Source organism: Pagrus major, chromosome 7, assembly GCF_040436345.1.
Source record: "Pagrus major chromosome 7, Pma_NU_1.0".
NCBI lineage: Eukaryota > Metazoa > Chordata > Actinopteri > Spariformes > Sparidae > Pagrus > Pagrus major.
The window spans coordinates 3,724,471-3,796,559 of record NC_133221.1 but is presented as its reverse complement, the minus strand read 5'-3'; the positions used below and the strand labels follow the sequence as shown (position 1 = coordinate 3,796,559).

At 40.0% G+C, this 72,089-nt stretch overlaps 2 protein-coding genes and 2 long non-coding RNA genes across 10 annotated transcripts in view; 3 read left to right on the top strand and 1 right to left on the bottom strand.

The window, feature by feature from the left end:
* The window catches only part of tcea2 (transcription elongation factor A (SII), 2), a 12,883-nt gene extending 6,215 nt beyond the window's left edge, over positions 1-6,668 (top strand). For both annotated transcript variants that reach the window (XM_073470628.1, XM_073470627.1), the window contains exons 6-10: positions 2,308-2,365; positions 2,546-2,699; positions 5,086-5,232; positions 5,331-5,402; positions 6,306-6,668. In XM_073470628.1, the coding sequence (XP_073326729.1) occupies positions 2,308-2,365; positions 2,546-2,699; positions 5,086-5,232; positions 5,331-5,402; positions 6,306-6,314 (440 nt within the window). In that variant the 3' untranslated portion in view covers positions 6,315-6,668. The remainder of the gene's footprint in view (positions 1-2,307; positions 2,366-2,545; positions 2,700-5,085; positions 5,233-5,330; positions 5,403-6,305) is intronic.
* Positions 6,669-8,512: 1,844 nt separating this feature from the next.
* LOC141000430 (uncharacterized) lies at positions 8,513-10,091 on the top strand. The gene is made up of 3 exons (XR_012179532.1): positions 8,513-8,655; positions 8,754-8,825; positions 9,729-10,091. It is a non-coding gene; the product is annotated as an uncharacterized lncRNA (long non-coding RNA).
* A 1,848-nt stretch (positions 10,092-11,939) lies between these two features.
* LOC140999097 (uncharacterized) lies at positions 11,940-13,518 on the top strand. The gene is made up of 3 exons (XR_012179474.1): positions 11,940-12,082; positions 12,183-12,254; positions 13,156-13,518. It is a non-coding gene; the product is annotated as an uncharacterized lncRNA (long non-coding RNA).
* Positions 13,519-18,166: 4,648 nt separating this feature from the next.
* rgs19 (regulator of G protein signaling 19) lies at positions 18,167-53,337 on the bottom strand. Of its 6 annotated transcripts, XM_073471088.1 has the most exons (8): positions 53,171-53,337; positions 51,123-51,248; positions 50,916-50,985; positions 41,263-41,373; positions 27,147-27,319; positions 25,842-25,940; positions 25,083-25,317; positions 18,167-21,842 (listed from the first exon to the last, which is right to left on the bottom strand). In XM_073471088.1, exons 4-8 carry the CDS (start codon positions 41,275-41,277, stop codon positions 21,654-21,656), a joined length of 711 nt encoding a protein of 236 aa, XP_073327189.1. In that variant the 5' UTR covers positions 41,278-41,373; positions 50,916-50,985; positions 51,123-51,248; positions 53,171-53,337; the 3' UTR covers positions 18,167-21,653. The 6 variants fall into 6 exon arrangements, with proteins under 6 accessions (XP_073327189.1, XP_073327193.1, XP_073327191.1 ...); XM_073471092.1 differs by lacking the exon at positions 41,263-41,373 and having other exon boundaries at positions 53,171-53,336; XM_073471090.1 differs by lacking the exons at positions 50,916-50,985; positions 51,123-51,248; positions 53,171-53,337 and adding an exon at positions 46,843-47,118 and having other exon boundaries at positions 25,842-25,928.
* Between the last annotated feature and the right edge of the window lie 18,752 nt (positions 53,338-72,089).

Here is a 72,089-nt window from a genome sequence, read left to right as displayed (position 1 = left end):
TGACTTTTTTTTTTCAAACTTTTTCTCAAAATTCTCTTTCCCCCAAGTTTCTCCTCAAAATTCAGACTTTTCTCCCCAAAATGCACTTTTTTTTCCCTTTTCTCTCAAAATTCTGCCTTTTTTTCAAACCTTTTCTCAAAATTGTCTTTTTTTCCCCTCAACTTTTTCTAAACATTTTGACTTTTGTTTCACCCTTTTTCTCAAAATTCTATCTCCCCCCCCCAAAAAAAACTCTCCTCAAAATTCTGACTTTTCTCTTAAAATTCTGACCTTTTTCCCCTTAACTTTTTCTCAAAATCCTCTTTCCCCCCCTTAGTTTCTCCTCAAAATTATAACTTTTCCCCCCAAAATGCAGATTTTTTCCCCTAAATGTTTTAAAACTTTTCTTAAAATTCTGATTTTTTCTTTCAAAATTTTTCTCAAAATTCTGACCTTTTTCTATTAACTTTTTTCAAAATTTTGACTTTTGTTTCAAACTATAAAAAAAATATTTCCATGTTTGAAACTGTCTGTGACAGACCAAGTGATTTTTTTTTTCAGGAGACAAAAAGAAAAAACATGTTTGAAACCGACTGAATTTTTTTTTTTTTTTTCAGCCGATTTTTTTTTTCTTCGTGAGTCGAAAAAAAGATTCAGGAAAAAAAAATTTTTTAGGAGAATTTTTTTTATTCATGTGTGGATGAAAAAAGAGTTTTTGCAGGAGAACTTTTTTTTGTCTGGCTCATTTTCTTCAGTGTTTGTTTTTGTTAAACCCATTTTAACCACAAGAGGCTGAATTCATGTTTTCTTACGGGGGAGTTTTAATTTCTCTGTGCACAATAAAAACAAGACTACAGAAAAAAAAGAAAATTTCTTTTGTTTCTGGTGATCCATTTTCTGATTTGATTTGTTTTCTTTCCTGTGTTTATGACTAGAGAAAAGTTTTGCTAGGATAATCTTTCTAAGTTCCTTAATTTTAGTCAACATGTGTAAAAATGCGTTAAATAAAATGGGCAGAAAAAAAAATCAGGAGACTTTTTTTTTTTGTCCTGAATTTTTTTTCATTTTTTTCCCTACGTCTTTACTTTTTCAAAAAACCATTTCTTGTGTGAAACTGAGTGATTTTTTTTTTTTTTTTCCAGGATAATTTTTTTTTTTCATGCGTGAATTGAAATCTTTTTTTTAGTAAGGCTCATTTCTTTAAATGTTTTTATTTGTATTACTCATTTTGACCACAAGAGGCTGAAGTGCACGACTACCTTGTGTTCTAAATAGGACTAAAAGCATTCATGTTTTCCTCCGGGGGAGTTTTAATTTCTCTGTGCACACTAAACACAAGATTACGGAAGCCTGGAGGGGCAAGTGAGAACATTTTTGATTATGGTGATCTAATTTTTTCTTTAAATAGTTTCCTCTCCTGTGTTTGTGACTTGAGAACTGGTGGAAAAAAAGTTTTGCCAGGATAAGTTTATTCAAAATAAATATGATAATAATTTGTGAAACCAAGCGGAAAAGAATCCATTTCAGGAGATTTTTTTTCTCCTGACAATGATTTTTTTTTTTTTTTTTCCAAAAAATAACTTTTTTTTCCATTTGTAAAACTGTGTTTTTTCTTTTTTTTCATGTGTTAAACTGAGTGGAAAACATTGTTTTGACAGATCTTGTGAATGACTTGAGAACTTTTTTTTTTTTTTTTTAAAGGAGAATTTTTATATGTGAATATGTGTGAAACATATAGTTTTGCCAGGAGAAATTTGTGTTTGTTTACTAACACTCATTTTAGCCTCACACTTGAATACTCATTCAAAATGAGTATTACACAATAAACACTGAGCCAAAAATGAGCCTGCCATACAGTTTTTTTCCATTCAGTTTCATGAGCTTTGAAAATATTTTTTCATTTGGTTTCACAGTGGTGGAAAAAAATATCTTGAAAAATCGTTACACTGTAGTTTTTTACACATAAAAAAAAAAATTCATGATTTTTCTCGGCTTCTCACATGAAAAAAAAAAATTCTTCTGAATTTTTACATTAATTTTTTTATTTATTTGCGTGTTTTTGCAGATGGAAAAAAATTGAGGAAATTGAAAGATTATCCTGCAAAGCTTTTTCCCCCACCAGTTCTCAGGTCATAAACACAGGAGAGAAAACAATTTAGATCAGACTTCGATAATGGATCAGCAGAAACAAATATTCCTTCACTCGCCCCTCAGGGCTTCCGTAGTTTTGCCATGGTGTCATTAATTTTACTTGTAGTTTTGTAAAAAAGAGAGTTCATGCATATTTTAAAAGTGCATACACTGTGTTTGTGTGTTTGTGTGTTCCAGATGATCATCGGACCATCGGAGTTGACTGTGAGCACCTCGCGGCACAAATCGAAGAAGATATCCTTTTATATCATTAAGACTTTAATTATATGAGATCCACGAGAACTAACAGAGCTGGATTCACACCTGAACGAGAGATGTTAATGTCCCAAGCTGTTTTTATTTTAATAAATGTATAAATGTATTTGTACGATATGTGTGTTAGCGTTTTTGTCCTTGACCGCTCATCGTGCCCACAGATCTTCCAGGAGTTCAAGGCGACAGACATAAAATATAAAACTCGCCTACGAAGCCGCATCTCCAACCTCAAGGACCAGAAGAATCCAGACCTGCGGCGTAAAGTCCTGTGTGGAAACATCTTGCCTCATCGCATCGCCAGTATGACTGCTGAGGTCAGACATGCAGACATTTTGTCTCATCATTACCTCCTGAGGGGTTCTTCTCAGTGTTATGGTGTTATTATACAGGTTGTGTGTGCATGCATGTGTGTAGATGAAGGCCAAAGAGAAGTTTTTATCACAGAGATGTTCTGTGTTTTGGGTGCGGATGGAGCTTTTTCTGATAAACTGATCCAGTATGAATGAATTTATGAATGTAGTTTAGTGATATTGATGTTTGGCAGCCTGGAGCTGGAGTCCACAAAGTCTGTATAAGAAGGTTACAATTATACGGAAGCCCTGAGAGGCAAGTGAAGAAATTTGTTTTTCTGGTAATCCACCTTTGTTTTGTTTATGACTTGAGAACTGGTGGGAAAAAAGTTTTACCAGGTTAGTCTTTCTAAATTCCTCTTTTTATTTGCCATCTGTGGAAAAACAAAAAAAAAATCAGGATTTTCTTTTTTTACATGTTTGAACTGTTTGACTTTTTTCTCTTAACTTTTTCTCAAAATTCTGACTTTTTTTCTCAAAATTCTCTTTTCTCCCCTAAAAGTTTCTCCTCAAAATTCAGGCTTTTTTTTCTCTCAAACTTTTCAAACTTTTCTTAAAAAATTCTGACTTTGGCTTCAAAATTTTTCTCAATTTTGACTTTTTTCGCCAATTTTTTCCTCAAAATTTTAACTTTTCCCCCTAAAAGTTTCTCCTCAAAATTATAACTTTCCCCCCCAAAATTCTGACTTTTTTTCCCTCAACTTTTTTCTCAAATTTTTGAGGGTGAGGGTTTTTTTGAGACTTGTTCTCAAAATTCTGAATTTTTTTCTCAAAATTCTCTTTTCTCCCCTAAAAGTTTATCCTCAAAATTCAGGCTTTTTTTTCTCTCAAAGTTTTCGAACTTTTCTTAAAAAATTCTGACTTTGGTTTCAAAATTTTTCTCAATTTTGACTTTTTTCGCCAATTTTTTCCTCAAAATTTTAACTTTTCCCCCCAAAAGTTTCTCCTCAAAATTCTGACTTTTGTTCCCTTAAATTTTTCTGAAAACTTTAACTTTTGTTTCACTTTTTCTCAAAATTCTTTCCAAAAACATTCTCCTCAAAATTCTGACTCCCCCCCCCCCCCCCCCCCAAATTCTGACTTTTTTCCCCCTACCCTTTCTGACTTTTGTGAAAACGTTTGAAACATATGTCAGAATTTTGAGGAAAAAAAGTTTGCAAACATTTAGGGGAAAAAAGTCTGAATTTTGGGGGGGAAAAGTCTGAGAAGGTGGGGGTCAAAAAGTGTGAAACAAAAGTCAAAATTTCCAGAAAAAGTTAAGGGAAAAAAGTCAGAATTTTAAGAAAAAGTTTGGGAAAAAGTCAGAATTTTGAGGAAAAATTGGCGAAAAAAGTCAAAATTTTAAGAGAAAAGTTTGAAAACGTTTAGGGAAAAAAAGTCAGAATTTTTGGGGGAAAAGTCAGAATTTTTTTATTGAAACAAAACTCAAAATTTTGAAAAAAGTTTAGAGGAAAAGTCAGAATTTTGTGGAAAATATTGGTGAAAAAAGTGAAAATCTTAAGAGAAAAGTTGAAGGAAAAGTCAGAATGTTGAGAAAGAATTGAAGGAAAAAAAGTCAGAATTTTGGGGGGAAACCTTTGGGGGGGAGAATTTTGAGAAAAAGTGTGAAACAAGTCAAAATTTTGAGAAAAAGTTAAGGGGAAAATGTCAGAACTTTGAGAAAATGTCAACATTTTTGGGGGAAAAGTCAGAATTTTTTTTTATTGAAACAAAACTCAGAATTTTGAAAAAACTAGAGGAAAAGTCAGAATTTAGAGGAAAAAGTTGAGGTGAAAAAAGTCAGAATTTTGAGAAAAAAATTGAGGGATAAAGTCCAAATTTTGAGAAAAAGTTCAGGGAAAAAGTCAGAATTACGAAGAAAAAATTTGCAAAAACAGTCAAAATCTTAAGAGAAAAGTTGAGGGAAAAAGTAAGAATTTTGAGAAAAAGTTAAGGGAAAAAAGGCAGAATTTTTTGGGGAAAGTTAATATTTTGAGGAGAAACTTTTTTGGGGGGTGACAGAATTTTGAGAATTTTTTTTAAAGGGTTTAAAGGTCTGAATTTTGAAAACAAGTCTAATAAAAAACCTAACCCTCAAAATTTTGAGAAAGTTTTGGGGAAAAAAGTCAGAATTTTGAGGAAAAAAATGGCAAAAAAGTCAAAATCTTAAGAGAAAAGTGAGGGAAAAGTAAGAATTTTGAGACAAAGTTAAGGGGGAAAAAAATCAGAATTTTGGGCAGAAAGTTAGAATTTTGAGGAGAAACTTTTTTGGGGGGAGATAGAATTTTGAGAAAAAGTTTGAAATAAACAATAAACTGTGTGTGTGTGTGTGTGTGTGTGTGTGTGTGTGTGTGTGTGTATTCGCACGCAGGAGATGGCGAGTGCGGAGCTGAAGCAGATCAGAGAGAATCTGACTAAAGAGTCCATCAGAGAGCATCAGCTGTCAAAGGTTGGAGGAACTGAGACGGACATGTTCATCTGCAACAAGTGTCACGGGAAGAGCTGCTCATACACACAGGTACACACACACACACACACACAACTTTATGGACCCAGTTGTGATGAAAATGCTTCAATGTGCAGTTTTTTGTGTATGTGTGCGTTGGTGTTTTACAGGTGCAGACGCGCAGCGCTGATGAGCCCATGACCACCTTTGTGTTGTGTAACAGCTGCGGCAACCGATGGAAGGTAAAGAAACCGTGAAGAGTTACTGATTTAAACACACTTTTGCTTTTTTGTCAGGTAAGAGACTCGACAAACGATGTGATTACAAACAGCAACCCACAAATCCTGCATGGTGTGCATCCCAGAAGAAAAACACATGTCAGGGATTGTCAGATTTTTTATTAATTGAATTATTTACATGAGGCAGGTTGAGTTAAATAACTAAATTACAATACAGTGACCTGAATGTCAGTACCAGATTGTCACCACAAGATGGCAGCAGAGACTGAACTCTGCTCCTCTTCCTCTCCACTCACCTTCAGTCAGCGCTGCTTCCTTCTACCTGTTCGTGCTCTCCTCACTGTCTCCTCCCACTGTTTCTCTACATCTTTTTAAACTGTATCTGACTTCTTAGTCTTCTTCATTTCTCCTTCCTTCACCTTTTCTCTTGTCTTTCTTTTTCACTTTCCTCAGTTTTCCTCCCTCCTCTCTCTCGTTTACACCTCTTACCTTCCCGCTGTCCTTTTCACCCTCCTCCCTCCATCTCATCACTTTTTTCCTTCCCTCTCCATGTTCACTCCTCCTCCCCCTCTTTCCTCGTAGTAGTTTTTCCGGTCCCTCCCTTATTTAGCCCGCGGCTCTAGGTCAAGGTGAAGCGACTAATTTGACGAGCTGATGGTTTGTGGGAAGTGTGTGTTGTTGTTTTTTGTAGAATTTGAGACCTGGTGTGAGGACGTGACATTTTAAACAGAAACAAATGGGTTTAATGAAGCGACACTGAGTTATACGACCTGTTTAACCTCAGGAACAAATGTGCAAATAAACACTGGAGATAGATTCTCCAAATAGACTAAATATGATGACACTGATGTTACTATATCATTCTGAAATTCTTGTAATCTTCTTTCTTTCTGTCTTTTCTTCCAGTTCTGTTGAAGAGGACGTATGTGTGTATATTATTCTATCATGAAGCTAAAAATGAATTGATTGTGAATTTAAAAAAATGAATTTTCTTTATTTTGTATAATTTCTTTTTTATATATTAAAAACTAAAAAGCTGTAATATATTTAGAGAAAGAAAAAAATGCCAGTTCATGTTGTCTATTGGTTTAATTTGTTTTGCATGGAGCACTTAGAGTTAATTTCTTACGATAGATGAAGCTTGAAGCCGGACTGAAATCACATTTGAGCCTTTTGTGGAAACAGTGGATGTGCCTTTCTTTGCCATGTTGTGCTGCCACATATTTTGCCCTTAACATTTATATTAAAGTTGCTCTTGGATCAAGATGACATCAGCGTGGTTTCTTTTTCATTTGTCTTCCTGGATTTTCATAGAGTTTAATGAAACATGGTATGCTACTGATAAAATGAGTTTAGTTGAGATCTGTTGGTATTTCTGTAAATTTCAACAGAAAAATAACGAGAGAAACAAGTGAGAAAACAACCGGCGAGTTTTCTGTGTGAGAGCATCAACAGTTTTGTCAAATGTAAAATTTAGTTTCAAGGAGACCTTTAATTCAGTGTTTTAGAGGTTTTTGTCCATGTAAAATATCTTGAAAGTTAAAAAACTCAGTCGGCACCAACAGAAGCTCGTCTCTCCCACACAAAACACCGCTCCTGAAACGCCTCGTCAGCAGTCCCTCCTTTAATGCCTCGACTTTGTGACATCACACTACGTCAAAATTTTGAGAAAAAGTTGTGGGAAAAAAGTCTGAATTTTAAGATAAAAGTTTGAAAACATTTGGGGAAAAAAGTCAGATTTTTTTTTTTTTTTTTTTTTACAAAAGTCAAAATTTTGAGAAAGTTGAGGGGAAAAAAGTCAGAATTTTGAGAAAAAGTAAAAAATTTGAGAAAATTAAGGGGGAAAAAGTCAGAATTTTGAGGAGAAACTTGGGGTGGGTAGAATTTTGAGCAAAAGTGTGAAACAAAAGTCGAAATTTTTAGAAAAACTTTAGAAAGAAAAAGGGCGAGGGAGAGCGTGGGAGAGACGAGCTTCTGTTGGTGCCGACTTTGAGAAAAAGTCGGCACCAACAGAAGCTCCTCTCTCCCACACAAAACACCGCTCCTGAAACGTATCGTCAGCAGTCCCTCCTTTAATGCCTTGACTTTGTGACATCACACAACATCAAAATTTTGAGAAAAAGTTAAGGGAAAAAAGTCCGAATTTTAAGAAAAAATGGTGAAAAAAGTCAAAAATTTAAGAGAAAAGTTTGAAAACTTTTGGGGAAAAAAGTCATTTTTTAAAAATAATAGTCAAAATTTTAAGAAAAATTGGCGAAAAAAGTCAGAATTTTAAGAAAAATTGGCGAAAAAAGTCAGAATTTTAAGAAAAATTGGCGAAAAAAGTCAGAATTTTAAGAAAAATTGGCGAAAAAAGTCAGAATTTTAAGAGAAAAGTTGAGGAAAAAGTCAGAATTTTAAGAGAAAATTGGCGAAAAAAGTCAGAATTTTAAAAGAAAAGTTTGAAAACTTTTGGGGGAAAAGTCAGAATTTTTTTTTTTTGAAACAAAACTCAGAATTTTGAAAAAACTAGAGGAAAAGTCAGAGTTTAGAGGAAAAAATTGAGGGATAAAGTCCGAATTTTGAGAAAAAGTTCAGAGGAAAAAAGTCAGAATTTTGAGAAAAAGTTCAGGGAAAAAGTCAGAATTACGAAGAAAAAATTTGCAAAAACAGTCAAAATCTTAAGAGAAAAGTTGAGGGAAAAAGTAAGAATTTTGAGAAAAAGTTAAGGGAAAAAAGGCAGAATTTTTTGGGGAAAGTTAATATTTTGAGGAGAAACTTTTTTGGGGGGTGACAGAATTTTGAGAAAATTTTTTAAAGGGTTTAAAGGTCTGAATTTTGAAAACAAGTCTAATAAAAAACCTAACCCTCAAAATTTTGAGAAAGTTTGGGGGAAAAAAGTCAGAAATTTGAGGAAAAAAATGGCAAAAAAGTCAAAATCTTAAGAGAAAAGTTGAGGGAAAAAGTAAGAATTTTGAGACAAAGTTAAGGGGAAAAAAAATCAGAATTTTGGGCAGAAAGTTAGAATTTTGAGGAGAAACTTTTTTGGGGGGAGATAGAATTTTGAGAAAAAGTTTGAAATAAACAATAAACAGTGTGTGTGTGTGTGTGTGTGTGTGTTCGCACGCAGGAGATGGCGAGTGCGGAGCTGAAGCAGATCAGAGAGAATCTGACTAAAGAGTCCATCAGAGAGCATCAGCTGTCAAAGGTCGGAGGAACTGAGACGGACATGTTCATCTGCAACAAGTGTCACGGGAAGAGCTGCTCATACACACAGGTACACACACACACACACACACAACTTTATGGACACAGTTGTGATGAAAATGCTTCAATGTGCAGTTTTTTGTGTATGTGTGCGTTGGTGTTTTACAGGTGCAGACGCGCAGCGCTGATGAGCCCATGACCACCTTTGTGTTGTGTAACAGCTGCGGCAACCGATGGAAGGTAAAGAAACCGTGAAGAGTTACTGATTTAAACACACTTTTGCTTTTTTGTCAGGTAAGAGACTCGACAAACGATGTGATTACAAACAGCAACCCACAAATCCTGCATGGTGTGCATCCCAGAAGAAAAACACAAGTCAGGGATTGTCAGATTTTTTATTAATTGAATTATTTACATGAGGCAGGTTGAGTTAAATAACTAAATTACAATACAGTGACCTGAATGTCAGTACCAGATTGTCACCACAAGATGGCAGCAGAGACTGAACTCTGCTCCTCTTCCTCTCCACTCACCTTCAGTCAGCGCTGCTTCCTTCTACCTGTTCGTGCTCTCCTCACTGTCTCCTCCCACTGTTTCTCTACATCTTTTTAAACTGTATCTGACTTCTTAGTCTTCTTCATTTCTCCTTCCTTCACCTTTTTTCTTGTCTTTCTTTTTCACTTTCCTCAGTTTTCCTCCCTCCTCTCTCTCGTTTACACCTCTTACCTTCCCGCTGTCCTTTTCACCCTCCTCCCTCCATCTCATCACTTTTTTCCTTCCCTCTCCATGTTCACTCCTCCTCCCCCTCTTTCCTCGTAGTAGTTTTTCCGGTCCCTCCCTTATTTAGCCCGCGGCTCTAGGTCAAGGTGAAGCGACTAATTTGACGAGCTGATGGTTTGAGGGAAGTGTGTGTTGTTGTTTTTTGTAGAATCTGAGACCTGGTGTGAGGACGTGACATTTTAAACAGAAACAAATGGGTTTAATGAAGCGACACTGAGTTATACGACCTGTTTGACCTCAGGAACAAATGTGCAAATAAACACTGGAGATAGATTCTCCAAATAGACTAAATATGATGACACTGATGTTACTATATCATTCTGAAATTCTTGTAATCTTCTTTCTTTCTGTCTTTTCTTCCAGTTCTGTTGAAGAGGACGTATGTGTGTATATTATTCTATCATGAAGCTAAAAATGAATTGATTGTGAATTTAAAAAAATGAATTTTCTTTATTTTGTATAATTTCTTTTTTATATATTAAAAACTAAAAAGCTGTAATATATTTAGAGAAAGAAAAAAATGCCAGTTCATGTTGTCTATTGGTTTAATTTGTTTTGCATGGAGCACTTAGAGTTAATTTCTTACGATAGATGAAGCTTGAAGCCGGACTGAAATCACATTTGAGCCTTTTGTGGAAACAGTGGATGTGCCTTTCTTTGCCATGTTGTGCTGCCACATATTTTGCCCTTAACATTTATATTAAAGTTGCTCTTGGATCAAGATGACATCAGCGTGGTTTCTTTTTCATTTGTCTTCCTGGATTTTCATAGAGTTTAATGAAACATGGTATGCTACTGATAAAATGAGTTTAGTTGAGATCTGTTGGTATTTCTGTAAATTTCAACAGAAAAATAACGAGAGAAACAAGTGAGAAAACAACCGGCGAGTTTTCTGTGTGAGAGCATCAACAGTTTTGTCAAATGTAAAATTTAGTTTCAAGGAGACCTTTAATTCAGTGTTTTAGAGGTTTTTGTCCATGTAAAATATCTTGAAAGTTAAAAAACTCAGTCGGCACCAACAGAAGCTCGTCTCTCCCACACAAAACACCGCTCCTGAAACGCCTCGTCAGCAGTCCCTCCTTTAATGCCTCGACTTTGTGACATCACACTACGTCAAAATTTTGAGAAAAAGTTGTGGGAAAAAAGTCTGAATTTTAAGATAAAAGTTTGAAAACATTTGGGGAAAAAAGTCAGATTTTTTTTTTTTTTTTTTTTTTACAAAAGTCAAAATTTTGAGAAAGTTGAGGGGAAAAAAGTCAGAATTTTGAGAAAAAGTAAAAAATTTGAGAAAATTAAGGGGGAAAAAGTCAGAATTTTGAGGAGAAACTTGGGGTGGGTAGAATTTTGAGCAAAAGTGTGAAACAAAAGTCGAAATTTTTAGAAAAACTTTAGAAAGAAAAAGGGCGAGGGAGAGCGTGGGAGAGACGAGCTTCTGTTGGTGCCGACTTTGAGAAAAAGTCGGCACCAACAGAAGCTCCTCTCTCCCACACAAAACACCGCTCCTGAAACGTATCGTCAGCAGTCCCTCCTTTAATGCCTTGACTTTGTGACATCACACAACATCAAAATTTTGAGAAAAAGTTAAGGGAAAAAAGTCCGAATTTTAAGAAAAAATGGTGAAAAAAGTCAAAAATTTAAGAGAAAAGTTTGAAAACTTTTGGGGAAAAAAGTCATTTTTTAAAAATAATAGTCAAAATTTTAAGAAAAATTGGCGAAAAAAGTCAGAATTTTAAGAAAAATTGGCGAAAAAAGTCAGAATTTTAAGAAAAATTGGCGAAAAAAGTCAGAATTTTAAGAAAAATTGGCGAAAAAAGTCAGAATTTTAAGAGAAAAGTTGAGGAAAAAGTCAGAATTTTAAGAGAAAATTGGCGAAAAAAGTCAGAATTTTAAAAGAAAAGTTTGAAAACTTTTGGGGGAAAAGTCAGAATTTTTTTTTTTTGAAACAAAACTCAGAATTTTGAAAAAACTAGAGGAAAAGTCAGAGTTTAGAGGAAAAAATTGAGGGATAAAGTCCGAATTTTGAGAAAAAGTTCAGAGGAAAAAAGTCAGAATTTTGAGAAAAAGTTCAGGGAAAAAGTCAGAATTACGAAGAAAAAATTTGCAAAAACAGTCAAAATCTTAAGAGAAAAGTTGAGGGAAAAAGTAAGAATTTTGAGAAAAAGTTAAGGGAAAAAAGGCAGAATTTTTTGGGGAAAGTTAATATTTTGAGGAGAAACTTTTTTGGGGGGTGACAGAATTTTGAGAAAATTTTTTAAAGGGTTTAAAGGTCTGAATTTTGAAAACAAGTCTAATAAAAAACCTAACCCTCAAAATTTTGAGAAAGTTTGGGGGAAAAAAGTCAGAAATTTGAGGAAAAAAATGGCAAAAAAGTCAAAATCTTAAGAGAAAAGTTGAGGGAAAAAGTAAGAATTTTGAGACAAAGTTAAGGGGAAAAAAAATCAGAATTTTGGGCAGAAAGTTAGAATTTTGAGGAGAAACTTTTTTGGGGGGAGATAGAATTTTGAGAAAAAGTTTGAAATAAACAATGTGTGTGTGTGTGTGTGTGTGTGTGTGTTTGCGTTTGCGTGCAGGAGATGGCGAGTGCGGAGCTGAAGCAGATCAGAGAGAATCTGACTAAAGAGTCCATCAGAGAGCATCAGCTGTCAAAGGTCGGAGGAACTGAGACGGACATGTTCATCTGCAACAAGTGTCACGGGAAGAGCTGCTCATACACACAGGTACACACACACACACACACACACAACTTTATGGACACAGTTGTGATGAAAATGCTTCAATGTGCAGTTTTTTGTGTATGTGTGCGTTGGTGTTTTACAGGTGCAGACGCGCAGCGCTGATGAGCCCATGACCACCTTTGTGTTGTGTAACAGCTGCGGCAACCGATGGAAGGTAAAGAAACCATGAAGAGTTACTGATTTAAACACACTTTTGCTTTTTTGTCAGGTAAGAGACTCGACAAACGATGTGATTACAAACAGCAACCCACAAATCCTGCATGATGTGCATCCCAGAAGAAAAACACAAGTCAGGGATTGTCAGATTTTTTATTAATTGAATTATTTACATGAGGCAGGTTGAGTTAAATAACTAAATTACAATACAGTGACCTGAATGTCAGTACCAGATTGTCACCACAAGATGGCAGCAGAGACTGAACTCTGCTCCTCTTCCTCTCCACTCACCTTCAGTCAGCGCTGCTTCCTTCTACCTGTTCATGCTCTCCTCACTGTCTCCTCCCACTGTTTCTCTACATCTTTTTAAATTGTATCTGACTTCTTAGTCTTCTTCATTTCTCCTTCCTTCACCTTTTTTCTTGTCTTTCTTTTTCACTTTCCTCAGTTTTCCTCCCTCCTCTCTCTCGTTTACACCTCTTACCTTCCCGCTGTCCTTTTCACCCTCCTCCCTCCATCTCATCACTTTTTTCCTTCCCTCTCCATGTTTACTCCTCCTCCCCCTCTTTCCTCGTAGTAGTTTTTCCGGTCCCTCCCTTATTTAGCCCGCGGCTCTAGGTCAAGGTGAAGCGACTAATTTGACGAGCTGATGGTTTGTGGGAAGTGTGTGTTGTTGTTTTTTGTAGAATCTGAGACCTGGTGTGAGGACGTGACATTTTAAACAGAAACAAATGGGTTTAATGAAGCGACACTGAGTTATACGACCTGTTTAACCTCAGGAACAAATGTGCAAATAAACACTGGAGATAGATTCTCCAAATACACTAAATATGATGACACTGATGTTACTATATCATTCTGAAATTCTTGTAATCTTCTTTCTTTGTCTTTTCTTCCAGTTCTGTTGAAGAGGACGTATGTGTGTATATTATTCTATCATGAAGCTAAAAATGAATTGATTGTGAATTTAAAAAAATGAATTTTCTTTATTTTGTATAATTTCATTTTTATATATTAAAAACTAAAAAGCTGTAATATATTTAGAGAAAGAAAAAAATGCCAGTTCATGTTGTCTATTGGTTTAATTTGTTTTGCATGGAGCACTTAGAGTTAATTTCTTACGATAGATGAAGCTTGAAGCCGGACTGAAATCACATTTGAGCCTTTTGTGGAAACAGTGGATGTGCCTTTCTTTGCCATGTTGTGCTGCCACATATTTTGCCCTTAACATTTATATTAAAGTTGCTCTTGGATCAAGATGACATCAGCGTGGTTTCTTTTTTATTTGTCTTCCTGGATTTTCATAGATTTTAATGAAACATGGTATGCTACTGATAAAATGAGTTTATTTGAGATCTGTTGGTATTTCTGTAAATTTCAACAGAAAAATAACGAGAGAAACAAGTGAGAAAACAACCGGCGAGTTTTCTGTGTGAGAGCATCAACAGTTTTGTCAAATGTAAAATTTAGTTTCAAGGAGACCTTTAATTCAGCGTTTTAGAGGTTTTTGTCCATGTAAAATATCTTGAAAGTTAAAAAACTCAGTTGGCACCAACAGAAGCTCGTCTCTCCCACACAAAACACCGCTCCTGAAACACCTCGTCAGCAGTCCCTCCTTTAATGCCTCGACTTTGTGACATCACACTACGTCAAAATTTTGAGAAAAAGTTAAGGGAAAAAAGTCTGAACTTTAAGATAAAAGTTTGAAAACATTTGGGGGAAAAAGTGATTTTTTTTTTTTTTTAAACAAAAGTCAGAATTTTGAGGAGAAACTTGGGGTGGGTAGAATTTTGAGCAAAAGTGTGAAACAAAAGTCGAAATTTTTAGAAAAACTTTAGAAAGAAAAAGGGCAAGGGAGAGCGTGGGAGAGACGAGCTTCTGTTGGTGCCGACTTTGAGAAAAAGTTAGAAACAAAAGTCAAAATTTTGAGAAAAGTTGAGGAAAAAAGTCAGAATTTGAGAAGTTTGAAAACTTTTTGGGAAAAAAATCAGATTTTTAAAAAAATAAAAGTCAACATTTTGAGAAAAAGTTAAAGGAAAAAAGTCATAATTTTAAGAAAAATTGGTGAAAAAAAAGTCAGAATGTTGAGAAAAAGTTTGAAACAAAAGTCAAAATTTTGAGAAAAGTTAGAAACAAAAGTCAAAATTTTAAGAAAAAGTTAAGGGAAAAAAGTCAGAATTTTAAGAGAAAAGTTGAGGAAAAAAGTCAGAATTTTGAGGAGAAACTTGGGGTGGGTAGAATTTTGAGCAAAAGTGTGAAACAAAAGTCGAAATTTTTAGAAAAACTTTAGAAAGAAAAAGGGCGAGGGAGAGCGTGGGAGAGATGAGCTTCTGTTGGTGCCGACTTTGAGAAAAAGTCGGCACCAACAGAAGCTCCTCTCTCCCACACAAAACACCGCTCCTGAAACGCATCGTCAGCAGTCCCTCCTTTAATGCCTTGACTTTGTGACATCACACAACATCAAAATTTTGAGAAAAAGTTAAGGGAAAAAAGTCTGAATTTTAAGAAAAAAATGGCGAAAAAAGTCAGAATTTTAAGAGCGAAGTTTGAAAAATTTTGGGGAAAAAAGTCAGATTTTAAAAAAAATAAAAGTCCAAATTTTGAGAAAAAGTTTGAAACAAAGTCAGAATTTTAAGAAAAAGTTAAGAGAAAAAAGTCAGAATTTTGAGAAAAAGTTTGAAACAAAGTCAGAATTTTAAGAAAAAGTTAAGAGAAAAAAGTCAGAATTTTGAGTTACAGAAGTCAGCAGTGTATCTGACCTACTTGTCGACATAACATCCCAACATTTACAGATATTTACATGAATTCAACATTAAAATTTAAACCAACTTTCTTAATAGACAATTGTTAAAAGAATAACATTTTATTATCACCTTAAATTGAATAAGGTAACTGGCAGTTTTCAAGATAGATAAAATCAAACTATTACAGAAAACATTAACACGATCACTGTTGATGAACCCCCCCCCCACCCCCCCCCACCCCCACACATGACATCAGAGGCCTTTGTCAACTTTATTCACCCTGAGTACATTTGACTTGACCAGATTTACAAGTAAAAATAAAAACTAAAATAAATCACAATGACTGGAGCATAAACCAGAGTCGTCGTCTTTGTTTTTTCCAGACGACGCGGGTGTTGACGGAGGCGATGAGAAGTGGTGAGAAAGCGGAGCGGAGAAAGCTCCTGTTGTGTTTGTTGTGGAAACACCGCTGAGCTCTTTCCATACATGAGCATGGGAGAGGAGAGGGAGGGAGGGAGGGAGGGAGGTGGAGGGAAACGCTGGACGGGCCTGCATGACACCAGGTTCTGTTAGGTGTCTTCTTCTCTGGATGGAAAACAGACTGAAGTCTTGAGACAGAACGCAGAGCGGCTGGATCGGAGAGAGGAGCGGTTACTGAGTGAACCAGCAAACACATTACAAACTGACCTTATCAACATATCCATATATTTATTTATGGTTTACCATATTTAGTGTCCAGCAGGTGTCCAAACTGAAACTTAGGGTCAGAACTCAACACCTCTTGTATTGTGTTGTATTATTAAGATGAGAAATGTGAAGATAATCAGTGTTAATAAACAGAAAACCAGAGAGGAAACGTGGATGTACAGATAAAGAACGGTGTGTTTGTGTGATGGTATGGTGGTACGAGACTGTGTGTGTCTGTACTGCAGCCTAAATATGTAGGTGTGTGTGTGACATAGAGAAGTCATCCTAAACACAAAGATATCAGGTTACAGTGAAGTGTGGAAAAAGACCAGATCTGTGTGTGTGTGTGTGTGTGTGTGTGTGTTGGTTTCCTTTAGGAACTGAGTGTTGTGTGTGTCAACACTGACGGTTTGTGTCTTGAGCTCAGTTCATGTTCACTTTCAGCTCAAACCGTCGACTCAAACTGCAGCCTCATATTAGAAAAGTGGCTTTTCAACTGAACTCAACCTTTTTTTCTATTTGCACCTCGTTAAGGCAGCCGGTGTGGACGAGGTGTGGGCTCAGCACCGGGCTCAGCACCGGGCTCAGCACCGGGCTCGTCTTACTGTTGTCACGCTGCGTCTTGAAGGAAGGAACCAGACACACATCGAATGATCTTCTTGATCTGTCCGTGACATTAACAGTTTGCATAATTAGCATGTGTGAAGAAAAAAAATCAATCTCCTGTACATATTTATTGATCACCCCCTGCAATCCTGAAACAGACCTATAGGGGTCACAATACTTTTTTATTATTGTTTTTTAAAAGGGGCATAACCAAAAAGTTTACAAAAATTAAGTTAAAATTTGAAAATGTGATCTGTAGTTTTGGGATGCAGGAGAAAATCATGCTTGGTCTGAATGGGTGGGAAGCCAGTGAGGGATCACGTTTGTGTCACTGCAGTGAGGTTGCTGTTTCAGATTCCAGATCCTGTGTTGCGTAAAAAACAAAGAAACACAGGTGTGTGGTTTTTTTTTAAAGTTTTGGCAGGAGAAAAAAAAAATCTCCAAACTCATTCATAGTTTCAAGATTTTTTCGTTAAAATATTTCCTTTTTCTCCTGCCCAAACTTCCTGGTTTCACACAGGAAAAAAATTTTTGTCAGGACAACATCTTTTCAGAAGAATTTTTTTCTTCTTTTGGCAAAAAGAAGAAAGAAAAAAAAAAATTCATATACGAAAAATGCAAAAAATAGTCTTTTTTTCTTTAAATGGAGTGATTTTTTTGAGGAAAAACAAAAATCAGAATTTTTTTTCAATGTTTTAAAAAAAACAGCTTTAGCAGGAGAAAGAAAGTGAAATATTTTTCAGGAATTTTTTTGTGAAAAGTGAAAAAAATAAATTATTTTGACTTGAAATGGAGCGATGTTTTTTTTTTTTTGACAAAAAAAAATTCTCCTGAAATTTTTTTTTCAATGTTTCAAAAAACAAAAAAAGCAGAAAAAAGTTAAATATTTTTCAGAAATTTTTTTTTCTCATGTGAAACCAAGTGAAAAAAACACAACTTTTTTCAACAAAAAAAAGAAGAAAAAAAATTACTGTTTCACACAGAAAAGAAAGTTTTGGCGGGACAAAACTTTTTTTTTTTTCACGCTTGAAACATGAGTGAGAAATCAAGTGAAAAAATAATTCTCTCAGTTTGACCACCAGTGGCTGAAGTGCAGTCTTGCACTACCTCGTGTTCTGAATAGGACTCAAAGCATTCAGGTGTCTTTCCACAGAAGTTTTAATTTCTCTGTGCAAACTAAACACAAGATACATCTGTGTGTTAGCAGGTTGTGTAACATTACTGTCATGTCTCTCTTTAAGGAGGGTTGTGTTATAATTGGTGCTGATCTGCCGTCAGTGTCACGGTGGAATACTGTGTATTATCAGCTGTCAGATCAAGCAGTAACATTTAACGGCCTCATTCTGATATACGACCTGGTTCATATTACATCCTAGTTAATGGTTATAATGGTTACTGTCAGTTGGAGCTGCTGAAAGTACAGTGCTTTTGTCTTCTTATGTTCAGAAACAGAAACGTTAACTTCAGGTGAAAAAAATCCTCCTGCTACAACTTCCCCCCACTTGGTTTCACACATGCAGAAAAAAATTTCTTAAATTTTGTTTTTAATTCAGTTTCACAAATGGGGGAAAAAAATCTCGTGTTTTTTTACAGATGGAAAAAGAATCCTGGGAAAACCTTTTTTTCCACCAGTTCTCAAGTCATAAACATAATAATAATAATTTAGATCAGATTGAGAAAATACATCGGCAGCAAAAAATAATTGTTCACTTCCCCCTCAGGGCTTCCGTATCGAAGCGACAGGTTTCCAGTTTGACTGCGAGCAGAGACACTCATACTGATGAGAAGTGAACTCATACTGTTGTGAGGAACTTCTCACGAAAGAAAAAAGAAATCACTGAGACAAACACGGAACAAAGGAAGCTGCTTCTCATTGGATGTTCAAGGGTTTCCGTTTATATATGTACAATTAAAATCACAGTTTTAACAAAATATAAAATAAATAACATTAACAATACTAAGATAAATGCATTCTGAGTGACCAGTCTGGTGAAGACCGAGGCATCTCTTTTTTTAAAATCTGTTGTTTCTGCCTCCGCAGACAACTACAAACATTTGTTTTCCTCAAACTACATTTCCCATGAAGCATTGGGTGTAAGCATCCCATCTCACATAATATCTTTTTTCTTCTATATATGTATTTTTTTTTATTAGTTTTCTCATTAATATATCTATATATATTTTTTTGCACCTGGGATTTCCTCCCACCCCTCTTCCTGAATCGACCAACCACAACTCAGCCCTGCGGCCTCCTGCAGCCAATCAGGAGCAGGCGTCCGAGTGGGCGACAGACAGTGGTGAGGTCAAAGGTGAGAGGTCACAGAGGCAGAGGTCAGCAGCAGCAGTGCCCAGGTAGGCCACCCTGGTGTGTGTGTGTGTGTGTGTGATTATTTGTATTACTATACTCATGAGGACATCTTTGACTTTTGTATTAAAACTCGGGAATCTTTAGAGAACACGGAGGATCGTTTTATCTTCTTTGCTCCTTCCTGATAGTTTCATTATGGTATGAAGAGTTTTTTTGAGGTTGGAAATAGCAGTTATGTCAAAATCCATATAACATAAAAGCAGCATAAATTTCACTGTGCTGGTTGCTGGTGGAAAAGGAAGAGATAGTTTCATTTTATTCCACTGAATGCTGGCTTTAAATAAAGTTATATACATATAGTTTGATTTTAAGTTTTCAGTCATATCTTCATCCACATACAGAAGTTTTCCTTCCAGTCTCTGTGCAGGGAATTATTATCACGAGCTAATTTAAATATTGTTGAGGCCTAAATTTGAGCTCTAGATTTTGTCTCGTGCAACTTTTGAGTTAAGAGCTGATGTTTCAGGCCAAAAGTTACACTTGGTCTATGATTTAGCTGCAACTAAAATTCATTTTGACTATTGATTTAACCTGCAAGTTATTTTTGGATTGTTTAGTCTTGAAATGCAAAGAAATTCAATTGAAAGTGATATAAATCGCCATAAAGCAGAAAACGTCCACGTTTGAGAAGCTGTCAATCAACCAAATAATGAATCGAATAATTGTTTCAACACTAAATTAATTACGATTAAAAGAAGAAAACATGTTACATAAATACTGTACATCAACAGGTTCATAAATGGTGTAACGTTCTTCATATGAATGAGCAATTTCTGTATTTTAGAAAACAATCTGTGGAGGCTACTAACCTTCGTTGGGTGCGTACATTTTTTATGATTATGTATCAGAGAGGTTTATCGGGCCTTTGAATACTTGAGTGAGAAAATGAGAAATGTTTCACAAGACGGATAACATTCAGAAATACTCCACACTGAACCTGAGGTGTAGATTACTTCTGTTTTGGTCGACCGTGTCACGTCCCACTGAGGGTTTATAGTTTGGACGAGGAGGAGAGACAGAGCCCGTGAAGTATAGTAACACAAATGTTGTAAATGTGTGTGCGTTTGTGTGTGTGTTGTTTTTCCAAACTCCAGTGTTTTATTGCACCTGTCTGTGGCGTCTGTGGTGTTGCGTTGGGTGGAGATCAGTACAGTCTCAGAGGAAATCTTCCTCTTCTTGCAAAAAAAAAAAAATCCAGGAAGGCGGGAGAGTGGGAGAAACCAAATAAACAAAACAAAACAAAAAGTCAACATAGTTAAAATGTTCCGTATAGTTTTCTCTTAAAAAATAGACGTCTTGTCTGTTTGTAAATCAGTAGTCGGAAGGAAGTGACATCCATCCATTAGTCCGTTTGTTTATCACAGGAGTGAAATGATTGATCCAGCAAATCGAGAGGGGGATAAATAAACAACAGGAATAAGAAACACACTTTTTGTTTGTCGGTGGGGATGGAGGGAGCACCCTGTGTTTTCCAGTTGAAAGAAAGAAAAAGAAAAAAGAGAGAAAGAGGGAATCAGACGGAGTTCATCTTCTTTCCTCTCCGTCAGTCCAGACGTAGAAAACAGTCGGATGAAAAACAAGGCGATGAGGTGGGCGGAGGTCAGGGGACATCCCCTTTAATTGGCTCTTAAAGGTGATTGTATGGTCATAATTGGTAAAAAAAAAAATCCACTTAGAATCCATGGCACAGGTGTGTATGTCTCCCACTGCATTGCATTCAAATCTCCCAAGTAATCATGTGCATCTCCACGTAACACTATATGAAATCCCAAAGAAATACTTCGACGTCCAGATCGCTTCCTTCTCCGATGTTGAGGCGAAAAAAGAGCAGAGATGAGGGAGGAGAAGAGACAGAAGACTGAATAAAAGGACAGAAGAAAAGAGAAATGAAAGAAGAGAAAAAACACGACATGTTGGTCGAATGAAAAATCAAACTGACGCACCTGCATGGTAGAAAAATAGAAAATTACAAAAGCACATGATCATTTTTCAACTGTAAAATGTCTCACTTGGTGTTAGCCAAATTTAAGGGACGCTGGTCAAACTTATGCGAGACAGTTCATTCTCGAAAACTGGGTCAGCATGAGTCCACTGCTAATTTAGTGTTTCAGCGTCTAAGTCACAATAATCATAAAAAGAATTTTAGTATCAATCTTCATTTCTTGGTCACAATTCATTCATAAACAAACCTGAAGAGACCCTAATCAAAAATATGTGTTCATGTTATTTAGCGATATCAGTGACAAAAATCTGATAATGTTTGATCTCGCTCGAGGTGCATTCACTCAGATTTTTCTGGACCTTTGAATCACATCCTCCCGGACGCCGTTCAAATTCCTGAGGGAGACTGTGAGAAAGATCATGGCCTAAGAATCCATCATCAGTCACACTCTATTCATGAAGTCAGTTATTGGCTCGTGGACGTTCTCCGCTATCTTCATTACTTATCTTTAAGTTTTACGCCCTCTGATCGTCTCACTACTGTTTCAGAGGCTCACAAAATAACATTTTAAAATGGATTTATGGATTAAAAAAAAAGGTAATTCTGTTTCTTGATTGAATCAACAGACAACTGTCGGACAAATACTCCTATCCTGATGCGTGTTGTTGCTAACTGCAAGAAACTTGCAAGAATTTTACAAGTGAAAAAGAGAAGAGAGGAAAGGAAAGGAAGATTTAATGAGAACAAAGAGACACTAGTGGGAATAAAGCAGAGGAGATTCAACTGGAGAGCAGCAACAAGAAGAGGAAACGAGAAGAGAGGAGGTGTTGGCAGCAGAACCAAAGGTTTAGGATATGGAGGGGAAAAAAAGAGAGAGAAGAAAGTCTTGGCAGTAATCGGAGAGATTTGGGATTCAGGAGGAAGAGTCTGATAATTTCTTTTTAAGTTCTGTCCTGGGAGGAGGAGGAGGAGTGTGAGGGAAGCGATGAAATGGTCTGGCGTCAATCCTGTGAGTGCAGGATCAGAAGAGGAGGTGGGGGCGGTGTGGGACTAGGACTCGGAGGAGGTACGCGAGCCGCCGTGAACCAGCGACTTGTAGATGTTGGAGGAGAGGAATCTTGGGTAGGAGTCCCTGTGCATCAGCGTGTAGATCTGTAGCTGGGCGTCTTCGAACGAGTGAGGCGTCGGGTCCTGCATCTTCCTGTTGATCACCTCTCGAACCCGGGCGTCCAGACTCACCTGGAGGGGACATTTAGTTTGGTTTAGTGAAGAGAGACGACAACACGTCGAAGGACAAACTGCATCTTTAACTACCATCAAACATGTCCAAAAAATAACAGCTTCTTTTCTCGATTGCTTACACACTGTAACCATTTAACTTAAGATCCCAAACCATTAACACCATCTATGGACTAAGACAGACACATAAACTATAAACACTATTCATTTTTCACACATGATTCAGATTTTTGACCTTCACTTTGTGTTTGAGGCAAAGTTTAGTTTTGATGTAAGATCACATGGCGAGTTCAGTTTGGTACGATGAGTGAGCAGTTATCCATTTGTGTTTAGAGTTCTGGGAAATGGAGATTCGTTCCAAGAAATGTGCCTTATTAATCAAGAAAAACTCTGAGTATTGGTGTTTAAGTAGAAATGCAGACACTAGATAATTCACAAAACACCAGTATCCTCCAAAAAAGGAGGTGACCTACACAGCATGACTGGCTGAATGCATCCTGTTTAGACATGGACAGAGGAGTGAAGCTGCTGCACTGTTGCTGTTTTCTCTACAGAGCTTGTGTCCACATGTTATTAGCTTCGATGAGCAAAGCTAAAATTTTTTATTTTTTTAAAAATCCCATTTTAATTTCCAAGATGTCCTCAAAATACTTGTTTTTTCTGTGCTTTTTTGTGTAAGTGTGCTGAGATCAACGTCACAATTGAAAAGCACCAACTAGGAAATATGTGTGTGGATCGTTGGCAATTTCACAAATCGACTTGATTCTGATTCTTGGGTGTCTGATTGGATTCAGGATCGGTTTTCGACTCGAAACAATTCTCGATTAGGAACTCATTTTCTGTTGAGCGACTAGGAAAAGGGGGCATTTCTTTCAGTCTTTTGCTCCAGTATACTGTGTGCCAAACAACTCACCAATAAAACTGACCGAGCACAGTGTTATTTTCTCCACCGCCAATTATAACTGAGTTGCTTGGTGTGTGTTGGTCAGCCGGTCTCGTTTGTTATTTTGGATCGCTGCTCTGCTCTGTTAACGTTGGTCTACTTCACGCTCATCTTGCAGAGTTAATTACTCAGTCTTTACACAACAGAAATGCTTGCAACCGCTGCCATTTTTGAAAATGAACTTCAAGATAACTCTTGTGTGTGCGCGCTGTAAATTGTCCGACTGGCGCACTCACCTCGCAGTTCAGTTCTACCTTTTTCATTCAGTCAATACCACGCTATTAACTAACATTTAGAAAAATCTGATTTTAGATTTGTGAATTGATTGTGAGTCATAGGAGATAAAAATCTAGATTCTTATGTGAATGGATCTTTTTACCCACCCCAACAGACTCAATCTCAGTCAATCCATTAATCATCTCACTGTTTCTAGTTCGGTCATTCATGATTGGACAGAAAGATCAGGGTTTCAAAACTCACACTGCGTCTATAAATCTGTCTCTGTACTCTCAGGACTGGAGTCACAGGCTGATTAAGGTTTGAAGTTGTTTTGTGTTCTGCACTTTCGTCATTACTTAACTTCCATAGAGGCACGAACACATACAGTTACCAGCGCTGGAGCACACACACACACACACACACACACACACACACACACACACACACACACACACACACACACACACACACACACACACACTTGGAGTGGCCCCGCAGCGACAGCACCAGCTAGATATTTATAGAACGACAAGCTTTCTCTTATGTTTTCCCTCTGCTCTTATTTAGGGAAAGACACACACACACACACACACACACACGCACACGCACACGCACACGCACACCCACACAGGCATCCTACCAAGGTCAGACATGCAGACAGACATCCAGGCAGGCATCTTCTCTGCCAAACTCACACGTCTGGATATCTCTGTATTTCAGTGTGTGTGTCTATAAAAAGCATCTACAGCCAGAAGGTGATGAGAGCAGCAGTTTATAGCTTCCTGTGAACACACTGTACACACACATGCAGACAACTGTACATACAAACACACCAGTGTTGAAACATGCCAACACACACACACACACACACGAGGGTGATGGAGCAGAGCCTCCATACTCATACTAAATAAAGCAACCACTGTTAAACACACACAACAGACACACACACACACAGTTAAAAAAAAGCAGTACAGCACATAATGCTTCCCCCATTTCTCACCATAAAAAATAAACTTTAGCACATTTACCACGTGTGTGTGTGTGTGTGTGTGTGTGTGTGTGTGTGTGTGTGTGTGTGTGTGTGTGTGTGTGTGTGCCACAGTACGTATCTCTAAGTTTAACCACCAGCAGTAATCACTGGCTCTATCAGCAGGGCTCGCATTTCTTACGGTGGGGTTGATGTGAACTCGTGCAAAACAGCTGACGAATGCAAACCTCCATATGTGAAGCAAAATTTAAGTTAAGATAAAGAAAAAGCAGAGGAACAAATAACATATTGATGCAGGGCTGCGACTAGTAACTATTTCATTATAGATTAATCTGCAGATTCATATGTTCGATTCATCATTGGGTCTGAACAGTATCATATCACTTGACCAGGATACATAATTACCTTTTTTATCTAACAGTGAAATGACCTGAGTGTCTATACATTTTCACCAGCCACACAATCGAACAGCTTTGTTTTGTGGCTGGTGAGTGAAACAAATCTATCACAGGGAGCTGATGCAGTAAAATGTCTTGTTTTGACTGACCAACAATCAAATCTTTGGAACGTTTGATTGAACAGAGACCTAAACCCTGACCCCTGACCTGAGGTGAACAACAGCCGAAGGGTTCATCATCTGGGGAGCGGGATGTGCTCAAAGAAATGGATAGTCATTATCAAAAATTATGCTTTTGTTACCATGAATATTAACAAAGTAAGTGTTATTGAAATAGCTGTTGGCACATCTTGCTGTAAAAGTCAAATGTTGGACACAGATGAAGCAACATCTATACTGCAGAACAAAAATGAATCAGCCCAATCTTTCAAAAGAAAATGTTTTCAAAACATCGTAGTTCCCTAAATTAAACTCATCTCCTGAGACACGAGAACAGACCTTGAGCAACATCCGCCTGATGGTTCAACATCCTGAAGTGATTAACGAGCCATAATCTTTTGGAATTTAAACAATGACACAAGCTTTGAATCTGCATCCCTGAAAACATTCCCAGGGAAGAGAAGAGTACGATGACTGATGTATCAAGAGATTTAATGTTTGATTGAGGCTTGATTTAACCAGCAGCTCTCCTACCTCTTTTGGCGACAATATGGAAATGTAGTCCTCGTAGATGGTGCGCGCTTTCTCCTCAATGGTGTTCTTGTTGATTTCCTTTTTGAGGTCTTCGCAGGCCAACCAGAACAGCATGTTCTCCTCGCTGTACTCCGTCCGCAGGAACTCCCGAAAGACATTTCGACCCGCCGGGTTCTTCATCAGCTTGTCGAAGGACTGAGACCACAGCCGAATCTCTTCCATCGTGGGTTTGGTGCTGAGGGAGGAAGAGTTTATTTATTCATTCACTATTTCTTGTTCATTTGTTTTTGAATGACGGTCATAATTCAGACTGTACGCCCTGTATGCAGCTTGCTGACTAAAAACAGAGAAATGTGAGAGGAAATTGACTTAGTCACTCAGCGTTTTTTGAGTTGGTGTTTCTGAGTCAACTAAATGCTTTGGATTCTGTTTCTCATATTAACCCTGCATGACGCCTCCATAAATGTTCAATGGGGTTGAGTTTGATGAACATTACAGCCTTCTGATTTGTAAGACAGCCTTGAACCTAGTTGTGTTTCAAAGTTCAGACATCGAGAGAAAATATCCAAAATCCTCGTAATCTAAAGAAAATCTTTAAAAATCTAAGAAATCCTTCTGTTTCCTGACCTACACAAGTCTACCAACATGTTTTATCAAGTTTGAAACCAAACACAATGAGTGTGTGTGTGTGTGTGTGTGTGTGTGTGTGTGTGTGTGTGTGTGTGTGTGTGTGTGTGTGTGTTGACAGTGCAGACTCACCAAGCTTCACAGTTTGGTATGGTTTCCATCTTGGTGTCCTGTGATATTCTCTTCCTCCTGCTCCGCCTCCGTCTCTCCTCTTCATTCCTGAAGGTGAGACTGACATGATAAAACGGCTTTCAGACAGGAAACACGCACACACACACATGCATACACTCACACACATACATATACACACACACACAGACACACACACACACACACACACAGAGCACAGTAATTGCTCTCAGGGCTATAAACACATGTACAATCAGCCACAAGAGCATTACTACCCCATTTAATGGCAACACTAACCACAGTTATGTTAACAGCAGGGTAAGGCAGCAGCTACAGGTGTGTGTGTGTGTGTGTGTGTGTGTGTGTGTGTGTGTGTGTGTGTGTGTGTGTGTGTGTGTGTGGTGACACAGAAAGAGAGAGAGAGAAAGCTATAAATAATTAGTTCCCCCTGTGGGAACTTTATAGACCTGATCACTGTACAGCTACTGTCTGACTAATGTCTGGAGGCTCAGTGTGTGTGACTGTGAGCAGGTTTGTCCAATGTATTTCTGTGTGTGTGTGTGTGTGTGTGTGTGTGTGTGTGTGTGTGTGTGTACACAGCTAGACTGGACCAAACGCTCCGACGTGTGACTTCTAAAAAAATTGTATGCGTCAGTGTTCCGGTGGAAACCACAGGAACTGTGATTGGTCAGCTCGGGCTGATTGTGTTTCCTCCTACAACGTTCTGTAGCAATTGTTGCAAGTGAAGACAAGATAACGCCACTTCAGGAAAGGCTCAGTAACCTGCTCCTTTTGAGTAACATTAAACATATTTTGGAAAATATCCAGCCAAGTCCAGTAAATCCATTTCAACTCCAAACTTTCTTCTCCCTGTGATCACCACTTTTTTTTTTAGAGAACATAAACATGACGACTTCTGCTGTTAATGACTGCACAACACTAGATTCTTACTCAGTAGAGAGACTAGGCAAACAATGCTACACATCTGTCAAAGGGATCCATCTACTGAAGGACAGCTTTAACATCACCAGGAAGCAGACACACACAGATGAGCACTGGTGACACAGACTGCTGAGGTTTAGTTCTCAGGTCTCTTCAAGCCTCGCAGACATGATGAAGTGGACTGAAACACTGATAAGGCAGCTGTGTGTCTTTTACAGCTGTGTTAACAGGACCAGAGAGCCGCTCTGCCAGTGTGTGTTTACTTACATTACAAGTGCACATGTGTGCAAGTGTTCCTTTGTGTGTACTCGTCAGTGTAAATGCAGTGTGTGTGTGTGTGTGTGTGTGTGTGTGTTTGTCTCCTACCATGAGCAGCTGCAACAGCAGCACCAGCAGAAGCAGCAGGCGTTGGGCCGTTGGGAATTCTGGGTAGTGGTCATGCCGCGCCCTCCTCCCGTCCCGCTCAGTGCAGAGGTCTCGCTGCGACCTCCCCCCATGGCCAGCTCGCCCCCTCGCTCGGCCGGGATCGGACCCGTGTACTGCAGAGACAGAGAGAGAGAGATACCGTGATTTCCTCTGAACTGTTGGGTCGAGCCACAATATAAAAAACACTCTCTCAAGTTGATTGATTGAAATCTTTATTTCGAACATGTACATTTTTTGTTTTTAGAGACCACAAACAAACAAACCAATAAAAGAATAGTGCAAATGAAAACAGGCAATTCTAATAACATGTTGGAAAAGTTGATATCCTGCATTCAAAATCAAACTCGAGTCAAAGTATTAATAGCAAAATGTAATGACGGTACTTGTTTAGCAGAAACATCATCATTATACTGTATATTATATGTATTATTCATATATATTACATCCGTATATTGTTAATACAAATGCATGAATGCATTACTAGCATTTTACTGTAGTGGGTGGAGGTGGAGCTACCTAGAGGTTGGCCCTTTCCAGTGGGGCACAAAAAAAAAATGAAGTGTTTGTTCGACCAGGGTATGAAAGGAGAAAAGTTCTGCTGCACACATTCTGTATTTATTATCTGATCCTCACTTAATTTCCAGATATCATTACAAATCAGGGCTACTTATGGCCAAGTGTGATATGCAAATTGCAGAAGCTGCATAAAGGTTAAATGTGTGGGCAAAATAGCACATTACTGTAGAGCTGCAGAGATGCCCTGGCCTACAAATCTCCTTCTCCAGATATGAGGAACATGTTTGTTTGGTACAGACCTCAACATATATCACAGCATCATGATTTTAATAGAATAAAAGAATAGAGTTAGAATAGAAATTGTGAATCATATTATCGTAACCTCTGTCAAAATAATCACAATAACAAAGGTTTAGGAAAGGTTTGGAAAAGTTCAGTCAGCTTTTTACTAACAATAGAGGATATTCAGGTCAAATAGGAGGCCACAAGGCTGCATCCAGTGGACATGAGGAGTAAAACCTCAGGACTCACAGTAAGATGGAAAAGGAAGATAACTTCTCATGCTCCTGAAAAACAATGTGTTTCAACATATACAGTCTGTAATGTGTGTCAGAATCTGGAGAAACTTGAGCTGGAACAACACTGCTGGTGTTGGAGGCTAAAAATGGTTCTTCACGTGATCATCTTTGTTTACAGTAATCATCGCAAGGTAGCACAGTTAATGTGACAATCGTGTGTGTCAGTTTCAAATGCTACACGTAGCATGTTTGCCTTTACAGACGATTATGAATTTACAGGAAAGGATCTGAAGTCAAATAATAAAAGTTCTCAGCAGGGTTTGGATAAAATGCATACTTTATTAACTTACTGACTGATTAAGATTAAGACAATTAATACCGATAACAACAACTGAATTGTAAATTTCTTTCTGGAGAAGAAAGAGAGATGTGCCCGTTAGATAAAGAAGCAGTTTCAGTGACTTGCAGGCAAAGTTATGAGTAACTTCCTTACATTCAAATCTGCTTTGAGGTTTCTAAGGGGGGGGTTGAGCTGGAGAGAGAAAAAAACCAAAAGGGCAGACAGCAGAACTACAAGAAAGAGAGCTATACAGACACAAATAAGAAAAGAGTGTGAGATGATAAAAGATGAGAAAAAAGAGATTTTAGAGTGAAAGAGGTAGAAAGAAAGAGACTCACATTTAGAGAGCGGGTATGGAAGAAGAGAGAGAGAGACAGAGAGAGACCATGTAGAATAGAGGAAGTGAAAGAGAGAGGGTATGGAGACAGACCGGGCAATGTGATGCATCATGTGATTGAGCTGTGATCACACACACATGCACCAACACACACAAAGATGATCACACATACACAAATACACACACACACAGGTTTCTCAACTTTGCTCTGTGGAGCCTGAGCCCCTGGTGCACTGGATTTTCAGATGATGTGGCAGGAGGATTTAAAAGTATATTTCCTATTTTTATATATATATTATGTAAAGCTCAGTCGCTCCACTTCTTAACTAGAATCCAAAGAATAAAAAGAAATCCAAGATCTAATCAAGTTAATCATTTTGGTAGGGTGTGGGCCAGGAACAGTTGCAGGGGGGCAGATATACACATCCTGTATGGTTGCACGCAGTAACACATGTATGAGCACATAGTGTACTCACAGACATGCACACAAAAAGAGAGCAAATATGCATATACATAATGAAAAAGCACACAGAGACACGCATACACGCACATAAAGGTGCATTCAGACGGACAAAGAAAAAGTAAGCCGTTGCGTATACGCACACATACACACACACACACACACACACACACAGATGCAGATAATTCCACGTCAATGCTATCGTTAGATTGGGTGCGTTTGTTATTTTCACATTTCTCTAAAATGGTGAAACTACGGCTCAGCTGACATCAGCCTCCAGCTGTCGACTATCTGTGAGTCTGTCTGTCTGCCAGCACAGGGACAGAAGTGGGCTGCTGACCTGTGTGTGTGTGTGTGTGTGTGTGTGTGTTTGATGTTCGGTGATGCTGGTAAAATAATGAATGAAAACATTAACCTGCAACATTTTCATGTTCATAAAAAGCTGCTGCCTGTAGGGTCTGACTGATACAACAGTCATGATTCGACATAAAAACCAGTAAAGACTTTTGTCTACTGCCATTTATTTCATTCTCAGTTATTGTGTGTGTGTGTGTGTGTGTGTGTGTGTGTGTGTGTGTGTGTGTGTGTGTGTGTGTGTGTGTGTGTGTGTGTAGCGGGGTGTTGCAGGAACAGTATGGGTGCCCTGCCAACCATAACCAGGATAAATAAAAGGTTAAAAAAATATTTACAGAGAACAGAGTTAAGATGACAAGGAAGTGAACTGCCTTGTTTGTGTGTGTGTGTGTGTGTGTGTGGTTTCTAAGTCTTTCTAATGTCATCTAGCTTAATCAGATTAACACTCCGACCCAAATCTTGTTAAACACACACACACACACACACACACACACACACACACACACACACACACGCACACACACGCACACACACGCACACACAATTCACGTGGAACAAAAGAGGAAGTGAGACATGTGCTCAAAAGGAACTGAACATATTTGCCTGTCTTTTTCTTTTCTTTCTTTCTCTCTTTCTTTGTTTCTTTCTAACTTTATCTGTATTTCTGTGAAGTCTGTGTGCTCTATTTTCTTTTCTTTTCTTTTTCTACTTCTTTCTTTCTTAATCTCTTTTCCCCGGAGTCTCTTTTTTCTTTCTTTCTAACTAAAGTGGTAATGAACCTTCTCGAGTTCAGTCATCAGCTCGAGAACACATGAATTCACACACACTTTTTGTATAGACTTGCCTTTTCTTGCGTGCATGCGCGCGCGCACACACACACACACACACACAAACACACACACACACACACACAAAGGAGGAAATGTGATAGCTCAGTGTTATAAAAGATGGGGCGGGTGATAAAAGAGGGGAAGGGAGTGCTCCTCTGCCTTTGCTTGAACAGTGCAGGTAAACCGTGACATCATTACAGTGTGTGTGTGTGTTTCTGGAGGTGTGTGGTTTTTGTGTGTGCTACAGTAGTGAGCACACACACACACACTATAATTCACTGTATATCTAAGGGTGAATGTTTCATGCACAATCTCCGGGTCACTTGTAGCATTAGTCCTCTGTGATCACCTGCTCTGTACTGTGTCATCTCTGCATGCTCTGGCAGCACAGATGGACTCACATACCATGCCAATACAGCAAGATGAAATTTAAATTCAGAGAGAGAGAGACACTGCCAGGGCTTTTGTGTACTCCATTTACATCTACCAATACACACACACACACACACACACACACATAAATACACACATATACACAGCTGCACCTGCCAGCAGGGTTTAAGTAATTAAGCGCTCATTTTAAGTATTAATCTGAGAGATTACTGCTCCATAATCTCACCACACGATCGCCAACAGCTCTCTGTGAGTATGTGTGTGTGTGAGTGTGTGTGTGTGTGTGTGTGTGTTTGTGTGTGTGACAGAAAGGTGGGGGTCACAATGACAGATCAAGAGACAGAAAAAACAAGATGAAAGAGGACGAGTAAATAAGTAGAAATCTGTCTTGACAAACTTTTAGGTTTACTGACAGCATTTTAATGTATTTAAAAAATAAATACAACAAATAAGACTCTGAGGGACAGAACAAGAAAGTCCCCGGTGTTTCCACAGTCTACTGGCTTTTGTATGTATTGTCTGAATAAGAATAATGACACTGAAATGAACAAATTAAGTTTTTCTGATGATTTCGGCGACCCCCCGGCTCTTCCTTTGGTGCCTCCATCAGACCAAAATCTTTACTTTTAAAACAAATACAAAACCTAAAAATAAAATATAAAAATCAAATCTATTGGTTGCCATGCACTAACTCTGTATATTCATGCTCCCCAGAGGAACTACGCTCAGGACAAAATGATTGTGAACTTCAGAGATTAAAGTTTCCATAAAACAACTAGTAGAGTGTTATTTGCTTTGGCATAGTTACATGTTTTCTATAAAAAGAGGAGGCTAGTGAAGAACAGATCAACTACAAGTATTAGCGTCTGCAATTTTGCCACCTGGGGGCAATCAGCACAACTTTCTCTTCGCCTGTCTGTGCAGGTGTACGTGTTTGAGGTTTAATATTTCACAGTATAGAAACCTAAAATGTAAGAGTTCTGTTAACTGTAGCATATTTTTTTGCTGAATACTGGGAAGAGTACAGAGTTCACTCTCGACTGAGGGTCATTGAGGACACTGGACGCATTAGTGAAGAAAGGAGGAGACCCTCTCCAGATTCTTTGATTTTTACAAAGACAGTAAAAGAAAACTGTCAATATATGCTGACTAACTTCTTTTGTTCATTTATTCTTCTGCGCTCAATGTATGTTAATTGTTGCTGATCTAAAAAGATGATCTAAAGACAATTTAAACTGGCAATACACAAGTTATTTGCTTAACATACCCTTATGAAGTAAATGTTGATTGTATAATGTATGACTATTGAATAAGGACCCTACCAGAGTTCGGATTGATTCCCTTAAACCCTTTTTTTTTGTTTTTTTGTCTGCCACCAGGCACGAAATCTCTCAGAGAGTGAAGGCCGACCGGTGATCCAGTCAGGCTGGCACCATTTCATGCTTCTATTATGGACTGAATGAAGGGATAAACTGTTCTGTGTTGTTGGTAGTTGCTACTCTGAGGAAAAATGGAAAATGATCTAGTTGTCGTTGCGACAGCGGTGCCACTTGGAAACACAAGGCGGTAGGAAAGTATTCTGTCTCAACCTAAAGGTCAAACTGAGGCAGGTTTGAAACGTCTCAACGTCAGACAATACTCTTTAATATGTGTTTACACAAGTATAGATGTGCTAAAAATCCAGGTACCTTGCATCCAAAAGAGATTCTATTGTGGAGAAAATTCCCTGAAGATACTTGGATCTTAGATCGCCAACCCCTGTCCCAACCCTGCAGATCAAATAAAGATATCCCTACTGAACAATCAATCAAGACTGACCATCTTAACTTCACCTCACACTGGTTAATTATTTGTCTTCATCGGCCCATTTCCAACATATCTGACTTATGCAACACTACTTCCGTGAAACTAAGGAATTTAAAGAGAAAAATTCCGGTGTGAAAGAAAAAAAGTCAATGGTGAGATCTTTCATCTCACTATTGTAGCTAAGGTAGTGACGTACATCACATAACACAAGTTACTTACGGAGGTATGTATATAACTCAAGTTATAGAATAACGTAGTGATTTTAACCAAATCCACTATGTTTTCTGAAACCTATCCAAGTAGTTGTAGTTCTGTAGTGCCTGTACCCAACCAAACTGCAAACTTGCGACCAAGGTCCAGTAACCTGTCGCTTGTATGCAGCAACGCTCATGTTTTAGTGATTGTTTTGGGAGTCCCTGGCAATCAACCAATTTCATCATTATCAGCTGTAGTTAATGGAGTTGCCACTGCTTCCATTTTCACTCATTTAAACAGTAAATTCACTAAGTTTAAGTGGACCAGTGTTCCACTGTGTATCTGTTTAGATCAGTGTTTTTGTTTCTTGTGAGTCTTATTTTTCCCCAGTCCCCCTTTTACAGCAGTGCAGGTGGATTTTTAGTGAGTCACGCCTCAGATCCAGTGCAGGGAAGAGAAATGTTTTATGGAGGAGGGGAGCTTCTCCAAACTCCTGTCCTGACATGTTAAACACTGCCAAAGCTTTGCTAATGCACTGTTTAACACACACACACACACACACACACACACACACACACACACACACACACACACACATACACATACACATGCTTTATACTGTATTTTCCTCTCCTCTCGCTCTTGGTCTGTCTCTCTTCATTTACTCTTCCTTAGAAAATGTCACACTCACACACACACTCCCATGCTTTCACACTGAAACTCTCTTAATTCACAACAGACACACACAAACACACACACACACACACACAGTAAGTGGGTCTATAAATCCAGTCTAGCAGCACTCTGAGGTGACAGATTCAAGGTTTTTCACCGGAGGGTTGCGCCGACAAACCATATCAGCTCCCAAATTCACCTCCTCTCCTCTCCTTATACGGACACAAACACACAAACACACAGCGACTAGTGACACTTAATCAAGCTAAAACTGCTCACACGTGCATTTAAGGTTACAGCACACAAACACACTGTGATGCACCCGATTTTAACCACATACACGTGTCCACTAACTTTACCATCACACCACAATCCCCCCACACACATACGCACACACACACACAAACACCACTACAACCATTCAAGCTGCAACACGCCCATTTCAAGAGGATGTTGCAATCCTACTAAAACACTTCAAACACATTTTCTAGTCCAAAATGAGAGGCGAGGAACATACAAAGAAACTTAATATGACAAAATTAAATATATTGTGTTTACAGAGAGGTCAGCGTGTCATCCAGACTGAGATATTATTCTGGGTGCTGTCAGATTATATTAATGGAAAGACTTTCTGCTGAGTTTTTCTAAATGCCATTTTAAGTCCTCTGTCCTTCTGTTCACCTCCCTTGTAATGGGGAGGTGGAAAAACAAAGAAATTCCATCTCTATGGCCAGATACCATCAAAAGGTGAGTTGTTTTTTTGTCATTTGAGTAAACTGACCCTTTAAAAGTCTTCCTGTCAGTTTGACAAGTTTGATCCCTGCAGCTGACAACAAGTATGTGTCCATTAACAGCCACACTTCCTGTGGACACTGAAGCTCTGCCTGTTCATTATCTGCTCACCTGAAAGTTTTTAAATGTGAAAAAGTAGTAGATCTCAAACACCAAATAACAGCAGCTTCGAGAACAGATTCCAAGTTGTCCAGTCACAAACTAATCGATTCCTTTTATCCATACCAGCATGTTTTCCTGACAGTTGAGCATTGCAAAACAATGACATCAAACTCATGCACACACTGCTGGAAACTTGCAAAAAAAAAAGAAGGAGTCATGGCGGAGAGGAAGAAACGGGCCAAAGTGTGACTTCATTTTATGAAGAAAGATGACAACAGTGCTAGTTGTAACGTCTGTAAAATGATCATTTCAAGTAAAGGTGGAAACACCAGCAATATGCCGAAGCATCTATTGACGCAACATGTACTTAACTTCCAGGAATGCTACGTATTTGATGCTCCAGGTGCTTCCCAACCGAGCAGCACCTCCAGTTCTTCCCACAGAACGGCAGCACACCTTCTTTCACAATTCAGTTTCTCTCTCTCAGCATGTGTCCGCTCTGTTGACTTTCTTCATCAGCCATATTTTTTTAACAAGTCGCTAAAAAACACACGTCTTGTTTTGTGGATGCAGCTCGTCGCTAATTATGTGGCCGATCTAAACGATCAAAACCAATGTGGTACCAATGGACATCGCAACAACCAGGTGCACTTTCAAGCTTGTATGAAAAAATAGGAGAGGTCACTTAACAACTGGTGTGTTTGCAGGAGGGATTTAATACTAGAGAACATCTCTCTCTCTTTGTGTTTCTCTGCAGAACATGTGCAAATGTCAGTAGATGGAAGGGGAGGAGCAAGGGCAGATTTTTCACCAGTTAACTGCTCACAGGTGGAGTTGCTCTCAGATGGATAGAAAAATGAAAGTGGAAAATACTGTAATAGGTAACCCAATACAACTAGGCAGCCCTCCCACCTAAAGTCTATGTGCGGGAAACACTGACGTCTGTTTCCGAGGAAAAATGTCCTACGTTCTAATTAGGGACGGGAATTGAGAACCGGTTTGAGTTGAGAACTGGTTCAAAGTTAAACAGCAGTTTAACAGTGGAGCCTTTGCACAGCTGAGACACATTCATGCCAATTTTCTTCTCCGTTTCTACACTGTGGTCAGACTCAGAGGTGATGAACAGTTACAGTGATCCTGAAAACCTGTGTAGACCTATCTCTAAGTGCTGTATCGTAGGCAACTGGACTTAACCCACCAGTAAGTTAGACCTGAAGAAGCCTCTTGGATGAGAGGTGAAACATCTTGAAGAAAATGAAACAAGTCCATTTGCCTACGATACAGCACTTAGATTTACCATGACCTGGATGACTGAGAACCTTCATGAACAACTGTGTAGACCTCCTATTTTCCACACAGAAAATGTATCAAGAATCAATAAGGGAATTGACAGAAGTAGAATTGGACCAATGCGCAGAATCGATTATAGCATTTGTATCAATATAATCTGATCAATTCCCATTCCTAGTGATCAGCGGTTACCTCATGCCAACGCATTCATTATCCACGAGCAACGCTTCAACATTTACATCCAAGCACGAGGAGTCTATTGACTACAAATTGCCTGAACTTTACATTACAGCTTAACCTTTTCCACTGGTATCAGTCATGAATATCATTTTACTCGAGCAGTCTGAGCTTTGAAACCAGGTAATCCATCACAGCGAGCGAGCATACAACGAGCTCAAGATGAAACGTCGAGTCAAACAACAGGTTAGCCGATTGACAGACATACTCATCTAGGAAAAAGATGACATCACATTGGGAATTTTTATAGACTAAAAACATGATGAATGATGGAGAGAATAATCTGCAGATTGGTTAATAATCAAAATAACCATTAGTAGCAGCCTGAGAGTGACTTATGTCATTCCTTACATTAGTCAAGCTATCAAATCCAACTCTTCAGTCTCACATGTTAGAGGCTGAGCATCCTTGAACAAACCAAAACTCCCTGCAGGCATTTATATTAGATGCATGTTAAGCGTCACCGTGTACTGAAATGAACAGATTTTAATAAAGATGCTAAAAAAAGATATTGTTACTGTTGCTGTATTATTTTACTTCATGTATTTTAAATGTAATTTCTGCCCCATTTCTAACATAGGAGTTGCTGCCAAGGCAACTGATGGAGATCCACTTAAACTACAAACAAATAAACTGAAGCCAACACCTGACTGGAAAGTGTGAAATCCCATCTGAAACTTTTTGATTTGTAACACGTAAAATATGTTGGTTATTTGCTGTTTATCAGCCCCCCAAAAATCCCAAGATGTCGACTTTTCAGGAACTGAGAAGTTCAAAGTTTGATGACAAAGCGTTTTTAAGGTTATCTTACAGGGTGTTGAAAGAGTTTCAACAGACAGACAATGAAGAATTTCCAACATAACCCACAGTCGGGTTATTAAATCATGTAAATCTGAAGAATGAAGAGACTTTCACTTTGGTACAATTCTTCTAATTCTTCTAACCCCAGTACTGCCTTCTGCTATCTGTTGAGATTTAAAAGTCAGAACTTTTAAAAGGAGTTCAAGAAACCCAAACCCTGCTCAATAACCAGCCCATTAAACTGTCAGCACACAGAAAACATTCAGCAGCAAAAGCTCACCAGAGACGAGATGTTTCAATGGTGGATCGACGATGGACGACTGAATGAAAGAACAAACGGGTCCTTCTTTTTATTTTCTCCTCACTCTACGGCCACAAGCTACGATGGTTCATCAATCAACACGACTTCACTCCAGTGAAGGAGGAAGAGACATGAAAGACGACAGGAAAGATGGAGAGAGAAACAGAGAGAGAGAGAGAGAGAGAGAGAGAGCGGCAGGAAACAGAGTCAGAGGTATTGTGACACACAGTGCTTCTTGGTTTCTTTCTGAAACTTGATGAATCAGACCTGGTGTCTACACACACACACACGCCCACACGCCCACACACACACACACACACACACACACACCAACCCAACCCTGCCCGTTATGACTACATGGGCCTATTCATGCCAAAATGGCTTACAGAGAAAAGCTCCTAAAACCAGCACTTACATTCTTTCTTCCTTTGAACTTGGACACCCCTGGAGTCCAGTCCAGACTTGTCAAAATGTCTCTCCCTCACAAGAATGCCAAATTTTTACAAATCTCACTATGTATCCCCCAAGCTACGGAAATGCTCCAGGCATCCGTGCATCAGACCAAAACGCTTCACCACAACTTTGCCTTTGGTCTGTGTCTGGTTTTCATGGCTTGGGCCGTTAACTTCCTATCAGGTAACTGAATGCTGCAGCATGCAGTGATATTTCAGGCAACCGCATGCTTCAAACTTTGCAGCAACAGTTTGCAGAGAGCCCTTTCCTGTTTCAGCATGACATTGCCCACGTGCACAAAGCCAGCTTCTAAAATAAACGATTCCTCCAGTTTGATATGGACCTTGACTGGCCTGCACAGAGCTCTGATCTTAACCTCATCCAACACCTTTGGGATGAACTGGAGTGCTGACGGTGAGCCAGATCCGATCGCCCCACATCAGTATTGTCGGACCACACTAATGCTCTCGGGGCTGAATGGGAGTAAATCCCTGCAGTCAATTTCCAAAAACTTGTGGAGAGCCTTCCCAGAAGAATGGAGGCAGTTATAGCAGCAGATTAATGCCCATGGTTTCAGAATGAGATGCTCAACAGTCATATACCGGCCAGGGTTTCCTGCAGCATAAAAAAAGAAGGCGCCACGCCTCGCCTGACATAAAGGATGCCTTCAAAGCATCTGATGGAATTACATTTAATGAAATATAACACGAGGCTTATCATGCTTCAGGTGAAAATGAGCAGTGGCGCTACATCACAAAGCATCACATCGCACATTTAATGGGTGAGGCTATTGTTTAAGCCAGTGGTTCAACCTTTTAGAGTCGCAACTCCCCCAGAAAAATCAGGTTGGTGTTCATGAACCCTGTCTTCCCCTCCGGGAACTGAGACTTTTCTCACAAACACTCGCTATAAAACCTTTTTTAAAGCAAATTATATCATTGTACAGGCAATGTGATGTAAAAACTATTCTTCAGTCTAAAAGAAGTTATTTTATTTTTTCTCCACAACCATTTGGTGACTCCTGGAAATTAACTTGTAACCCCCTTGGAGGTCTTGACACCCAGCTCAAGAATGAATGGTTTAAACCGTCATATAGTAACTTTGAAAACAAGATGACATGGTCAGGTCCAGCAGGAGAGTGATACATTGATCACAGTCTACGTTTGTTCGTCATAAAAAAAGGAAACCCAAGATTTTACAAGTTGGTAGAGTCAAGACTGAAGACAAACACTCACTGCTACACTTCAGGTTAGAGACCACGATTAAGTTAGTTTGATAATCATTCATTGGACGAAGGTTTCACCCAACAAAGTCTGCTTCAAGTCCACATTAGTTAAAAGTTTGTCTTGACACTTGTTGTCAGGTGGAGAGGAGCCACGCTTACCACCGCCACTAATGGATTACCTGATGGAAACTGCGGGTGTAATGTTCAGGTGTCCACATACTTTTGTGAGGCTTCTGTGGTGAAGCAACTATGAAACTACTCTCACAGGAACACACATCTATGCAGATGGTTTCACCCTCATCAGAGGAAATTGTATCAGTACACTTTGCAAATTTGATCACTTCAATTAACCTGTAAAATACCAAGTTGCCATCGAGCGATCGCTGTATGGCAACATTGTACAAAACACATAACCAGCATGTATGAGGTTTCTTTAACATCGATCTTATATAAGGAAACATTCAGATGAAGGATGATAGAAAAGTTAAGATTAGAGGGAGTGAAGACATTTGAGTATAATGGAAAAGAAGGGGAGAGAGAGTTGTGAGAGTGAAGGAATTCGGGGGAGTGGGAGGAAGTGCTAGAGAAAGAGAGAGGGGGAGATGAAGAGGCAAAGTGGGTGGATAATGACAAAAAAAAGAGTGGAGGGAATGGGGGGAGAGCGAGATAAGAAAACAAGTAAGGGACAGAGAGCGAGGGAAGAAATAGATAGATGGCAAACAGAGGGGGAGAGAGGGGAGAGAGAAATGACAAGCAGATACGAGGGAGACAAGCTGACAGCAGTTATATATAGTCGACAGTGGCAGTGACATGTGGAAATTAAATGACAGTTTAATTTAGGAGAATGAGGCGAAGAGGAGGGGAGAGAAAACACTGAAATGACGAGTACAGTAGAGCCCAATTGATACAGAAACCGCGAGGTTGATACCACTAATATCAATATTTGAACATTACAAATATATATTTGTTCAGTTGAGCTCATTAACCAAATCAAAGTTAGTGGAAAAGGACACAGGCTTCATCTTATTCTCTATCATTTTTGAAATCCCTTTCCTTTGAAACTAAAATTCAGTTACCTTGCTCTAAAACCAATTATTGGCCCAGTCCATTGGGGATTTAACGAGGGCCTTTCTCAAGCTGCATTCTTGTCTATATTTGTGTTCTCATGGACACTTGAAATGTCATCAGTCACGGCCCAACTACAGTTTCAAGCACTGCTCAAGGTCTACATCTATCCAAATACAGTCCAAATGTTTAAGGAATGTTACTGCTTCACATATTTTATCTTGGATGCTTTGGAAGCCGATGTGTGTGTGTGGTTATACATGTATCCCAGCAGCAATGGTGGAAGATACGAACAAGACTCATTACTGTTATGATGCGGAGTGAAATAAACCATTTAATTTCAAATACGTGATCGATTTATCAAAATTTGTGTCGTCAAACATGTTGAAATATCGATAAATATCGATACTGAACATTTGAAACAGTTTCAATACTCATTTTTTGCAGTATAGACACTCTAGTACTAACTACGTTTTCGCTCTTCTCTCTTGACACGCTATAGTTCCTACATAGTCCCACCTCCTCCAGAGGTAAATAGACTAAGGTGCTGTCATGCTTAACGCACAGTAGACAAGCCCTATTATACTCTTTTATTAATAATCTGACATTTTATTCCCTCAATGCTGTGGAGATTTTTCCCCCAAGGTATTGAATATCGATATTTTTCAAGGTATTGTATCGAAATTCCAGTTCTGTGACAACACTAATCAGAATAAAGCCCTCTTAACTGAATTTACTACAACTTTTCTGAGATGCGTGGACCAGCTGGTCATCTTGGGGCTAGCAGGCCGGCTCCTGTTAGGTTTTAAACACATGTTCCTTTTGAAGGCTGTTGCTGATCAGAAAGGTTTGTCTGAAAGTACATTTAACGGCACCCCAAAACACATGTTAAGTTCTTGAGGTCGGACTGATCAGGGCATTTTGAACGGATCATATTGGCTGAAATTAAGCCGATCAAAATCCGACCCTTTCTTTACTGAACTCAATTGTCTTTTGTCCAACTAAGCCTAGTAGTGTCATCATGCTGCTGTTCTATGAGAAGATAAATGAGTGTGAGAGTGATACCTGGTATTATATGAATCGGATACGGCCCAGGGTCAGACAAAACTTAATCGGGATATCACCACTAGCTATACAGGTCTGCAAATATGCAAGTTTGTGGGCCTATTCTGTACTGAGAACAGCTATTATTTCTATTATTTCCATTAACCTTTTGCTAGCAGATAGTTTTGGTGACAAAAATATTTCCCAGACAGTGAAACAAAGAAATTCAGAGAGAGTTAAAGAAATGAACACAGAGATGAAAAGCAACAATAGTAGTTGATGAGACAGTTAGTTAGAGGAGGAGGAGGTGCAGTTGGTTTACCAGAACGTCCGTCATCTTGTGAGGGCGGGCAGTCGGTTAGTGTGCGAGTCGTCAGCGATGTTAGCAGGCCGGACACATGCATGTCATCCCCCCTTCTGCCTCGGACCTCTCCTTTATAAATACACACACACACACACACACACACACACACACACACGCGCATACATACAAACACACAAATGTACACGCAAGCATGCATTCACACAATATGCCACACAAGCACAGTGCATCGCAAAAACATCCACATTCGTACATGAATGTGTGTGTAAACCCACAAGAACATGCAGTCATGGACCAAAAACACAGCGTGAGACAGCCACAAAATGCACCAAAAAATCCCGGTGGGAATGTATTTATCCACAAAAACATAGGCGCACACAGGTAACACACACACACACACACACACACACACACACACACACACACACACAAAGGAGAGAAAAAAAGGCCATAGTGAGTGTGTGTGGACCAGCCGTCCATTGTCACCTCAAGGATCTTCCATCAGAGGTGGATCCTTCATCTTTGACATAATACATTTCCAAAAAAACATGAACCACAGAAGTTTTCATTCAAATTTGGCTCAAGTTTTAATCAGATTTCCAAAAGATTTAGTGAAAGAAAAAGTGAATCAGCGTGTTTCCAAGAGCTTCTTTTATGCAAACCTTCTGAGGATGTCCTAACGAGATTATCTAATCAAGAGCTTCAGAAAGTCTTTTCTTGGTACATCACGGTGTGTCATGGCTACTTCCCATCGATGACGACATGTGTTACTTTCACACATATTATTAACACATTAACTTGGTGCCTCCCCTTTACGTGAAAATCCACCAGATCAGCATCAGAACCGATACTGACGTTATTGAGCTGAAGTTTTGACTTGATGACATGACTGATCCACATTAAATACAGACTCTTCATCAATGTCACGATATAATTCTGTGTTTTAAATTCATTAACTCCCTTTTGGCTGCTGAAGTGATTTCTGGTTTCCAAGCACTTCCTGGTTGTATGTTTAATTATACAAAAGTGATTCAAGTGTTTTCCGTGCAGTGAGATGAAGAGTTCGGGGGAAAATAGAGCTTTAGTGGATCCATACTCTGGAAAAACTGATTTGAGGTATTAGGGGAGGAAAAGTTGATCTGCACATTGTTGGATAAAACACCAGTGAATGGTTGGAAAAAACAAGGGCTGAGTTATAGATGCATTTGAAACCAAACCAGGGCTAAAACATCACCAAGTATTCGACCAAACCAGGATTAAACATGATAGAATATTAGATCAATTCAGGGCTTTAACATCAGTTCAAACTGGACCAAACCAGGACTACAACTCCACCAAATTTTGGAAACCAAGACTAAACATGACATTATACTGGAGCAATTCAGGGCTTTGAAATCAGTTCATATTGGACCTGACCAAAAGGACAATTTTGGGCCAAACCAGGCTGAAATAATCAATGAATACTGGACAAAATCACAACTAAACATGGTGTAAAATTGGATCATACTGGACCAACCAAGGACATTGAAACCAGTTGCTTAAATAATAAGTGAAAATGTAACAAACCAGGGCTGAAACAACAGTGAACACAGGACCAATCAGGGGCTAAAACTCTCTGGAAAATTGCTTCAAACCAGCTTTGAAATGAGTATAAATTGGTGGATGAACAATCAAACATATCAACAATGTCGAACAATTTCAAAAAGTTAACAGCAACGTAAAGCAATGTTGCTAAAGAAGAGACAAAAAGAAAGTATGTGTGTTAAAAGGCTTGGAGATGTGAGGGTTTTTTTTTTAAAGCAGCTGCCCTCTAGGGTTCATTTCTCTTTGAAATCCCTCTCAAGTGAGTAACTCGGTTTCAAACCTCCAAATTGAAACCATGAGATGGAGATTAGTGGCAAGGTTGTTGCTCATCATGTAATTTAGTTTCAATAAGGAGAGCTAATGAAAGCTAAGAAGTCATTTTGGGAGAAATAGAAAGGACTAATTTAGGGGCTTTGGCCTCAAACCCAACAAGTGTGCAGTCAAACAAGATTTCAAAGGAGATTTATCGTTCGGTAAAACTTCAGATGTAACCTGTGGACAGTTTTAACACTGTGATGGCCTCGTACATGTGATATGTTAACAAAACATGCACATGGAGTGACTGGTGATTGTATCAATCTGATATTGATAAATCAATTTAATATCTGTGTGAAGGCCTGCCAACATTTTCAGCCATCGACCACACAAATAACTCATTCTGGGCAAATGAAGCGAATCTTAAGATTTTCTTTTTTTGGAAAAAGAAAAATGTTATCTGTTGCACACATGTTGTGAGATTGGTTTATCAATTTATTACTTTATCAATCAACAGAAATATAATTTGTATTTGTTATTACTAACCGATGATTGACTGCTTTTGTCTGGTTTGATAGTAACATAGCCTTAACTTCTTTATATGGTTAGGATTACAGTTAGTTTGTTGAATGGATGATAACATAGCACTGTCACTGGCTGATAAAAGATTCACTATGTTAATGTGGACATAAGGACAGATTCCTGGACAAACAATTGACATTCAAGAGATCTAAGCTGGTTTTATGTCGATTTTTATGGACATGAAACATCAAACCAGCAACAAGCAAAGACAAGTGAAACCACCAGACACTCATAGGACAAAAAGATAATGAAGACACTTGACAGAATGGCAACCACATACATAAGACACATCACCGCGGCTGGACAGAAAGACAGAAACAAACGGTAAAAGACTGAAACGAAAAACAAAGGAGGAAACAGAAAGACGCAGGAAGGGAAGACGATGACCAAGTTAAAAAAGAGGAAGCAAGCAACAGACACAATGAAGAAAGACGCAGGAAGAGGAAGTGTGTACCAACTGGCAACAAGAAGTAGGAAAAAAAAGCTCCTAGACTCCGAATCAGGTCAGTATCTCGGAGGTGGTGTGTTTCTTAATCTAAGGGTTGGGGCCCAAAAATTGAATCTGAAAGCGGATACCGTTGATGATGGTTTTCACAGTGACGCAGTCTACAACTGCTGCTTTAGGTAAAAAATCCCCATAAATGACAGATCATATATGAGGAGGGATGTGGATTGTGAGGGCGTTTTCACACTGAATGTGTTTAAAGCTGTTCAATCAAACTTTGTCCTCCTTTAGCTTGGTTTATGGAGTGATGTGTGAAAAAGTTTTTACACCCACAAACTCACAGAAACACCTACAAACAAATCTCACTTCTCTTTCAAGGGGATTCGTTTTAGAACTGAGTATGTAATTCGAACAGGGTACAGGAAGGGACTCCCAAAACACGAGGATTTAGGAGGATAAAAGGAGCTGGGTGTTGACATTTGATAGCCAGCAGGTCCACATGTTCAGACACACCAAACAGAAAGTAGAAGGCAATGCAAAGAGCCATGCTTTCAAAAAACACACACATTTCTGACACCCTCCTTCCACCTTTATTTCCGATTTCAAAAGCACCTTCCTGTGAATTACCCTCAACTAAAGCTGTCCCGTATGATTCATGGAAATACGTTCACCACACAACGAATGAATAAGGAGGGAGGGATGAGTTGTAAAGTACCATCTCTTTTCAGATTACACACATTATACATTAACGCAGCAACACATTCATTTCTGCTTTTTGTGTCTCTTCCTCATACAAGTGCCTAACCAGTGGTTACACCTAAAATGGTCGTAAAAAGTAATTATTTAAGTGCCAGTGGGAGTATTTAAGTTATAGTTTATACTAAGGGTGTGCTATACAAGACATTGTATACAATAAGACTACTGCTGGACTGCAGATAGAAACTTCTTAGTGTCAGTTTATACATAAACACCCCATGAAGTACAGCAAGGTCATAATAAACTGTAAGTACTGTAAGACACTGTAAGTAAAGGGTTTCCGGTCTCAGCTGTCCCAAATATGAGCTGAAGCTTTTTAATGTGTCAGTAAATCGGTCTTGACCACACCGGAGTCGGAGCTAAATGCCCCATAAATACAGACAGAGCAAGAGTTTGGGTTTAGTTTATTCTCTGAGATAGTCGGACACAGAACCAGACCTTCTGGAGGAGAAAACACCAAGATTACACCTGATACCACCTCAGATATTACTTTTAAACTTTTGGGATTAAAAAGTGGATGTATCTCGCCCAACACACGGTCATATACACCCTCAGTGCATGCCATAGCTCGCTAGCCTATGGTTAACGAAAAGGAACTTTTTTTTTTTTTTTTATGCAGTAATGTGCTTTAACAGGGGTGAAATTCATTGGCTATTTCTAGGATGGCTACAGTACAGAGCAATTTAAAATTGAGGAAAAAAAAAAGATCGCAATTTAGGTCTTGGATCGTCGTTTCGATTAAACAGATTGTGATCTTAGTTTTTTTGGCCAGATTGCAGCTATAATAGAGTGTATCTAAAAACAGAAACAGGAAATCCAAAAATGCAGACTGACTCTGTGGTTGCAGAGGTAACAACGCGCTAGATCAGCAACGTGAAGGCCACAATCAAACTATAATTGTTCATTCAGTTAAAGTAACACTCTGTGATGTAAATGCCAAAACTCGCTGCAGCCCTAAGAGAACATCTGCTGCTCTTAATAAAACAGACATAATAAAAAACAATGATGAAACGTTTTAGCGTACATAGCGAAAACTTAAGCCATTCCCGCATGCAAGATTCTTTCGCATTTCATTGCGGTTAGCGACTAGCACCAGAAGCTACCTCTCAAGCTAGCGCGCTGCTATCTCGCAAGCTAGCAAACTCGAGCTGAAAAAAAACAAAAACACAAAATGTACAGTATCGATTTAAATTTACCACACCTGACATAAAACTACGCCACAGGTGGCTAGCATTGCTGTTAGCGTTACGACAGGGAAGAACTGTGGCGACCACAATTAGCCTAGCTTGAATAGCTAGCTAGGATAGCGACAAATCGCTATTGGTTGACAGAAGAAAAAGTCACATGACACCAGGGTAGCAAAGCGGGGAAAGAAACCAGAACTTGAAATTGAAGCTAATTTGACAGACTTGTGTCACAACTGAACCCGGTTGCCCCCTATTAGCCTATCGAGGTATCACGGCTAAGCTAACAGTGAAAACAGAAAGAAAACCACAAAGGAAGCAAGACATACAAAATAAAGTAAGACAACCCTTTTTTTTTCTTTTCTTTTTTTTCCTACTTTCCCAGTTTTACAACCAAGAAGCTGTTTTGTGTGTTTTCGCTCTGTTTCAGGAAGAAGCAGGTAAAGACCGAAACACCCGCTGGTGTCGTTAACAAAACCCGCTTAACGGAGACGTGACACGGGTTCACCGGACTCCTCCGGAACCGAGGAGGTGAGAAAGGAGAGAAGGGAAGGAGGGAAGGAGAGGAGAGCGGAGGGGAGGGGAGGGGAGAGGAGGGAAGGAGTCACGGAGACCGACCTTTTCCTCAACACCGCGGAGCGAGGAAAAGCTCCGCCGCTGACTGGAGACCAGGGGCAGGGGAAATTAAACCGAAACCAGCAGCCCTCCGCTCCGCTCCGCTCCCCTCCCCTTCCCCGCGTTCAAGCTCGTTTCTGCAGCCGATCAGATACTCACAATCTTGGCATTAATAAGGTCCGGAGGGCGGTATCCGCTGCGCTTTCTGAGGCACATCCGTGTGCTTTTTTTTTTTCTTCCTCTGCCGCTCCGCACCGCACCGTGGGGGGGGAGGGGGAGGGAGGTGGGGGCGGGAGGGTGCGTGGATTTTTTTTTTTTTTTTTTTTTTTGATTTATTTTTCCAAATATCCTGCCGCCGCCGCTGTATCGGAAGAAGAAGAAGAAGAAGAAGAAGAAGAAGAAGAAGAAGAAGGAGTCCGCCTCCTCCCCCCTTCTGCTCGCTCTCCTCCTGCTCGGGTTTTTCCCAGAGAGAGGGAGTGATAGAGAGACACACACAATGAGCGCGAGAGAGAGAGAGAGAGAGAGAGAGAGAGAGAGAGATCACCGCCCTGGTGGACAGAGGCGGCAGAGCGCATGCGCGGACTCACACGTACCATCCAGGCAGGAGGGGGACCCGGAGTTCTCTATAATAAAACTTTACACAGCGCATATACTGAGTTTTATTTGCCGTAAATGTCATTACGCCTCATAAAATAACGTTTCAAGTAATAATTTATGAGTTTTAATAATAATAAATCTTCATGTTACTTCTATACACTTCTTTTAAAGGCTACACATACACTAATTATCTAATTATTTTATTCCCACGTGCATGTAGAATGAAAAATGTATATCATAACGCAACTTTACATGTGCATTATAGGTGTATATTTATAGGTTTATGCACAAAACCTCCAGCTTAATGTTTTAGCATTTTTAATAGTATGCAGTTATTCTTATACATATATATATATGGATTATAGGTAAAGACAATATGATAAAGGTGCCATTCTGGCTGTTTAAATGAGAAAACCTAATTTAATGCAAGTACTCAAAATGAGTTAGGGATATTGGGATATGGGTGCAGATATGCACGTGCATGGATTTGCAATAAAACTCCAATAATGTTCACAAAACCAAAATTCAGATACGTCACAGAATAAACAATCAAGTGAAGCACCAAAATATCCCTAACTCATTTTGAGTAGTGTATATAATGTATATCAACTTGTTTTTCATGTATATTTGTATTTATTTATTTATTTAACACTACACCAGGGACTTCACTGTCTGATGAAATAATAATTTTGATTATTACTGACTCTTGTAAAGTGAAATCAAATCAGACAGCAGATTATTTCTTCGATATTTTCGAATCGAGTTTTTAGTTTGTGCAGATGCAGTGCATTCAGAGGAAGTGACAAGCACAGAAGTGAAGTGACCACAAGTAAAAGTTTTTTTTTTGCAATATCCTGCTTTGCATACGCACCACAGATTGCATTAGATAGGCTACTTGTGGCCGAAGATCAAAATCTCTCGGCCTGCGACTTCTCTTCTGCTGATGACATTTATAGAAGATTTCAAGTTGAAGCCATTTTTAAAAGTCCAGCTGGCATTCACAGCTGAGTTTACACCATTACAACATTACAATCTTTACAGGACTTGGCAAAACTGGCTTCTAATCGAGGGGGTGACGACCACGACTGAAATATAACACACATAGAAAGACAGAAAAAAACAACATCAGGTTTCCTCCCTGAACTTTGGTTCCTTCTTCTCAGAAATCTTAAGGTGTCAACCACATGTTGAGAATAAGTACAAAGCAGCTATCAGTTCAATTATTCTCCATCAGTTTCCTCTGTAGTCCCACTCTCTCTGTTCATACACGCATAGTTCCTGGCATATAGGAAATAATGTTGCATGCAAGCATATTAAAAGAACCATAATAAGTTCTGGTTCACATACACGTTATTGTATTTCTAGTATAATAACTCACCTGCAGGTTTTCTTCTTGTTTGGTTAAAAACTGAATTAAAAAGCTGAGTTTTAACAGGAGACAGTTAATGTTTTTGTGACTGCTTCACATTATGTGAACATACCGAGAGCAACAGGAGGGGGCGCCATACACCAAGGAGAGGGAGAGAGAGAGAGCGAGAGATGGGGGGTGAGGGGGTCACAATCAAGCTAAATATTAAATCATCTAAACAATAAAATGCTTATGAATAGATTTTTCACAAAAGACATTTGTAGTTGATCCTTTAAATTCCAGTAAATAAGATGTCCTACTGTAATTCTGCTGTTGTATAATGACACTTCCTGGGCAGAAGTACCTGATACTTAGATTAAAGTACACAAAAGCAGTCATCAGTAAAAGCTTGCCACACATTAACAAGTGATTTCATGTCCAAATTTGTCCAAAAAAGCCAGATGTTCTGTTTTTATTTGTATTATTTGGATATTAAAGTGTTTCCTGTCTCATTTCCAGCCATGTGTGAGCCCTGAATATGCCAAATATGGCTTTGAAATCCAAAATGTAACTGGTGAGTTCACTGAATCATGTGCCATTTACTTGAACTTTGACATTTTCATTCACAAGATCACAACCCTGGGGCTACAGAAACACTGTTACGATGCTGTGACCTTTGACTATTCACCTCCTGTGAGTCAGCTGCCTGTAACATTGATGATCACGGTACTGATGTCTGAAGAATGAACCCAGCTGTTGTCTTTAAAAATCATTGTATTCTCAGTCAGGCGCCCCCTGTTGGGACCTTGTCACTGACACACACCGGAGCTGGCTTTAGTCTCCACCACTGTGTGTTATCAGAGGTTAACCTTTGATCGCTGATACGATTCTGAATCGTATCTGGTGGCACAAATCTGCTCTGATATGTGAACCGGGTGTGAAGTCTTATCAAATGCATTTCCACCGCCTAACGCAAACCTGCTGCTTTGTGTGTAGGTGACATAAAAACATTTTTATGGGCCTTGTTGTATTGTAAAGCTCACTTACACGACACCACAGGGCTACAGCACGCTGCATTGTGGCACTTTTGACTAAATTACAATCATGTCTTGCATGTCAGTGTGTCTACAATAGGTCCAAATGATGCCAAGAAAGGCTGTAAAGTGTGGAAAACATGTCCTTGCCCTTCCCATGAAATATACTAAAACTGCCACTTGTTGATTGTTCTGTGCAGTGATTTCTGTCACCACAGGGGGGCACTGAAGCTGCATATCAAGTTGTTGAGACACACTAGTGTTTTGAGGTTATGCAGATGCAGATGCTCTAGATGATATCGACCAACAGTTGCATTCGGGATGCATTTTGCTCCCTCTGCTGCAAACATTTGATTTGTCCTCAAAGAACCTGGGCTGAGTGCACTTTGTGATTTACTTTATAACTCTTTGATCCAGGTAAGATCAACCGAGTCTGTGATATTTTATCTCAACACCACCGTGACTCACTTTCACATTACTAAGCATTACCACCTGAGTGCCTGCCTACACAACTATAATCCTGTAATGCTTAGTTCCTCAGAAGGACTTAGGGCCTAATTACTTTGCCTGAGGATAGGACTAGGTATTTTTGAGGGGAAGGCTGAGCATTCCTCATCGAGTGTCATGTCAAGTTAAATTCCCTCTTCATCACTGGTGTGTCTCGAAGGGCATCACAGAGAGAGAGCGCCTGCAGACATCTAGCAAGTCAACAAAACAACATGATGCAGAGGAGTGTACAAATGGAAGGGAGCCACGAACTGCCGGAGAAAATCTATTATGCAATGTTAAAAATAAAGCCGTAAGCGCAGCAATTAGCAGAAAGATTTCCAGCAGGAGAGCAGAGTATCGAGTAGGTGTTAAAAAATACATTGAAAACATTAAATGACACGAACATGACGAGCCAAAAAGATGGAGCTTTTTGGCAAACAACGGTGGGCGTGAAATTGCATGATTCACCTCCAGTTTCCACATTAGTTACCATGTAAACAAAATTGAATTAGTCTGTGTGAAATCACTAGATGTGTAAATGGATTTGCTTCAATAGACTGTCCTGTAATGAGTCAGGTGAAGCTGAGCAGTTAAATAAATATATATTTAGCTTAAAACCTTTTTTGTTGGTTTTAATTATGGAGACAGGATGTGACTCATTTCTAAATTTACACCACACGTTTGATCAGAATCATCCAAACTCTGCTGAATACAGACACAGTGAAATCACAGTGTACAGAGAGATTGTCTTCTCTATTCTTTACCTGCACGCCTGCAGATTTTGTCGGCTTCGAGTCTGGTTGGATCAGGAGGAAGTGAAACCTCCACCCATGTCTGCAAAACAGGAAACACAAACACACACACCCACACACACTCCTTTTAATTTTATCCCCACATGCATTTATACTTCACTCACTAAGAGGACGTTTCTGCACATTTGTTTTCCTGGAGTGTTCTTAATGACATTTTACCTTGATAATTGTGTTTCTCTGTTGTCCCCGTTGTGTTAAAAACATTTTTCTGTGGCACGACTTTGTGCTGCAATCAGCGAGTCCCCCGTTGAGTTTAGAGCAGAGACTGCAGCCACGTACACGCTCCTGCAGACAGACAGACAGACAGACAGACAGACCGAGACTGTAATAACCAACAGTGGAAGACGTATTCACTTCTTTACAATCCATGCTGTAAAATTAAATTTAGAATAGCTTGCAACCAAGGTTCGCCTGTAAAGACGGGTCTCCGTGTTCGGTGTAATGGCGTTTAATGTCCCTGACAACCTTTTTAAAGACATGTAAAGCTTTAAAATGCACAGATGTCAGGCTCTACCGGGTTTAGCAGCCTGAGCGTTAACAAGCCTGGACACCAGACTGGGACTGAATGCACTCGCCTCTAGGTGTACCAAACGGGTACTTAACTTCAGTGGACATCTCTGCAAGACAACACAGAGACGTCTTTGACATAACGTCAACACTGTAGTTTCTCCACATTCTGCTGATAAGGTTAGTTGATTTTTCTGAATGTTTTCAAACTAAAATTCTGGCCATATCTTGCAGATTGCTCCTTTAAAAAGTCCTAAGCCAACTAAAAATAGGCTCTATGGGGAAAAGGGAGACAGCTTCCAGTGGTGAGAGTGAGGCTGCATGTTATCTGTACATCCCTCAGGCACATTCATACAGAATTAGCACTGCTTCCTTTCTCTGCCTGGTGACTTGATGCCTGTGAAGCCAGTGTTTTCTTATTTTGTTGAAACTTAAACTCTGCCATCTCGGATGCACAGAGCGGCAGCAAACCCACTACGGACTTGTGGAGGTGAAGAGATGATAACAGCCTGCGCAAAGAAAACACTGACAGCTGCTGATTCTGAGGACAGAATGAACATCTACAGTATCTGAATATAAATAAATATGTATAATCAGATGAATCATATTCAGCTGAAATGCAGCCTACATCATCCGTCAGCTGTCTATTCTAAACATTAACCCGCACATACAGTATGTCGTCACGCTCATGCACATACTGGGTGACATAACATATACTGTACAGCCCTACTGTATTTAAATACAGAGCCAACTACAGTAGACAGAAGCACATACACTCCCGTATATGAATTATAAATGCAAGTTTATGTAAGATGTCTTTTGATCGCGCAGATGAAAGACTCTGATAGGAACTAAAACTCTTTGATTCTCAGTCTGAATTAATGTGAAGCCAAAAAATGTACAGAGATTCTGTCGGGTCCCATTAGGACAGGTTCGGTTTATTTCAGGGTAACGTGGGCAGTGTTGATACTGGCAGCTAGTTTAGATTTAGACTTAACAAAAATGCTTTAGACACATTTTAGTCATCTTTTATAGTTTTAGTCAATGAATTCAAAATAGTTAACGAGTTAGTTTTCTCTTTAAACTCATCAGCTTCATGTTTACAGACTTATTTCAGGTACATCAGGTTGTTGTGTAGCAGCAGTCTACCATTGAAATTGAACTCATACACAAATATCTTCCATAAATTGCTGTTCAACTTAGTAAAACAACAGTTTGACTAGACAGTCACACTGTAATGCCATGATCACAGCTGCCATTACGTTTTACTGGTGAGGACAAGCGGAAACGTATTGAGAATAATTAAAAGCTGCTTGTCTAAACATATAAATGAATAAACTCGCAGGATAAAAACGTTATTTAAACACATGTCCTCATGTTTCACTACAGCAGGTGTTTAACCTACAAGTCCCAACACGACAAGTCACATTATTAATGACACAGCTTCATGTTTCACTCACAGGCTTTGAAGCTAACTGACGTTAGCTAACACATTAACCCAGCTAACGTTAGCCTGAAGCCAGGCTCACTCATTCACAACTCTGTGACAACAAACTGAAACTTAGTTCACGTTTCCATCCAGGCTGAAACAGCGTGGTTTGCTAGCAGCTGACACAGCTAACACTGACTCAACGTTAATAAATGTATATGTTTTGTTTACATTAGCACCTAGCTAGCCACAGTTAAGCTAGCTAACTCACCGGGGGGGCATTAACAGCAGGGTGGTAAGACTCCAGCCGCCTCTTCAGGTGGTTTGTTTTCTCCCCACGTCGTCTCTCAGGCCTCCTTCACTGAATTGTGTTTTCTTTTTGCCGATTTAGAAACAAAGTGTGTCCACAGGTGTAACGTTGCTCCTCTCTCCATGTCTGCAGCATCACCTGAGAGTCTGTCAGCCCGCACACGTCAGTCAATTGCCGAAGCCACGCCCCTTCCGGTTTCCCCTCATGGGACCTTATTTGGGAAGCAGTTTGTACAGTAATCAATGAAGAGAAATTAAAAAAATATGTTGTTGTTGTTTCAGGTGTGCCATGAATTACACGTATGATGTTTGTGAATTAAAAAGATAATTTTTCAAGTCGCTGTTTGTCGTATTGTTTATGATTGCCGAAGCCACGCCCCTTCCGGTTTCCCTGATGGGACCTTATTTTTGGAAACAATTTGTGCAGGTCTTTGTGACAAACAGTGACTTTGAGCTATATACTTTAGACTTTAGTCCAGTTTTTGTCGCAAAAATCTATTTTTAACTTGTCACCGTTCCTTCTTCGTCATCCACGTGGACTGGATCCATCGTGTCAACGCATTTTAATACAAAATACTAAGGAAGACGTGGTAATACTGACTCACAACCGCTTTATATGTCTTCCATATTATGTAAACTTCTGCTTCTCTTGTCCAGTGTGATGCACATTTCCTGTAAGCTCCTCACACGTAGAGGTCTCCTACCTGACTCGAACCTGACAGATCCCGACACAGTATTGAGTCTTAGGCTTTGACTTGGGAAGTGTTGCTGCATGAAGTTTATGGTGCATGTGCGGCCATGCGTCGCACGTGTTGCAAGTAGACACGCGACTCACAGGGAGCAGACTAAGTGACAAAGTGAAGCCGATGCTTTTGTGCTGAAAAGGTGCCAGTAACAAGTAGAATGGATCAGAGATATACTCTCAGGTCACGGGTCTCAAGTTTGGCAGTAGCAGTTGGGGTAAGGCCAGGTCGCTTTTTTAAACTGCACAGATAAAGACTGAGTTCAAGTGTCAGAAACAACTGCAGAGAGGCAAGTACAGAATGCTAATACGTAGATGCAAGCCATGAATAGAATTAAAAATAAGGGCTGATACAAGGTGCCCTGATAGCAACGGATTCTGAGTCGTCAGCAGCCTCAGTTCATTTTCAGCCAGTCGACCTTTGCTGTGTGTCTTTATCTCTCTCTCTCTCTCTCTCTCTGTCATGTATAAAAGTTATTACAGTGTGCACCAAAAGGTTTTAATTTGAAAAAGTAGTAACATAAACAGCAACGCAGATAAGTCGTATATAAAAAGGTAATGTATAGCAGACAGCGTTGAGAAAACAGTGCGTCTGTCCTGTCGGCTGCACGTCCTTCCATCAAAACATGATTCAACAACTATAATCCGAGCAGCTTCGGTGTTTGTCTGCACTCAGCAGGTGTTTGGAGCTGAAGAGACTCGAGGGTTTGCGGTGGAAAAACACACATGGCCGATGTGGGATTAACATCACTGCTGTTATTGAATTAAATTACCTGACCTCCCCTGAAGACACCAATCCTGTCTGAATGGAGCTTCTGATGTGGCAGATCACTGACGTCACTGCAGCTTCTTCAAAAGGATCCACTGACACTTTGTTAGTGTTGTGCTGGACGTGAACAACCCAGAATCCTTAGCATGATCTGAGCAAGCTCAAGGTTCTGCAGTTTCCTCCACTGAGGCCTGAAAGCATTTGAATGCCAGCTCCAAATTAACTAAATGAAAGTATGATTCTGTTATTATTATTAGTTATTTTATGTTTAAATAGAAAGGAAAAAGAAAAGGTACTTCCTTATGATGCAACTACACTAAAGTACTTTAATCAAAAGACTAAGAGTGTGGGGGAAACACAGGCTTAAATACACAGTGGTGACTAACATAACAAACACAGGTGTACACGGAGAAAGAGACAAAGACAGGAAGTGGAAAAGCCACAACAAGGCACATGAGGATATAACTACAAAATAAAACAGAAAACAGCTGACCATGACAGCAGGCTGGTCAGGGAGGCCAGCTCTGTGGTCCGGCTGGAACTGGACTGTCTGGTTTCACTACTTGAGGGGAGGATGGAGGACGAGATCAAAGCCCTCCTGGACGACCCTTCTCACCCTCTACATGATGAGCCTCAGCAGATGGGCGGCTCAATGAGCCACTTGATCATCTCACTGAGGTGTAAACAGCAGCACTTCATTTGTACATGCAGTCATCAGACCCGCTCCACTCACAGCGCTCTGCCTCTGCACTGCCTCTCTGCTGGACATTTATTCTGTCATTTCATTTCCTTATTTTTATCTTCCCACGCTGTGTTGGTTATTAACTGCATATTATACCATGGTCTGGATGAATACTCAATTCTGATTGGCCACAGGGACGACAGCAGTTTGTTAAAATCTTCCTATTGGCTGGCTGGCTGGTCTTATTGTGAACAAACTCTCTTTGTCTTAATGACTGAATAAACAAACTGACGTTAAAGGACAACACAATTTCACTGTGTTTCACTTTGTTTATATGTGGCGGACCCTGCCACCTTTCTAGCTTCTAACAGTGTTCTAACTTATCTTCCTCGGAGAACAGCTTGTTTATTCACTTATGGAAAAAATAAATATTTATGAGGTTGTATCATTACCTCATTAATATTGTAAATGTTAAAATTCTGAGTTTGAATTTATTCTCCAAAACTACACAGTGCAGCTTTAATCACACGGTCGGATTATATTTACTCTTTGTCAGCTGTATGCAATGTTCTCTAACTTTGAATCTGGCTAGCATGACATTAGCTTTCCAGCTAATAGCTGAGCCAAAGGGTTTGATGAGCCAAGCAGTATCTAAGGTTTGTCCGAGTAGAGAACAATGTCTCCGTTGCATAAGAGCCATACGATTGTATGATTGTCCCAGCTGTTAGAGTTACTGCTTGTAAAAACAAAAACAAAAACTAATCTTATTTATTTTCTTTGCCGAGCAACTTCAGTTGTGCGTCGGAAGGTTCTGGCCTCTACGTCAGCCATTAATTCCCAATAATGGATGGCCGTATATATCCCTTACATATACTAGTACATGTAGGGCGGCTGTGGTCAGTAGTTCAAGTGTCCTTGGGCAAGATACTAACTGCTCCATTTATACTACATTTGTATGAATTCACACTAATACAAGCTCAAGTTAATCATATTTTATTTTCCTGGTGTACACAGTTATAGTAGACGGTCTCATATTACTCTCACATGTATTACTATGTCACTTCACTTGAGACAGTACTGCATTACGAGTTAAAGCACACCACATGTACTTAGTACTTATATTCTTAGTTTACATAGTTCGAATTTATTTCTGTCCTTCTCAGTCGCCTCATTAGAGGCTTAAAAAATATATAAAATAATAAAATAAAATGGCATTTTCGGAAAACATGGCTTTAAATGCAAGTACACCCCTGAGTATTAATATTGAAAGGAAAGGGAAGGTTTTTAGTGCAGATATGCTCTCACTGTGAAGTGAAAACCATCTTTGAAATGTCAGCCTCCAAACAGCCCTGTGCTTTTAGCTCGATGACCATGAATTAATAATGTGATCACTTGATCTTGGAAGGATTTTAATAACCGAGGGGGGTTACAAGATCTCCTCTCTTAAAAGACGAGGAGATCGTAAACTGTGAAAATCACTGAAAATCTCCTTTTAAATGTTTATGTCAGGGTTTTAAAGTCAGGTTTTTATCTGACAGAAATGTTAAGGTCTGGTGTTTATTCATCTGTCAGAGCTGTTACTGCCTGCTGTCCACCATGGAAGCTCAGCATTTTGCAGGAGAGACGCATAAAGGAGGACATCTGTATCTGAGTCTGACCGCCTTCCTCCTCCTGTCTGTCATATCTAAACATGTATTACTCGGACAGCCACACTAATCAAAGTGCTATCAGGGTGACTCACTCGGACCAAAATCTGTGTGTGTGTGTGTGTGTCTGTGAGCATGTTCGTCATCAGGCCTCGGCTCTAAATCGATGTTAGTCATTTGCGATCCTCCGTCCTCCATTATCTCCTCCGGTTTCTGTCTCAGGAGAGGGAGAGAGAGAGAGGGAGGGAGAGAGAGAGAGAGAGAGAGTGGGGTTGTGTGAGGGTGAGACAAATGAAAGAGTTCAAGAGAAAATAGAGACAGACAGAGAAAGTTAATTACTGAAGCAAACTGGACTCGGATTGACAGACACACTGCAGCTGGCTGCTGAAGAAGGAAGCAGTTCATTGAGGACATTTAGACAAAGTCTCAGTGCAACAGTGTTTCAGTCAGATCAGCTGACACTCTAACTAGTGATTTAAAATAATTGGTCGCAATATGTAAGATATGGCCATAATTTTAGTTCAAAACATGAAGCAACATTATAAAAACAAATCAAAATCAATTTTATTAATATAGCCCAAAATCACAATCACATTGCCTCAATGGGCTTTACAATCTGTACAGTGAACAACATCCTCTGTCCTCGATTCAAGTGAGGAAAAACTTTCCATGTTGAGGAAAACAACTCTTTTAACAGGTGAAAAAAAAAGATGGAAGAAACCTCAGGAAGAGCCGCAGAGGAGGATCCCTCTCCCAGGACGGACAGACGTGCAATACATGTCGCATGTACAGTGAAGAACAACAAAATCACAGTTTACAAGCTGCATTGACAGAATATCTGATACAAATTATATTTAAAAAAAGAATGTGGGGAAAAAAACAGCTAGCTAACCCGAACCCAGTCGATCCGAGACAGGATGAGGTTGCAAAGTCTTGAGGTTTTGACTTCGTAGCAACCTCAAGACGCAGTAATCTGACAGCTGCTCTAGTTTCATCTGGGAGAAGTTCGCCACATTGCACCAACTCTCTCAATACATGAACCAAATAAACCCACAACATTTCAAGAAGGAACTGCTCTTACTCGTATTTCCTCACCACACAATAAAAAACACAATCATGCACCTTCAGAATCAGAATCTTTTTTTTTTTACCAAACTAAGAGAAGCTTAACTGCCTCGTTAACTCGAACTGTCGAACTCAAATAAAAAATGTTCTACTTATAAAACCTGCTAGAGAGGAGCGCACACCAGGGGACACTTTGTTCTCTTGACGTGTCTCGGTGTGGTCGTCCTTACACGACTTTTAACATTTAACAGAGACTCTTTTAAAGACTCCCCAAACACCTCAGCCTCTGATACCTTATCAGTGAGGTCACAAGCCCGGTTGATCTGTCAGAACGTGTTCGTCATCGTCCTGTAACACTGTCAGTCCGTCTCAATCTCACACTCAGCCGGAGTCTCTCTCTTATTCACACTCAGTCTTATGACAATGATAATGATATGACATGACCACCCCCCCTGTGTCTGTGTGTGTGTGTGTGTGTGTGAATGGTGCTGTCTTCTTCTTCTTCTTCTCTATTGGTTCAGATGTTATGATCGATCCGGGGCGGAGGGTGAAGGCTGAGACTGAGTCAGGAAGGTGAAACAAAGAGATAAAGGCTGTAACAAGTACAAGTGGGAGCGAGTGAGAGCGTCTCCTCTGACACGGTGGTGATTGGATGGATAACGCTGCCTTCACTCACCTACTGTATCAATCTATCTGCCACCTGTCCTCCATCATCGCCTGGTCTGTCCTCGGTTTCTTAACCCTCTTACATCTCCAGCCTGCTTGTCTTTTTTCTCCCATTAGATTCAAATGCAACCCTGATTTCAAAAGTTGGGACGCTGTGTAAAACATAAATATAAGAGAGCGTAACAAACACTTACCAGCCCCCTCCAGGATCTCGCAATGATGCGATCGCACCAATTCATTCGGGACCTTGTACTTTTGTCCAATCACCGCAACTTTCCCACAAATTTCAGCAAACTCACCTCCTTGTTTCTGGATGTGAAGATTGCAAACGTGTGCTCGGTAAACGTCTCACATTTACCTACAACGCTCGCTGCTGAATACCGTGTAAAACAATTCCCCAATGCTCTGCATGAAACGAAAGGTAAACTGTTTTCATCACGGTGGAACACGAAAGAAAGTCGTCGCTTGACAAACACTTGACAACGTGTGGACGACGGGAGAGACGAAATCACCATGACAGAGGCCGTTTCATCCAAAAGCTGTTGCACGTACTGAAAGAATAGAGGTGAGTAAGTTAACATTAAATGTGCATGTTTAGATAAAACTTTTGTGAAAGATAATGCACCGACCAGGGCTAAGTAGCCCATATAACAAGACCTGAACTAACTCCTACTAAAATCTACTAAATCACCTGCAAACCTGGAAATTCCAGTGCAATTCTTTAGAAAAGCTGAGTGATTTACTACATACTGAAGTGAAAACAACACAGACAGTATGTTTAATGTTATAAAGGATATTACATGGGTTTGGGAACACTTACAACACTTTATTTGTTTTACATCGTCTCCTCTCCTCTCCTCCTGTCTTTATCTCCCTCCTCTCCCCTCCTCTCCTCTCCTCTCCTCTCCTCTCCTCCTGTCTTTATCTCCCTCCTCTCCTCTCCTCTCCTCTCCTCTCCTCTCCTCTCCTCTCCTCTCCTCCTGTCTTTATCTCCCTCCTCTCCCCTCCTCTCTTCTCTTCTCCTCTCCTCTCCTCTCCTCTCCTCTCCTCCTGTCTTTATCTCCCTCCTCTCCTCTCCTCTCCTCTCCTCTCCTCCTGTCTTTATCTCCCTCCTCTCCTCTCCTCTCCTCTCCTCTCCTCTCCTCTCCTCTCCTCCTGTCTTTATCTCCCTCCTCTCCTCTCCTCTCCTCTCCTCTCCTCCTGTCTTTATCTCCCTCCTCTCCTCTCCTCTCCTCTCCTCTCCTCTTCTTTCCTCTCCTCTCCTCTCCTCTCCTCTCCTCTCCTCTCCTCTCCTCTCCTCTCCTCTTCTTTCCTCTCCTCTCCTCTCCTCTGCCTCCTCTCCTCTCCTCTCCTCTCCTCTCCTCTCCTCTCCTCTCCTCTCCTCTCCTCTGCCTCCTCTCCTCTCCTCTCCTCTCCTCTCCTCTCCTCTCCTCTCCTCTCCTCTCCTCCTGTCTTTATCTCCCTCCTCTCCTCTCCTCTCCTCTCCTCTCCTCCTGTCTTTATCTCCCTCCTCTTCCTGCCTGATCTTTTGCAGTACTACGCTACATAAAACATTAATGCTGTATCTTTATGTAACAGCGACCCTGCCTGTTAATTGTGCTGATTGATGGGTCTATCTGGAGCAACAAACCAACAGGCACAAAACGGCAAGAATTTTTCACTTCTGGGTCATTAACTGCAGACGGGCTTTATTTTTTATTTTTGTCTTCTGATGAATGCTTCACAGCAACGACCCATTTCTCAGCTGGAAACTGCTTCTGTTGTGGAAAAGTAAAGGTTGCGATTAAAATACCATTTATTTTCATTGTTACAAGTAGAAGTTTAGTTTTTAGATTGTTCAGTCAGTTCAGATTTTGCAGTTAGTTTTGATTGTCGTAATGTCGTCAAGCTTTATTTATTTTCTGGCTGACACAATGACACAAATTAATTTGTGAAGCTCATTAAAGAATCTTCACTGTAGCTGCTAAGCTAAAAGCATCAGCGCGCACCACGTCTGAAGTTACGACAGCGTAAATAACATCTTTTCCAGTCACTTTGGGATCTCGGGACGCTTTAAACGTTCATCTACTTCAGTTGTTTAGCAGAACGCTGCAACGCTGTTTTGCTGTGAAGCTCCAGAAATGACTACAAAACCTCATCTGACTCTCCATCGGGCGAGTGGATGATTCATTTTTGGGCAAGGTGATCCCTTAAAGTCAGACAAATTGCACACCAAGGGGAGATTTATATGCCTGAGGGGGCTTTTTGGTGCACTTTCATTGTTCCCAGGCTTCACTGGTGCCTACGGGCGCCACGTCAGGCTGTTTGGTTTACATGTAGGCTTCTCTAATGTTTGAACGTGTGGTGATGTTCCAAAACCATGAAATTGATCCTGCTCTGTTCCATCTGTGTTCACACAGAAATCTGCAGGTGAGAATTAATTGGACGAGACTGTTTTGCAGTTTGTGTTAGTCTGTTGCCTGAAATACCCACCGCACAGACGATAGCTGCACGCTAGCCAGCAGTGTGTGCGCCGACCGTGTGTGTGTGTGACAGCTCAGACTCAGACTCTGACTCAGACCTCGACGGGAACTTAATTTCATTTCATTTGATCTAAGTATATGAGATATAGATTCATGAAGCTACGGGATGAGTGCAGCTCTTATGCTCAAGCTGAATAATTTCCACCTCCTGCGGGTACCGACGCTAATTTGCAATTTAAAGTTCTCACATCTTTCACATTACTTTAATTGCAATCACATTTCTTCTGAAGTTTGCATCACTTACTGTCAGAACACATCTTAAGATTTAGGTGATTAGCACATTTTAAATGGTAAATGGCTACATTCGCAGAGCACTTTTGTCCGAGGCACTAGGAGTGTTATCATCAGTTAGGTAAGAAATGTTTGGCTAAACAATCTTGAAACGAGCGAACCATCCATCGTGCCCGTCTCCGCCGTGTTACGGTGGCAAACGGACATCTTAGCTGAGCTCCGAGACACGAACAGATGCGGACCTCAGCCGTGTGAAACTGCACAGAGCAGATGAGCGAGACAGGAAGTCAGACAGCGGGAAACGCCATAGCGCATCAGGTCGGTTTTCAAAATAAAACACCCTGTGCGGGCTTGGGATCTACAACACAACAAAGATTGGAGATATTAACAATAAAAACACTTAAAACAGACAAATAATGAAACAATCTAACTGTGTAGCCTTCTCAACCACAGCGGAAGCAAAAAAAAACAAGGAATAATGATGAAATAAACGATAAATGAGCAAGTCAACAACATCAGGCAGGAACACAACAAGCAGTAAGAGACAGAGGGCGACAGGAACATGAATATTTACCATCACCATGCTGATTAATGATGTTAGACTGTGCAGCTGTTTCATGTATGACTTCCTGAGCTCGCTTTCTGAGGTCCTTTTGGAAAAGACAGAGTCTAAAATGGAAATGCAGCATCTGGCTGTCCTTGGTACAAACGACCCAGACGCTCCCGTGTTGTGACGGCTAAACACTTCCCCCTTAATACAAAGTGACCGTGACATTGCACCGGCACGGCAATAGCATGTGTCCTACTGCACGTTAAACCATGGCACCAAGGACATGAGACTGTCAGCCGTGTCTGTGTGTGTTAGCGACTGCATGCCTGTATCTATTTGTTTGTCTAATTTGTAGCCTATGTTAGAAAAGATAAGTCATTACCACTCGTGCTCACAGCCTATGTGTCCGAGTGTGTGTGTGATTGAGCGCGAGCCGACAGATGTGACTGAGGGGAATACTAAACAGGTGCCACAGAGCGCCGTGACTGACAGAGGAAGATAAGGGCAAAGAGGAAAGACAGAGAGACGGAGACAGATGGAGGGATGAACAGGACGACGGGAGGCGTGACGAGAGAGCTAAATGAGAGGGTAGAGAGAGGTGTGTCGACGGGGAGAGAGGACATCCTGTCAGCTTGTAATCATTAAGTTATAGCGTGAAGTTATTGGTCGTTGCAGGTCAGCTTGTTTATATAGTCCATCATTATGTTGTTATGTTGGTTATTTCGTCCAGACCAGCAGACAGCAGAGTGACTGGAGACAGAAAAGGTGCAAACATCCCCAGAACTGAACAGAACAGATCCAGAACAGGTCAGACAGAACAGAACAGATCACTGGAGCCAGAATGTATTAACTTTTGGTTCGTTCTTCTACTGACCTGCATGTATCTGAGAATCATGCCAACACGGTCAACAAAATCAATGCACGCTATGTGATTCACTTCATAGAGTGCTGCAGGAATGTGCTCTTCGTCTCAAAGTCAACGGGTTTTTGGTTAGGTGCCTGATTTAAGGGCTGTGGTTAACATTTTTGTTCTGTGACATGAAACACGTCAGTAAATACTTGTGAATTTTAAGCGTTAGCGTGTTTTTAACAAGGCGGTCGCTGAAAAGTGGCTAAATGAGACTTGAGAGGTTGTCGGGGACATTAATGATGCCTGCTCAGGCCTGTGAGTGCTGACCAATCAGAGCAGACTGGGCTTTTTTTCAGGAGGAGGGCCTTAAAGAGACAGGCACTTAAATGGAGCATTCAGAGGGTGAATAGAGGTGCTGCAGCAAAGGACGGTATTAGACTTAATGAGCTTTAATGTTTCTTGAACATGTTTTTTGAACATTAAAGCATTTAAACCTTTACATTACAAATAATATTAATACATAAAATGTCTTGTTACGCAATGATTGGAGTTTCTTTCCACAGTGACTGAGATGAACGACCCAATGATTTGAGAGTGGGAGATTAAAAATACATGCAGTAAGTGTGCTCAGGCAATCTGCCAGTCCATCCATCCACGTGTAACAGTGAAGCTATGTAATAAGGAAAATCCCCCGTGGATCAATTATTCCCGAGTTCTGTTGAGATTGAGCTGTTTGTCAAGAATCCCAATAAATCTATGGAGGACCTGCGGACCAATAGGCTGGCACCTTTAAAAACCAATAAATAACAAATAAGCATGGTTTTACTTTGTGTATGTGAGAGAGAGAACAGGATCTATTTGGGATAATTGGCTTCGGGGGAATGAGGGGTGTAAAGTGTGTCGGCGTGTTTAACAGAGTCGCCGATGTTTCACAATGTTTCGGTGTATTTCCTCGAATCAATACACAGTTAGATTGGCTCATTTACTTCCCAACATTTAATAGAAGGAGACATCTGAACTCGACACACACACACACACACACACACACACACACACACACACTTTCATTCTCTGGACCAGCAACTTTCTATTATGCATGTTGCTCTGTGCACTATACACATTTATTACACCTCCAACAACGTACACTTCCTGTGCATTGTGTTGTGGACATAAATCAATGTGTCATCGCTTGTCACATTTAATTGAGCTGTATAATGAGCGCTCTCTTTCTTTCTCCAAAACTCAGAAATATGCTCCGTTGAGGGACTTTGGTCACATGACAACTGGGTGTTATAGATGTCCAGGGTCTCATACAGTACAAAGCTGGATTCAGACCCCTGTGTTAGAGGGTTATACTTTCCTACAGACTGGGTCATGGGTTCTGTAAGATTTGTGTGCTCGATCTGTAAATCATGAAGTCCTGGAGCGCAGAGAGGATGCTGCTCCAGCGGTCCTGCAGCAGAACGCCTGGAGCTCGTTGGACGATGCCTCGGTGCTAGCTGGTAAAACAAACCTTGTTACAAACGGTCCCTTCAAGTGGAATCGGTGCAGAAAGTTTGATTGGCGCAGTGCCATATTGCACAAACATCACTCAGATAGGATCAATGAGTCAGGCAGATTAACTTAATAACCCCCTCTGCACCCTCTCTCTGGAAAAGGGGGGATGGCAGGTTAACAAGGTCGATGCATTTTAGCGTCCCCCTCTTCACTTCAACTCAAATCGCAGACCAGAATTAAACAACACAACTCCGGGCTAATAAAGCGAGAAGATTATCAAACTAATGAAGTGAAAACAAGGAGGAGATTAACTGGAAAGGTCACGACTGGGGAAAAGGTTTGGTGGGGTCAGACAGATTAAAGTTCATAGATATCCATCATAAAATTTGATAGAAATCTGGCCAGTAGATGCTTCAATTTATTTCTCAGGTGTTGGAAAGACAGTCAGAAATACAGACAAATGACGCTTGCTTGGTAAGTATCAACCAAATGAAACATTATTACTTAAAAAGCAGCAGTAAAACACATTTCCGTACTATAAATAGTCAGTTTGGAGATGTGATTATCAGTTCAGAGCTGTCGCTTGTTCAATAATTAAAATCAATGACCGCCCCGTGTTCTATCACTCATCAGGATGTTAATTTAGATGCAAATCATGAGGAAGGAGAGGGGAGAGACGACACCCACAGGTGACTGCAACAACAATAAAAAAAAAAGATGGAGAGCCCAAAGAGGAGAGACGTTTGATGGATCGTTTCTCATAAACTGGACCTCGAGTCAAGTAAAGAAGAAGCGAAAGAGCCGCGTGTCTGCAGGCAGACTGAGGGAATAAAAAACAAGAGAAGACAGAAAACTGACGAGGAGATGGAAAGAAAAGGGAGAGGACTGAGACGAGCGCAGACAGAGATGGAAATAAAGTGACACGGCGGAGCAATAAGAGAAAAATTGATTTTTAAAAAAATGATTGAGTATGATGTCAAGAGAAATATGACAACAGAAAATCAAAATAAATTGAACAAGATGAGACGAGCAGACGGTATGTCCTGTTTAAATGGAAGGTAGTGGTAACACGAGCACATGATGGAGAACAAAAAGCATGAATATTTGTTGTATTTTAATCAGACTAAGCTGGAACAACAGGTGTGACCGAGGGAGAGAAAACAAAGCACTTTCCTCTTGCAGTCGTTTATCTCTCTTACATGCCGCCGCTCAGCTGTGCTTCCCCTTTTGTTTTCATTGTGTGACTTCGGTGCTGCAGCACAGCGGTGTTCAGCAGGGAGACAAGTGCCTGAGAAAAGACAGCAAATTACAGAGAATAATATGCAAATAGAAATGAATCATAGAAAAGTATGAGAGACTCTGTCGACCTTAAATTAATTATCTCGAAAGAGAGCGAGAGAAAAAACCCGACTGATTTGTTAAGTGAGGAAATCCACAGCGATAATTGATTCAACGACTTTGTTCTTTGTTGCACATAAATATTCTAATTTCACACAGAATTTAAAATTAGAATAACTTCAAATTTTATTGATTTTTACTTCTGAGTTTGAATTTCTGAGAAAATCTGGTGATTCTTCAACATTAAAATCAATAGCCGTGTTCCCATCGAACTGTCAGGAGAAGTTTGAGCAAACTTAGGAAATAAAAAAGCCAGTGAGGCTTGTTTCCATCTCCTGGTTTGAACAAACTAGACTCAGAAGTTGGTGGTGGACCATCTAAGTCTTACCCTGCGAGGCAGCTGGATTCAAGAGATCATCGCTTGTTGCCGAACACACAGTGATTCAACCATTTAGCATCCAATGAGAAAGTTCTGGTTTAGTTGTGACAACCAGCAAGAGAAGCAACTGTTGGATTTAAAACAACAATGGCGGCTCCTCAAGTGGTTAGCGTAGCTGTCATAGCATCAGTCAAATCTGAACCGGTGAGTATATTTCATTGAAAGGAGAGTAAAGAGCTGCATGGAAAGCTTTTCCTGATGGAGAGATGTTTTTGCCTCCTGACTGACTTCAGTTACCCCAAAATTCCTCCAGGTCCGTGTTCGGTCCGTGTCCGATCCCCCACGGCAGCAGAGCCAATAGGTTTCACTCTAGCCTATGTGTACTTCTTCAGCCGACCGTTCTTCTAATCCCTCTGTTGGGAAAACTAACCTTTTGTTTGTTTGTTGTTGTGTTTAAAACACATACGTGTATAATTGTGATCGCACGTGATTTTGATTCTGATTGGTTGAAGTTAGTCCGTGATAGACAGCTGGTTCAACCAACGTTGTTTTTGTGATACTGCGCAGTTTGTAACATAAAAAAACGGGTCACATGACATGCAAGTCTTTGGTGTTGTAGCATTTCACACAGCCAATCACCAACCAACTCGTTCATTATTCAACCAGCAGATATACAATATGGTTGTGAAACCACATGATTGGCTAACAATGCTGCAGATCGACTGGCAGACTACCTCACCGACTCACCTCCATGTTTGTCCTGTGAAATGGACACAGACACCTGATGACATCATAGTAATTTTTTTTTAAAAAGGACTTAAATCCTAGATTAGAACACATTTCTCAGAGGAAGTGCAGAGGGAGGTACTGACATGAAGTAAGCGCGGATGAGAGAAAGATCGAAGAGTAATAAAAAGGATCAGTTCGCACGCCCAAATCCAATGAAAGAGAATAAATCCCAAAGGGAAGAGAGCAAGTAGGAAAAAGGAAAAAGGAAATAGGTAAATGAATGTGGATACAGAGGTGTGGATAGAGAGAAAGAGAGGGCTGCTGCAGTGGTGAGAAGACAGAAGACAATCGCATAAGAGAGATGCAATCACACTAAATAAAAAATGACTTGGATGGAAAGGAGAGAAAATATTGGGAGGATGGAGGTCCTATAAACTACAGAGAGGAAGACAGGATGTGCAAACGATGAGATACGGTGAACGGGTTAAACGAAAGGAGAGAGAGTGAATGGCAGACAGGAAATTAAAGGTGTTGACAATCATATTAGGATTAATGAAACAGGAGGGGTGAAGCCTTTGGTGAGATTTTAATGAAAAGTTCCTTCAGATAAGCCTGAAGGTCATTTCAGGATGGAGGACTCATTCTTATTCCAGTCAGATAAGAAGGACCAGGAGCTTCAGCGCCTCCGCAGAGGCTCGTTTGTTTAGCTTCGTATCACATGCATGATTTACACATCATATCATGTGTCATACATGAGACTAAAGGCTCATTCTGACCCAGTTTTCATCCAGAAGTAATACGATTTTTTGTAAAGATAAATAATAGGATTTAATGACCTGACACAGACAGCTGTTGTCCTCTTGTGACATCGGCAGCTTCCTGTCATAGAAAGTGGGGAGAAAAACAGCAAACAAATGAGCTCTGAGTAATGACAAGAGTTTCACATTTTTAAAAATGCATTTTTCACGCCCGTGCAATTATATATGTATCAGAAAAAATGGAAATTGGTGAAGAAAAGGAAATGTTGCGTGGGTAAATATGCCAAGACTAAACACAAAAATAGAAATAGAATGAGTTTGCGAAAGATGAGGAAGAGCAGAACTGAAAACAATCATCTGCTTTATGTTTGCACTGAATAACAGGAGACAGGTTTGATATCAATTAAATGCTAAATGCTCAACCAACCACTCCTTCATGACCTTCTAAGGGTTTGGACTCACTGATAAAAATGACACAACCTCATCTCCAAACAAGAACATCAGTGTTGGATGGTTCTACAAAAGGCCTTATAATTTTTTAAAAAGTTTTCTCTTTCTAATGAACAAACACTGACATTGTGCTTCGGGCTGCTGGGGCTGCAAAGACAAAAACAATCCTTAGCTGCATTTTCTCAGACCCTTCGTGGTGGGACGGGCTGGTGTCCATCTTTTTTATGTCACTAAGCAGAAATCCGATGATCCAGAACTTAAAGATGTCTGAGAAAACAAAAACAAAAAATCCACCGCAACTTCACTGAGCCACTCAACCCTCCGACTCTGACCGATCATTAAATACTCTGTGCAGTAAGATGCTTCCTATTAACCCGCTCACATTTGTTTCTCTATTTTAGGAGATTAATCAGAATGTGCTCCGTCTTGAGGTGTAACTAATATCCAAATCATTGCTAAGATTTCAGATCTGCAGCTCTGGCTATGCGGTCGGGCGGGGATCCAATTACCACCACCTGGGCCGCGAGGCTTTTCACCCTCCAGTCCTGCCCTTCTCTGTTGTCGCAAAACAAATGAGTCATTTTCTCAGCAGAAATTGATTATCGTGTTTCACAGTAGCGAACGTCTATCAGTGAAGTATGATGGTGCCAATTAAAATCTGCTCGTCTGTCTGTTGGGTGACCAGAAATGATGTCGGGTTTTTGGTGACGGCCGACAGTCAAAAGAAAAACGGCAATCTGACGTCAAGGAAGTCTGTGCGAGTACCTCCTGGTTTTACTAAAGTACAGTACTTAGAGTAAATATACTTAGTTACATTCCTGCTTTCAGAAACAAAATAAAAACCCAGACTTGTGTTTGTAGGTTTGGAAACATAGACACACACACACACACACACACACACACACACACACACACACACACACACCAAAGAGAGACATACAATTTACTGCCATGTACTGCATCAGCAAATCACTGCATGGCATTTGATCTATGGTGTATATATACATGTGTGTGTGTGTGTGTGTGTGTGTGTGTGTGTGGTCTGAATGTTCAGGTAGGCGTCGGCCTCTACATCACTTCCTTGTCACCTCCGGAACAAACACTGAGGGCGTTGATCTACACCGGTCTGTCAGCAGCCAACAAGCTCAACAAAGTCAGTGCTACACACACACACACACACGCGCACACACACACACACACACACACACACACACACACGCACACACACACACACACTCAGGATTGGTTTGTATATGTTTTTTCCTGTTACCCTGGTAAAGGTACACACATCCGTATATCGACTGCACAGTATTTTTCCTCGACGTCTTGACAGCTCAAGAAAAATTGCACCCGACCATGAAATGATGGACCGGGTCCATTTATAACTGCACCTGCAGCTAAAAGCAAGCTTAGAAGTAGCAGGTGCAAAAAACATATTCTAATTTGCACATGAGAAAAACAAAAATAAAAAGCCTTACGTTTGCTGATCGCTGTCCTCAGAACCCGCTGTCCTCGTCAAAGAACAGAGACATGTTCTCCGACTGAGAACCTCCATCAACAACATGTTTCATAATCATAATTACTGAGTCCAACACAGGCAGGAAACAACCTTCCTCATCCAACAGGCCACCGCAGCTGAATCGATGCAAAATCTGAGTGTTTTCCAGCAGTTCACTTCCTCATTAAAGAGCAGCGAGCTTCCACATGAGGCCGGCTTTGTTGCCAAACGCTTCAGAAGGAGAAGAGTAACTAAGCACATGTCGACCGGTGACTGCGGCTAATTGACCGCTGCTGTGTGCCGCATGAGTCAAATATGCAGCCAATTAAATCAGCTGGACTGAACTGAACATTATAATTTAGATTTTCTGTCAAGTTGCACAGTTTTTCCAACACTTGCCACAATATATCTGTTTGACCGACTCATAGTCTGCTGGATACACAGTGCAGGCTGGTATTATGACAGTGACACGTTTTTCTACCTTTTTTGATTGTGCTTAAGTCCTACGATGACGAATCGGGACAATGATCTTGAACATACAGGCAAATCCCATCAAGACATCTTAGTTGATACTGTTTGGTCTCATCTATTCTGGTCCATTTAAACGCACATTATGTCATTTCTTGTGGGAGGAGGGAATCCTCAGGGAAACACCTCACAAATCCAGCGCTGTCACCTGTGACGACACCTTCATTCGCAAATTTACGACCCGTATCAAAACGTGCTAACAAGAGCCAATTAACACCACACAAGGTGAAACAAAGCAGGTTCAAATACTCACAAACATGAGCAGTGCCAAGTCTGATACCTACTACAAACTCCAAAGGACAATACCAGCCCCCCTGAACGACCCGGCTCTAATACCCTGACAGAAACAAGCGAGACGCAGGTGAGCTGAGTAATTTATTTGATAAAATAAGACAATTTGTAACATGACAACAACAAAGGCAACTGGGAATAAGATGAGGTGTGTTTTATCAGTAAAATCAGTGGTCTGGATGTGTGTGTGCAGGAGTGTCTTGTGTGTGAGTGATGTTGGATTGATGGAGGACGAAGGGGACCCTCTATCAAAACGAAACAAAAGTGGTTTGCTGAGTGTTGTGTGGGAAGGCCCGGACGGAGCAGGGAGACACAGTCACTGCCCAGCTCCGGAGGAGAGAGTCGGGACAGAGCCATCTCTTCTGGAGGAATAAACACCTGAATTTGACCTGAATTCAAACACACATACGGAGACAAGCTCAGTGCATGTTGCTCACTAGCTTACAGCAATGTAAAGTAATCCGGCTGTAAACACTCGCATAAGTAACACAAGTAAACACAAATGATCCTGTGGTCAAGAAACAATATGTGATCATTGACGACTAATGTTTTCAAGTTTTATTCATGTTATGTTAGGTGACAGAAGTACAGGAACATGTGCATATGTATTGATACAGAAACAGAGCAGAGGCCACAGGCGTCTGGAGCCTCTGGAGAAAGCACCACCGCAATATAACCTCAACATAAACCATCCAAAGACGACACCTTGAACTGAGCATCATTTGTTGTTTTTCCATATTGCAGAATACAGTTTGCCAATCAGGTGTTTACTGCCATGCGTATGTACAGCTGTATCTCTTGGCACACTGACAAGCTTTATAATATTTAATTTATATGACAAATAAGCTTTATAACAGGTCAGCCAGCAAATCCATTACTGTGTTCTCCGGAGAGCAACTGCAGGCTGCTGATCGATACGGAGCCGGGAGCTGCGGTCACATGCATCTAATGTACGTGCACAGCAGATTATGAGCAATCATCACAAACGAGCCGTGGGACTGTATGTAGCGCTCTGTGGGAGGATGGTGTTTTTCTTCCCTTTTCCATTATCTCTGTGTGTACAGAAAGCACTCATGTACAGTTCTGTATGTCGTGTTTTGGAATGTCTGAAACTTTGAAACCATTTGTTCTGATTTTTACCTGCAACTGGAGGTAAGATCATCCAAATGAGAGCAGCCTTTTTTTCCTTCAAAAGGTAGAGTTTGTAGAATATGGCCAGAGTTCGAAGGTAGCTCCCCTGAAAATAGGGGGCAGCGCACCACCAGAGTAACCGAGAGCTGCCGCTAGCTACCGTTTTACCGTTAGCTTTGACCAGGACCGTGAACGCTGTTTTGTTGAGTTTTTTGTTTCTGTCGAGGTTTTACGATGAGTTAATGAGGCAGTTGGCTGTTCAGTAAAAGAGAAACTTAAATTTTAAAAGGTGTATAGTTGTGTTTTTCTTTTTGGTGAGTGCAGTTGATGTTTAGAGTATTGTTAGTTCATGTATCACACTAAAAGCTGGTTTATATATATCTGCCAGATGAAACTATGAGGGCCATCAGACTGTCGCCTTAAACTTCAAGATAGGATGGGAGTTGGCTAGCTGGTTAGCATGCTAACTCTGCAATACAGTACATAGACAATCTTGTTGTTTCTGTTCATTATGTTGATAATGGTAGTTATTAATAGTTACAAAACATACATACATTAC

Coding starts and splice junctions, on each gene's coding strand:
- rgs19 (XM_073471087.1), bottom strand. CDS start 46,899: ATGTGCCTCAGAAAGCGCAGCGGATACCGCCCTCCGGACCTTATTAAT. Junction 27,320..46,842: donor ACCTTATTAATGCCAAGATT/GTGAGTATCTGA, acceptor CTGTCTCTGCAG/TACACGGGTCCGATCCCGGC. Junction 25,929..27,146: donor TGCTGTTGCAGCTGCTCATG/GTAGGAGACAAA, acceptor TCTCACCTTCAG/GAATGAAGAGGAGAGACGGA.